The 72,089-nt window shown below is 42.0% G+C and overlaps 2 protein-coding genes and 1 pseudogene across 2 annotated transcripts; 2 read left to right on the top strand and 1 right to left on the bottom strand.

The window, feature by feature from the left end:
• The first annotated feature begins 13,572 nt into the window (after positions 1-13,572).
• LOC148094657 (uncharacterized) lies at positions 13,573-14,568 on the top strand. Its single transcript, XM_087837317.1, has one exon. It carries the CDS (start codon positions 13,573-13,575, stop codon positions 14,566-14,568), a length of 996 nt encoding a protein of 331 aa, XP_087693443.1.
• Positions 14,569-15,126: 558 nt separating this feature from the next.
• On the bottom strand, positions 15,127-16,491 carry LOC118455917 (uncharacterized). The gene has a single exon (XM_087837390.1). It carries the CDS (start codon positions 16,489-16,491, stop codon positions 15,127-15,129), a length of 1,365 nt encoding a protein of 454 aa, XP_087693516.1.
• A 32,226-nt stretch (positions 16,492-48,717) lies between these two features.
• LOC118455467 (uncharacterized) lies at positions 48,718-51,733 on the top strand (annotated as a pseudogene).
• Positions 51,734-72,089: the final 20,356 nt, after the last annotated feature.

Raw genomic sequence — 72,089 nt, 5'->3', positions numbered from 1 at the left:
ATTAAAACAGAGGAAGTAAAAGCTCTTCAGAACTACAGTTTGTTCCTCAGGGGATGCTGTAATGCAATGGAGGAGGTGCAGCATCTGAGTGATTTGGACATGCCTTCTAATATGGTGAACATTATTAAAACATTGCCGTATAAATTTAGTGATAGATGGAGAAGCCATGTTTGTGACCTGCAAGAAAGGCATAAAAGAAGAGCTAAATTTATGGATATTGCAGACTATTTGGAGAAGCAAATAAGAATATTAACTGATCCTGTATTCTGTAATATTCAAGATTCTCCGCTTTCTTTACCAGCTAAAGGAATGAGTAAACCCAAGTATCAAGGCAGACCTGGAAATAAAGGAACAAGCTTTGCCACCACTATGCAAGTTGTGGAGAGTACACCTAAGCCTGCGGAAACGGAAATGAAAAATAATCAGATTGGAAGGAACGTCTGTATTTGTTGTGGAGGAAGACACGCGTTGGATGTATGTGCACAGTTGGGAAAAATGGCTCATGAAAAGAAGATAACCTCCTTAAAGGAAAATGGCATTTGTTTTGGCTGCTTGTGCATAGGACACATCAGTAAAGATTGCCGTAAGAGGATTTCCTGATCCAAATGCAGCCAGAAACATCCCACCATCCTGCACAAAGAAAGTACACCTTCTGAAAAGACCGACAGGAACGTGCAGCTGCATGTGAACACATTGGTGTCGAGTGGTCTTACAGGGGCTGGAGATCAGGACTGTAAACTGCCCATTGTACCTGTCCAAGTAAAGTCAAAGAAAGGAAGCAACATTATTACAACATGTGCTTTTTTGGACCAAGGGAGCAGAGCAGTTTTATGCCCTGAGAGTCTGATGCGCAGACTACACCTTGAGGGAAGGAAAGGAAACATCCTCCTCAGAACCATGGGCCAGGAAAGAATTGTGAGCAGCAACACTTTAGCAGGACTGGAGGTTGCCGCTCTTTGTAGTGACAAATTTCTGGAGCTGCCAAAAGTGTACACATAGGAGTCCATGCCTGTACATAAAGGAAATATTACAACACCAGGAGATATTGAAGGATGCTCACATTTAGAACACATAAACTTGCCTCAAATAAATGCAGGAATCGAGCTTCTGATTGGAACCAACATTCCTAAAGCCCTGGAACCTCTGGAAGGGGTGTGTAGTGTTGATGGAGGACCATATGCTGTAAGGACAAGGCTTGGCTGGACCATCAATGGGCCACTTTCAGGACACTGTGAAGACACAGGTAATCAGAAGCATCCACAAGTTACAGTCAACAGAGTTTCTGTTGTGACTCTGGAGGAGCTTTGACAGCAACAGTTCAAGAATGACTTTCCTGAGAGCAAAGTTGATGAGCAGGTTGGATTGTCAAGAGAGGATCAGAGATTTCTGAAAATAGTGATTAACTCTGCCAAATATGTGTGTGGTCATATCCAGATAGCATTACCTTTTCGGAATGCCACTATCAGTATGCCAAACAATAAGAAAGTTGTTCAACAACATCTGCGCTTTCTAAAAAAGAGATTTGAGAGAGACGCAGTGTTTCATACTGAGTACAAAGTCTTCATGAATGAGCTCCTGGCTAAAGGTTATGCTGAAAAGGTCCCGGAAGAGGAGATCGATCGCAATGATGGCAAGCTGTGGTATATACCACACCATGGTGTTTACTATCCAACCAAGAAGAAACTCAGAGTTGTTTGACTGGGGAGTGAGTTATCATGGAATTTAAACTCCCAACTCTTACAAGGATCTGATCTTACAAGCTCTTTAATAGGAGTGATCACAAGATTCAGGAAGGAGCCAGTTGTAATTATGGGAGATATTGAATCCATGTTCCACCAAGTCATGGTTCCAGCTGAAGATAAAGATCTATTGAGATTTCTCTGGTGTCCTAATGGTGATCTGGAACAACCAACATCTGAATGTAGGATGAATGTACATCTCTTCGGAGCAACTTCATCACCAAGTTGCGCCAACTTTGCACTCAGAAAGTGTGTGGCTGACTTTGGACATCTCTACAGTGAGGAAGCTGTGAAGAAGTTGTTGCACTGTTTTTATGTGGACGATTGTCTTGTGTCCGTTGGAACTGATGAGGAAGCAGTGTTAATGTACCAAGAGTTGGTTTCTTTGTGTGCCAAAGGAGGATTTCTGCTCAAAAAGTGGATTACCAACAAGCCTGGAGTGCTGGAATCCATTCCTGAAAGTCACAGAGCCACAGGAATGAAAGAGTTGAACATGGAATTGGATTCCTCAATGATCGAGCAAGGTTTGGGTGTGGAGTGGTGCATAAAATCAGACTCTTTTAAGTTCAAGATTGTACTCAAGGACAGACCGCTCACCAGAAGAGGAATCCTTTCAATTGTCAGTTCTATCTATGATCCTCTTGGAATGCTAAGTCCTGTGGTCTTAACTGCTAAGAAAATCTTAAGAGATCTATGCCAGGAAGGAATCGGCTGGGACGTTAATGTACCAGAGCTGTTTTCCAAAAGATGGTTAACATGGCTCCAGCAGCTCCAGCTATTGAGCAAGTTTGAAGTGAGTCGTTGTCTGAAACCTGATGGATTTGGAGAAATCACGAGAGCTCAGTTGCACCATTTCTGTGATGCCAGTGAGGATGGGTATGGAACAGTGACCTATCTGGTGATTGAAAACATCTGTTCAGAACGACACTGTGCGTTTGTTATGGGAAAGGCTCGTGTTGCTCCTCTTAAATCCTTTACCGTCCCGAGAATGGAGCTCATTGCAGCAACCATGGCCAGTCTCTGGTGTACTCTGGAGGAAAGAGCTGCAGATGGAACTTCTGGATTCTGTGTTTTGGACAGACAGTGCTTCTGTTCTTAAATACATCAGGAGTGAGACTTCAAGATTCAAGGTTTTTGTGGCCAACAGAGTTTCACAAATCTTAAGAGTTTCATCTTCCTCGCAATGGAGATATGTGGACACAGCCAGTAATCCAGCAGATATGGCCTCAAGAGGAGTGAAAGTCAATGTTTTTATGAAGAATACAAAATGGTTGTCTGGGCCTAAGTATCTTCTACAATCTAGGAGTGAATGGCCTGTCTACCCAGATGACATCAGTCTGCTTGCATCTGATGATCCTGAGGTAAAAACAGTTGCCACAGTGAGTGTTGAGCAAGCTGGAGAAAATTATGTTACTCGCTTGTTTAAACATTTTTCCACCTGGACATGTCTTAACAAGTCAGTGGCATGGCTGTTAAAATTTAGGACTTGCTTCTGTCCTTTGTGAAGAAAAGGAGAGAATTATGTTCAAGCTTACCACAGTCAGAGGTCACCAAAGAGCAACAGAGATCATTTGTGAAAGAGAAGCTGAGGAATTTCAAGAGGACATCTGTGATTAAGAATCTTACAGTGGAAGATCTGGACAAAGCTAAGGTTGTCATCATCAAGTTCTGTCAGAGGATGAGATTTTCCTTGGAGCTTGTGAGTCTGGAGAAGGGACAACCTATAAAATATATAAAATCAAGTCCTCTAAGAAGACTCACAGCTGCAAGATGGAATTCTCAGAGTGGGTGGGAGACTCAGTAGATTATCGATGCCGGTTGAGGTGAAACATCCCATAATATTAGCAAAGGATCAACACATCTCCGAGCTCTTGCTTAGACATATACATCAGGAAGTTGGACATGGTGGTCGTAACCACATGCTGTCTAAGCTAAGAGAAAAGTACTGGTTGATTGGAGCCAGTACAGCAATAAGAAAAGTGTTATCTAAATGTGTCATCTGTCGACGTCTTAATGCTCCACCAGTTAATCAACAGATGGCGGATTTGCCCAATGAAAGAATCATTCCAGATGAACCTCCATTCACGCGGGCGGGAGTGGATTACTTCGGACCCTTCAGTGTAAAAAGTAGGAGGAGCATGGTGAAGAGATACGGTGCTATATATATTCACCTGCCTTGCTATCCGTGCTGTTCACATTGAGGTTGTTCCATCACTGGATACTAACTCTTTCATTAATGCATTCAGACGTTTTAATGCAAGAAGAGGTCAGGTTCGAGAACTGCGTTCTGACAACGGAACCAATTTTGTAGGTGCTGAACGTGAACTTAGAACTGCCATTGAACATTGGAACCAGGCAAAAATCAATGACTTCTTTTAGAGTTAAATGGACCTTTAATCCACCTGGAGGTTCACATCACAGAGGAACCTGGGAGCGACTGATAAAACTGGTTCGCAAAGTACTTAATTCCATAATGAAAGTACAAAATCTGGATGAAGAAGGTCTTCATACAGTACTTTGTGAGGTTGAAGCACAACAGCCGCCCAATTACCAAAGCCTCAATGGATCCTAACGACCTGGAAGCTTTGACCCCTAATAATCTTCTGTTAAAGACCTTACCGATATTACCACCAGGAGTATTCCATTCCACTGATATGTACACACACAGAAGATGGAAACAAGTCCAATACATGTCTGACTTGTTTTGGAACAGATGGGTGAAGGAATACCTACTACAGCAACAGGAACGTCAGCGATGGATTGGAGTAAAAAGGAACCTCATCGTGGGAGATCTAGTTCTCATCACGGACAGTTCGGCACCTCGAAACTCTTGGCCCATGGGACGTGTGATAAAGACCTTTCCTGACCGAAGAGGATTTGTTTGTCAAGTTCGGATTAAGACTCAGACTAGTTGCCTGGATTGACCTATTACCAAACTGTGTCTACTGCTGGAGGCAGATCACAGTTAAAGACTTCTGGGTCCAATTATCAGACTTTGATTGTATTTGGACATAAAATGTCTCATTTTTCTTTGAAGATAGACTTTAAGGTTACCTATAGGATTCCTGTGGGTAATATTGAAATACAGTAAATGATTGACTTTTCTCTACGTGTTTTATGTCTCCTACTTGGTTAATTATGGGTAATTATTAGAAGGGATCCTAATAATTAGGGGCTGGTGTGTAGGAGCCATAACTAAATGTATTGAATTTTGATGATCACTGGGTTTTCATTTCTTTAGTTGCTATGGTGATGTGTAATGGGAGTCACGTGGGTGCTAGCAGTGACATTAAGAGGGCATTGTCAGTCTGTCATTCACTGGTTTGATTTTGACAGAGAGGAGGGCTGGGTAGCCGTAGTTTTTGTTGACCGCTGCACAACATGTTTCGCCTTGTTACATTAGAGCCTGTGACGTTGTAAGAGTCCAAATTGCGAGATGATCACATTACTCTGTAAACTCTCAAAGCACTTTAATAAATAAGCAAAAAATTCCACCTCTCGCATTATTGCGTAAAGTTGACAGCCCGTCAGGTAAATAGGCAGGCTCCATCCCCGGCCTCTAGCGACTGTGGAAGTCGCTACAAATAATTTAAGGTTGGTAACATTAAGTTGATTTGAAAAATACTATAGTACAACGGTGTTATTAAGATAAAGTTGTGTTTTGTGAGGGCTGCTAGTTAGCAATCTAGCTAATGTGTTAACTTTAGCTAAATGATCTTATTTAAGCTGTAGGATATTTCCAAGTACTGTGAGAGAAGGCTTTGGAACCGAACCAGAGAACTGCTGTCACGGCATGGACAAGTTTGACGATGCCATACTGTCTGTGTTGCAGGGTAAGTCTTATTTTTCAGTTATTTTGGTACGTTAGCTAAGCAGCCTTAGCATCTGTTAGCATCGTTTCTGAAACTTGGAGCAAGGGTTGTACTCTTCTCTGAACTTTATCCACATCATAGCCTTGAGCTGTTTTTGCCAAAATAGACTTGGAACATCATTCTTTAAAACAGCCAAAAATAGTTTAATTGCATTCCCAAATATTTGATAAAATTTATATTAAAGGATTATTCTATTGTATTCTATTCTAGTTAACACATAAACTGTTTTAAGTTTAACATTTTAAGTCAAGTCTGTCCCGTATTAGTCAAGTCTGTCCCGTATTCAGCAAGTGAAAATAAAATAAACAATAAAAGGTGAATCAAATGGACCATTACGGCAAGGCTGGGATGGTCAATTTGGTAAAGTAAATCCGTTGGGCATCTTTCTTCGCCTTTAGACAATAATTCTGATGGCAAAAGAGCCAAACGGGACAGGCAAAAAAAAAAAGTTTAACATTTTATCCTGTTATCATTACTTATTGCTAAAATACATTTATTGACAAAAAATGACCTCAATATCTAATAAGCCACGCCCAGAAAAAGAGAAATAGATATCACTTTTAAAGTTGTTTTTCTCTTTTACAGCTGCGAATATTGACGAGGAAGCTTTGAGAAGCTAATTATGAGTGGTGTCCCAGAAACGATGTGGGCTTCATAGATAATTGGCAAACCTTCTGGAGGAAACCTGGTCTTGTTAGGAGAGACGGCATCCATCCCACTTTGGATGGAGCAGCTCTCATTTCTAGAAATATGGACAAATTTATTAAACCCCCCCAAAATATGACTATCCAGAGTTGGGACCAGGAAGCAGAGTTGCAGTCTTACACGCCTCTCTGCAGCTTCTCTCCTCCTGCTACCCCCCCAAAAACCCATCTCCATTGAGACTGTGTCAGCTCCCAAACAGACAAAAAACAAACTAAAAACCAGCAATAAACAACTTAAACATAAAAAATCACAAAGAAAGAACAATGCAGTATCCACATCTGAACCAAAGAGTAAAACAGTGAAATGTGGATTATTAAATATTAGGTCTCTCTCCTCCAAGTCTCTTTTAGTACATGACTTAATAATTGATCAACAAATCGATTTACTCTGCCTTAAACCTGGTTGCAGCCGGATGATTATGTTAGTTTAAATGAATCAACACCCCCGAGTCATTCTAACTACCAGAAATCTCGAAGCACAGGCCGAGGGGGCGGTGTGGCAGCAATTTTTCACACCAGCCTATTAATTAACAAAAGACCAAGACAGACTTTTAATTCATTTGAAAGCCTGATGCTTAACCTTGTCCACCCCAGCTGTAAAACTCAGAAACCAGTCTTACTTGTTATCATCTATCGTCCACCTGGGCCTTACACAGAGTTTCTCTCTGATTTCTCAGACTTTTTATCTGATTTAGTGCTCAGCTCAGATAAAATAATTATTGTGGGTGATTTTAACATCCATGTAGATGCTAAAAATGACAGCCTCAACATGGCATTTAATCTGTTATTAGAGTCAATTGGCTTCTCTCAAAATGTAAAAGCCCACCCACCACTTCAATTCAATTCAATTCAATTCAATTTTATTTATATAGCGCCAAATCACAACAAATGTCGCCTCAAGGCGCTTCATAGATACAGAGAAAAGCCCAACAATCATATGACCCCCTATGAGCAAGCACTTTGGCGACAGTGGGAAGGAAAAACTCCCTTTTAACAGGAAGAAACCTCCGGCAGAACCAGGCTCAGGGAGGGGCGGCCATCTGCTGCGACCGGTTGGGGTGAGAGAAGGAAGACAGGATAAAAGACATGCTGTGGAAGAGAGACAGAGATTAATAACAGATACGATTCAATACAGAGAGGTCTGTTAACACATAGTGAGTGAGAAAGGTGACTGGAAAGGAAAAACTCAATGCATCATGGGAATCCCCCGGCAGCCTACATCTATTGCAGCATAACTAAGGGAGGATTCAGGGTCACCTGGTCCAGCCCTAACTATATGCTTTAGCAAAAAGGAAAGTTTTAAGCCTAATCTTAAAAGTAGAGATAGTGTCTGTCTCCCGAATCCAAACTGGAAGCTGGTTCCACAGAAGAGGGGCCTGAAAACTGAAGGCTCTCCCTCCCATTCTACTTTTAAATACTCTAGGAACAACAAGTAGGCCTGCAGAGCGGGAGCGAAGTGCTCTAATAGGGTGATATGGTACTACAAGGTCATTAAGATAAGATGGGGCCTGATTATTTAAGACCTTGTATGTGAGGAGCAGGATTTTGAATTCAATTCTGGATTTAACAGGAAGCCAATGAAGGGAAGCCAAAACAGGAGAAATATGCTCTCTCTTTCTAGTCCCTGTCAGTACTCTTGCTGCAGCATTTTGGATTAACTGAAGGCTTTTCAGTGAGTTTTTTGGACATCCTGATAATAATGAATTGCAGTAGTCCAGCCTGGAAGTAATAAATGCATGAACTAGTTTTTCAGCGTCACTCTGAGACAGGATATTTCTAATTTTAGAGATGTTGCGCAAATGGAAGAACGCAGTCTTACATATTTGTTTAATATGTGCGTTGAAGGACATATCCTGGTCAAAAATGACTCCAAGGTTCCTCACAGTGTTACTGGAGGCCAAGGTAATGCCATCCAGAGTAAGAATCTGGTTAGATACCATATTTCTAAGCTTTTCAGCGCCGAGTACAATGACCTCAGTTTTATCTGAGTTAAGAAGCAGAAAGTTAGTGGCCATCCAAGTCTTTATGTCTTTGAGACATTCCTGCAGTTTAACTAATTGGTGTGTGTTATCTGGCTTCATGGACAGATAGAGCTGGGTGTCATCTGCATAGCAGTGAAAATGTATGCTATGTCTTCTAATGATGCTGCCTAGGGGAAGCATGTATAATGTAAACAGAATTGGTCCTAGCACTGAACCCTGTGGAACTCCATAATTAACCTCAGTGTGTGAAGAGGACTCTCCATTTACATGCACAAATTGGAGTCTATTAGATAGATATGATACAAACCACTGCAGTGCAATATCTGTAATACCTACAGCATGTTCTAATCGCTCTAATAGGATATTATGGTCAACAGTATCTGACTTCAGTATAACTTCAATCACACTCTAGATCTTGTTTTAACATATGGCATAGAAACTGAACATTTAACAGTGTTTCCTGAAAACCTTCTCCTGTCTGATCATTTCCTGATAACATTTACATTTACACTAATTGATTACACAGCAGTGGAGAGTAGACTTTATCACAGTAGATGTCTTTCTGAAAGCGCTTTAACTAAGTTTAAGAATATAATCCACCCACATCATCTTCAATGGCCTGTACCAACATAGAGCAGAGCAGCTATCTGAACGCTACCCCAACAGAGGTCGATTATCTTGTTAATAATTTTACCTCCTCACTATGTATGACTCTGGATACTGTAGCTCCTGTGAAAACTAAGGTCTCAAATCAGAAGTACCTCACTCCGTGGTATAATTCTCAAACACGTACCCTAAAGCAGATGACTCATAAGCTGGAGAGGAAATGGTGTGTCAGAAATTTAGAGGATCATCATTTAGCCTGGAGAAATAGTTTGCTGATTTATAAGAAAGCCCTCCGCAAAGCCAGAACATCTTACTATTCGTCACTGATTGAAGAAAATAAGAACAACCCCAGGTTTCTCTTCAGCACTGTCAAAGGAAAATTGTTTTTATATAATGTGATCAGCTCCATGAAATGTGCTTTTTATTGATCACTACGCAATCTACATGTCTACGTGACTTTTCACCTAATAACTTTTGTGATGAACTTATTCAGCTACTAACCGCTTCCTGTCTTCAGAGAACAGTTAAATGTAGAGAAGAGAAACCTCAGCTCTTTTCCGAGAACATATAGATGTAGAAAAGGGAAAAACCCGTTGCTCTGAGTGACATTGTTATTTTTGTACACACACACACGCACACACATACACACGCACACAGAAAAGTATAAATAAAGAACGCAGACAGTGATGAGACGCAGGTCATGCGTCGATGACTGCCCTCGCGAGTGAAAGACAACTGCAGTCAGGTCTCAGACTCACATGAAAAAATGTCAGGTCTCAGTCTCACATGAAAAAATGTCAGGTCTCAGTCTCACATGAAAAAATGTCAGGTCTCAGACTCACATGAAAAAATGTCAGGTATCAGTCTCACACGAAAAAATGTCAGGTCTCAGACTCACACGAAAAAATGTCAGGTCTCAGACTCACACGAAAAAATGTCAGGTCTCAGAACACGAGCTATCAGACAGAGAGAAAATCTTCCTGCAGGTGGCGCTGTTGTCACGTCCCACCAATGACTGTAGTGACAGCTGCAGTCACGGAGAAACTTGCGTATCTCTGTTCGGGAATAGCAGCTAGAGCGTAGGCTCTGAGAGGAGGGCCAGCATTTACGCTTCGAAAACACGACCGAGTGTTTTAACCTGACAGCCTGAGGTGTTCTTCAGTAAACTGGACTACCCGACAGAAGGACCCGAGGCCCCGCTGCACTGTTTCGGTAAATTAAATGGGTTTGTAAGCTACTCCGTAACTACCGTCCTTAGCTAGGTCCTGAGACCTAGCTAGCTAAGATGTCAGGGTTCGTTTAGCTAATCTGTGCAGGTGAATACATTTACTAAAGAAATCAAGAGAAACGCCCCGGGCTGCTCAGTCACTAATTACTGTTACTGTACTTTTATTACAAGTATTATACTGTAAAAGCAACAGGCTGCACCCTGCTTCAGCTCCTGTGCAGAGCTGAATATTAAATATGTGCAAACAACGGCATGTTTTCAGTCTCTTGCCACATCTGTAAAGACAGTAACATTTTGTTAAAAAGCTTGTACTTCAGTAACTCCTCATTAATCAGGAACTATGGATTAAAGTACTATAGTGTACTGTAATACTGAAAAAAATGTAAGAGAAGAACTTCAGGTCCTGAGTGTGTGAGGACAGAAGAATCAGCTTTATTTCAATATTAAGGGATAAAATTTATATCTGAGTTTGATGGTTCTGTTCTCTTTGTGATTACAGGAGCTGCCCTCAGATTCAGACCTCAGCCCCATCGAGTGACAGCAGACAGATCATCCAACATGTTCATATGTTAACTGTAAAATGAACTGATGAAAACAGTACAAAGGTTAGAGTACCACATGTGCTGTAGTGAAGGCTGCAGCTTTATTGATAAAGTTAAAGACAAAAAAACAAAAGGATTAATCACTCATGTAACTGTGTCACTATATATCAGCATTAACAGGACCTCAGTTTGTATCTCAGACCTGCACAGCTTCCGTTTTAAACACTTGATGTACTCAGCTGCATGAAGAGCATATGAGATTTTGTCTAACACAATTAAATAAAACCTGATGAAGGTCAAAGGTCATCACTTGTATGTTGAACTACAAACTTGTCATCTGGAATTCATTCACTGTTTTTTGCAGATAGTGTATTATTTACCATAAAGTGATTCAGAGTTATTCATACCAGAGTAACCAGAGAGGATCATATATTTTTAAATATATAACTTTCTACAGGACTGAATATCATATATTTATATAAAAGTCTGGAGCCTTTGGGGAGTATCCGAGTATTTATAACATTACACAAAGCAAAGGTCTCATCACAGTGTTCATGAAATGCTGGGTTTATCCATCTCCTGGGGCGGGCCTACGGAGGAGTGCTGAAGATTTCCCTGTGAGGGAGCTGCTGGTGAAGATCATGAGTCCTGCTTGATCAATGCGATGAGCTTCAGTCTTCCTGGTGTTTCTTAAATGATGCCTTTTTGAGTGGGTCAACAGAACTTATGGCACAGGACAGCTGTGATGAAAGAAAGGGAAGAAGTTTCTCCAAACCTCTGGACCCAGGAAACCCAGCTTGGTCCTGATGGTCTCCCTCACTAGTTTCTCTCCAGGGTGAATGTAGCTGTTGATATAATATGGACTCTATTATTAAATGAAAAGAACAAATTAGACTACATTACTGAGACGTTCTGCTGATGTTTTTAAAGTCTCCATGTTACCAGGATGTAGAGATTTAAACAGTTTTAGATCCATTACACTCACGGTCTTATGTTAAAATCTCAAAGGACAGCATTATATTTTTGATATTAACAGTAACTCTGGGCTTCTGTAGAGTGTGCAGATGATCTCATCGCTGTCTAAAAATGTATAACAAAACCTAAGGAGTGCTGAATGCTTCAATAACACAGACTATTAGAGTAGCAGGTATGTAGCATTGCTAACTAGCTAGCAACAAGCCTCCAACACAGTGCGTATGCTAGCGGCTAATCTAGCAAACGAATTAACAACAGAGTGATTTTAGAACTATAAGATGATAAACTGTGTGTCTTTTTTTATAACAGTGACATGGTTGTATTTACCTTAATTAAACGAGTCGTCAGTCGCGGTAAACCAGCAAAAAAAACTCGAGCAGCCGGGCTACGTAAAAAGTGTAGGGGGGCGTGTTTGCGGTCATGTCCAGCGGGTGTGTGGGCGGGAGCGTTACACAGTCGCTCCACCTCAAGTCACTACTCCAAATTTGCAAGATGGCAGCCTCCATCTGAGACTGAGACCTGACATTTTTTCGTGTGAGTCTGAGACCTGACATTTTTTCATGTGAGACTGAGACCTGACATTGTATCATGTGAGACTGAGACCTGACATTTTTTCATGTGAGTCTGAGACCTGACATTTTTTCATGTGAGACTGATACCTGACATTTTTTCATGTGAGTCTGAGACCTGACACTTTTTCATGTGAGACTGATACCTGACATTTTTTCATGTGAGACTGAGACCTGACATTTTTTCATGTGAGACTGACACTTGACATTTTTTCATGTGAGACTGAGACCTGACATTTTTTCATGTGAGACTGAGACCTGACATTTTTTTTTGTGTGAGTCTGAGACCTGACATTTTTTTGTGTGAGTCTGAGACCTGACATTTTTTCATGTGAGTCTGAGACCTGACATTTTTTCATGTGAGATTGAGACCTGACAACTTTTTTCCTGAGACCTGACGATGTCCTAAAATGTACACCGTACCCCTGCCATTTAAATTGGTCCTTCGAGCTTAGCGATGGAAACAACAGAGATTGAAAATGTGACGTCATTCAGGGGGAAAACTGCAACGGATTGTGGGAACTCGTGGCAAGAGCTACTAGCGCACACAGGCTTTCAATTGAAATCAGTTACACAGCGATAAAAAGAAACAAAAAATGGCAAGAAGCTGTTGTATTATTAACTGCACAAGCTGGGCGAGCAACAGCCGCGTGAAGCCGACAGGTAAAGCGATTGGTTTTTATCGGATTCCGGCGTGGAGCAGAAATTGTCCAAGCCATGTCTCCGAAGTCAAGAAGAGGCGACGGATGGCCTGGATTGCCGCTATCCGAAGACCTAATATAACGTTCGAAAACACTCCACCTCACATGTTAGTCTGCTCCAAGCATTTCCACAAAGGTAAGTGTTTTGTAGTAGTTAATACGTCTTATATGGCGCTGAACAGAAATCATCACGCTATGCTCCTTTGTTTATTGTGGCTGTGTGTAATGTTAGCTGTGTTTTGTAGGCAAACCAGCCTACGAAATGCTGGAATGCGATCCAGCCTGGGCACCCTCTCTCAAACTGGGCCACAGAGAGTCTAAAGCTTCTACCACAAAGAGATTTGATCGGTTAAGACAGAGATTGAAATCAAAACAGCCACGAAAAGTCCCGCGTTCCTCTGGGGCAGAGACGGCTCATCCAGGCGAAATCCATGCAGGTAAAATTGTCTGTGTACATAAATAAATTCCACTTTTTCCACATTAAGTACTGTGTCTTGTTTTTGCACATAAAATGATCTTGTCTGTGTCTGTATGCATGTGTGTTTTTAAGCACACCTGTCACCTGTAGCACCTGTCACTACGGAAACTACAGCTGAGATCCAACCACAGCAGATAACTCCACAGCACGAGGATGAAGATCTGCAGGACTGCAAAATGTGTTCTCTAAGGTTACAAGAAATAGCACACCTGCAGGAAGAAAACCTAATATTAAAAAAAGAACTGTCCAAAAAGAAATTAGACACAGAATTCTTGAAAGATAACACCTCTAAAGTTAAATTCTACACAGGGCTGCCTTCTTTTGCTTTACTAATGGGGGTGCTACAACAAATCAGCCCGAGCTTGCCAGACACTGACAGGAAAATTTCCCAGTTTCAGATGCTCTTGTTGACTCTCATGCGTTTAAGACTCAACCTTCCAATTGCACATATTGCACAACTCTTTGATATTAGCCGGACAACCACATCCACTGTATTTAACATTACTGTAAATGTGCTATACGCTCACCTCAGTCCACTGGTGCACTGGCCGGGAAGACATTGCATACAGGCCAGCATGCCACACCAGTATGTTGAGATGTTTGGTGACCAGGTGACAGTTATTATTGACTGTTTCGAACTGTTCATAGAGAGAACACAAAATTTACGCGCCATGGCGGAGACGTATTCCACATACAAAAGTAGACACACAATGAAAAATCTCATTGGCATCACACCACAAGGGACCATCTCTTTCATTTCTAAAGGATGGGGAGGGCGTACCAGCGATAAACAAATAGCTGAAACATCTGGCTTTCTACAGAAGCTGTCACCTGGGGACATAGTGCTCGCTGACCGGGGTTTTGATATCAAGGAAAGTGTTGCCTTAATGGGTGCCACTTTAAAAATTCCAGCATTTACACGGGGTCGTATTCAGCTACAAGCAAAAGATGTGGAGGACACACGAAAACTGGCACATGTCAGGATCCATGTAGAACGCGTTATAGGCTGTCTATGGTCCAAGTACATTATCCTAAATGACACCATCCGTTTAGGTTTTGTGGTGCCATGTGAAGGTGAGAACATGACTTTGCTGGATAAGATAGTCGCTGTGTCATGTGCACTCACAAATATGTGCCCAAGTGTTGTTGTGAAGCAAGCAAGTGATGAATAACTGTTTTCCTTTTTTTTTGTATCAATTTTTTTGTTGTGGTTGTTATTGTTTTGTTGTGCAGCTGTGTTTTTATACAAATCAGCTAATAATGCACAACGGTATACTATTTTGCCTTTGTCCTGTAAGCTTCAATAGTAACATGTAACACTGTTGTCAGTTATAAATAAAGACAGTCCTGATGAAAGACTTGTGCAACACTTACTTTATTTGTATTGGTTCTGACACTGTATATTAGTACAAACTGAAAAGAAAGAGATTGCGTTGGCCCATTCTGGACATAAAGAGATAATTTACAGCACAGCTGTAAAGTGCAGTGGTGCAAATCGGCAAATATTTACAACAAAGTATGACTGTTGTGACAGAGATTTATAGCAATGTAAACATGTTCTTATAATTCACTGTGAGTGACAGAACAACAGGTAACACAAACCATAGAGTGCACAGTACAGGAAGATGGGTCCACCCTAATGTGACACTAAACATGAAATCACAATAAAGTCCTTCAATATAAGAGTTGTCTCTGAACGGGTGTAACTGAAATACTGTCTGGTTAGTTTTCTATGCAAGCTTTTTTCTTTCGTTTTTTTTTTTTGTCACGGTAACATCCATGAAATGTGGCCCTTGTGAAACACTGGGTTCTGGATCAGTGTAGTGATTGGCCAAGAGCTCAGGCATCACAACTTTGTAGAAGAAATCCTGAGCGACAGGCAGCATTTTAGTCCACAACTCTACATCTGGCATCACATGTGTAACAACACAAGCTTTTGTTGTCCACACAACAAAGTCACAAAAGTGTGACTTTGTAACAAAGATCTGGGTTTGGACCTGCTTGTAGTAGATGTGTGTCTGTTTCAACTCCACCCTTCCATCTGTTAACCTCAGACAAAACCTGTCATCTTCACAGGCCTGCAGGAGGTTGTTGTTGCGGTGTTTATACGGGCACTTGATTTCCACACATCCTTTACCACAACATTCACATTTTACGAGCGCATCAGGGGTGGCACCCAATTCTGGGAATGAGGGGTTGATTATGAAACCACACTTATCCACTTTAATTTCTTTATGCCGCACCTTTCCCTGTGAGGTGTACCACTCTCGTGCTGTGTTTTCACTGTCTCTTCCCCACTTGAATTGTTGCGGTTCATGGTCGGAGAGCTGATGTGAAAGTTTTTGTGGGTAGCACACTTTCTTGACAGTTGACAACGCAGGAGTGGCAATGGAGGTGGACACAACTGCATGTATGTTTGACGCAGTGATTCTTCCTGCTCGTCCTGTGTGCCAAAGATCACATTTGTGCTGCTCCCTGGTTTTCTCTTCCAGTGCCTCTGCCTCTGCCTTTGAGACAACAACACAGTGCTTTAGACGATCGCAGTGCTGCAGAAGGACAGATAGTTGACAGCCCTTCATCTGTGGGTCATACAGACGTAGAAGTGATTTGGGGAGGACACGAGGCTGGACAGGGTCAGCATATTGGTGGCAGAAGTCCTCCATAACGGCGCATAGGCCTGACCGGTTTTCATGCATTAGATCTGTGAGAGGCTTTAAATCGGCCAGTGTACGCACTTGTAGTGAACTGCCACCAGTGCGAGTACGGATTTTGGGGTTTGGAGAACAGTCACTTTGTCCAGCACTAAAGGATTGGTCAAGTGCCCTTTTTCTTGCTCTACTTGTGGTGTAGTCAATTGTGTGTCCAGGTACTCCTTGCACTCTCTTGATGTTGGAGGGCATTATCCAGTAAGCTTGGACATCTGTTGGCATGATATTCCCTCGTAGACGCACAGTTGTGTCAACTTTGTAAAGGAGAGCCGCCACATGCACACACTTCTCTGCCACACCTGCCATGCATGTGCAATGTGCACTTTCAACGTCCCCATTAGATTGCAGAATAACCCAGGGCTGAAGAGGCTTCTGGCTGAGTCGCATGGAGTGATTTAGTCAGTGCAGCAGTCAGTGCAGAAAAACGTGTTTGTGAGGACAGAATGTACAGTAAATATTCAGCTTGGCATAAATAGTTAATTGTCCTGACACAATATTGCGTTTTTCTTCTGTTATTACCATGGTACATAGACAAAAACATATACTTTTATTCACAGGATATATGACAGATTTTTGTATCACTAATTGCCCTGTACGATTACAGCATACAATATTATTGTCACTGCTATATTTCTGTAATGCGAACCAGAAATTATTTCCACTACTAATTAATTGCCGTTGAGCTCAAAGGTTGTATTAATAAACGGTTAACGAATGTGTATTTATGAAGACGATTTGTGAGACTGGTAAACTTACCTTTGTTCATATGATGGTCTTGTGTTCTACACGGTGCATTTCAAGGTCCTGTACCCATCCGTCGGTAAACTGTACCTGGGCTTGTTGCAGTGACCTGAAGTTACTAAAAACTTCATGAGTGTATGCACTCACTCCAAGAACCATATAATTGTAAATCTGAGCGTGGTGAAAGTTGGGCAGCACACTGACGTCTTTTGTCCACTCTGTGTGCTCGTACGGGTCTAACCCTTTCACTCCTTTGATTTTTTTCCTCGTACCTTTTCTTTGCCATTTCGTCGAGTCTGTCTTTGTGCGGTCCGGCATTGTTCTCCTTCGTTTTGTACATTCCTATTTTGTGGAACAAAGAAAAGCCGAGAAGGTATTGGAACCGGAGAATGAATGTTTTGCGGTGCTGCAAATGCTGCAAATGCGTGCATTTGATGCGGCGCTTGGATTGTTTTGCCACGAGTTCCCAGCATGCAATGCACGAAAGTCATGTGGTGTGTCAATCTCTACAGACACGTTTCTGTGACTCCAATCCAAGGTCTGACTGCTGTATCCTGATGTTGTGGGAAGCCAGCACCGAAGTGTAACCAACTTTAAGGTATAAAGGTGAATTACAGCGCAATAATTACTTGGGCTCGTAATAAGACCCTGGCCAGAATCAGAAGACACCAAATTCGTATGGAGCCAAAGTATTGAGCAGCAAAAATGACCTGGACACAATGTTAACTTTTGAGTAGCCACTCTTGTATTGTTACAAGGTATAACAGATATTTGTCCAATTTGTACAGATAAAGTAAAAAATAAATTAAATAGTGTGCACACTCAAACAAAATAAAAGTATTTGTTGGGGCCCTTTAAGAATTTAGAGTTAAGCTGGCAATAGCCAACTTCAAAGGTCCTTGTGAGTGTAACTGGAATGTATGAGTGTGTGGTGTGTATCTTCTTTGGGGTAGATCGTCCTCAAAGTGGTTGGCTCGCCATCTATCACAACCGGAATATCGTCCTGGTCCTTGGACTTTTCTGTCCTCTCCAAAAAACCTGACCTATAATCCAGGTCATAAAACGTACATTCTAATCAGTCTGTTTCAGATGCATTGTTTAAGGTTAAAATGTAAAATCAAAATATTGCATCAACCTCATATTCATTGCATCAACATCTTAAATCTTATCAAATCTCACAGTTCTGTTGTACAACATTCAATTTTCAAGTATATCAAATATGAGAACTAAACATCTAAGTTGCTCAAATATGTCTCTATTCATGTAAACATTAATTAAACAATACTTATGGTAAGTAACCATTGACATTCAAAATACAATACACCATAACAAATTCTGAACTATGTGCAAATAAGCAACAAAATATACATGTGAGTTCAGTTCAGAGGCAGTAAAGCAGTGTGCTTAATTTTTCCACACTATAGGCCTATTCGTGAGAGAGAAATACACTAAAAATTACCCTCTAGGTTACTTTAAACTCACAGTGAACTGACAAAAACTAGCTTTAGAGCTATTTTTTTTAGACCCCCACCCCCACCAGATTCAACTGGTGGGGGGGGGGGGGGGGGGGGGGGTTTGTCACATCTTGCAGGAGCTTTCCTCTCTCAGGAACTCTCTCTGCAAGAGGGGGAGATACAGGAGAGGTGGAGGAAGATCTCAGCCTGGGCGTCTATTGTCTTATGTAGTCTGGAAGATGAGTGGATGATGGGGTGGGTGCAGTTTTCTCTGTGGTGGGGTTGGGTGGACTGCCCCGGGCTCTGTGGGGCAGGGCGGCGCCACTGCACTGGTCCCCGGTTCGGATGGGCCTGGGCCCCCCTTCCCTGGCGGGTCGCAGAGTATGGGGGTGCCTACTGGGGTCAGCGGGGGAGCTGGCCCCAGAGAGGGGTCACTTGCCCCTCCCTTCCTTCCCTCCCCATCTCCAGCTGCCTCCCTCTTCCCGCTCCACCACAAGCACCCACACATGCAGGGCCTTGAGTAGGGGTGTGTCACCAGGGTGCAGAGGAGGTAACCCCCCCCCCCCCCCCCCCCGTCCCCTTCTGGCTGCCTCTGCCTCAATTTTATCCCACAACTTAGACATTCACATTACTCACACTCTCATTACACATACATATAGGATCTTGGGGGTGGGCACGTTACACGGAATCCCAGTTACCATCAGGGTGTACACCTCACCCCTGGCGTCGTTGCCCACCTCTCAATTTTAAATACACGTAGACATTGAGGGCTAGCAGGAGGGACTATGCGCTTACCTGCTGCTCTCTGGCAGGTAGCTCCATGCCCTCTGGGTTTTAAATGCACCTTAGAACACACATACATCAACACTACAATGAGCGGGTGGAGGGAGGTTAGGAGTCTTCTCTCACCCTCGTTCTCTGCGGCCTTCTGGAACAGGGGGGCTAGGAGGAGGAGTTGGCCGTCCGACTGGGGTCCGGAATGTGGGGCCTCCCTGCTGCTGCGTAGTTGGGGTGGTCTGCTTCTCCCCACAGCAGGGAAAAGGGTAACACAACCTGGGTCTGGGTGCAGTTCCCCCCTCCAGGGGCAAGGGTACCTAGACCCGGTTCGTAGAGTACGCTTGGGGAGTGTGATTGTGTGTACAGCGTCTCTTTATGTCTGTCTCCACGTTGGTTGAGTGTGGAGTAAGTGCATATGAGAGCATGAGGGTGGGAATGGATGTTTGTATCTGTGTGTGCCTGTGTATATATGTCAGGTTGGGTATCAGACGCCACCTCTCTGAGGATATCTCAGGCCCTCCAAGGTTTGGAGGCCTATCTCCCCCCACCACTTCCCCCGCCGGGGGCGGACTCCCTCAGACATCGGTGCGTTGGTGGTTCTTTGTGTCCGGGGATGGGTGTCCAGGTACACACCGGCTCACTCCTTGGCGGCTGCTTATCGGGGCCTGGAGCCTGGGGCTCGCTTGGGCCACTTCGGAGGTGGGGTGCCCCCGGCCTCTCGGCCTGGGGCTCGGTCACTCAGGCACAGCTGGCTGCCGGCGGGGCTCACGGGCACGTCACTGCAACCCCCCCTGGCTTCTGCTCCGTGGCTGCTGAGTGACCCCTCATCTGGGACTCTCCTCAGCTCTTTCTGGGACAGTGGCACGGCTGCCCCTCTGTTGGTCTTCCTTGGTCTCTTGTGTTCTGGGGGCCTCTGGATGTCTGGAGTTTTGATCTCCTCCATACCTGCTTCATGCCCTGGAGGACGGGGCAGTGGCCCCCCACACCCTCTAGCAGATCATTACATGAAGGAACCTTTTAAGAAAACAAGCGCGTCTATGCTCACAGGTGTACACACGGGTGATCACACACACAAACTACACCCTTTTTGGCTCCTACCTCAAAGCACACTGTGCTGTCGATCTTACGTGCTGCACAATAATGTTTAATATTTAGTATTTACTGTCATATTCCCATATATCATTGTGATGTTGTTTATTCTATTACTCTCGTTTTCTTCTGCTTGTTTTCTTTTTTCTTTCTCAACAGGTGATCCAGGTGATCGATATATGTATTTTTTTTTTCTGCTTATTCTGTTGGTTTTTGTTTTTTGCCCTTCTCCCCCGTCCCTCTTCTCAACTGTTTTTCTTTCCCTCTTTCTTTCTCCCTTTTCTTTCCCCCAGTCAAGTCTGTCCCGTATTCAGCAAGTGAAAATAAAATAAAGAATAAAAGGTGAATCAAATGGACCATTACGGCAAAGCTGGGATGGTCAATTTGGTAAAGAAAATCCGTTGGGCATCTTTCTTCGCCTTTAGACAATAATTCTGATGGCAAAAGAGCCAAACGGGACAGGTAAAAAAAAAAGAAAAAAAAAAAAGCTTTAGAGCAGCTAAGAACATGTTGCTCACCGTTGCTCTGTTTCACAAAAGCCCAACACACACTGGTGTCGGAATTGCAGCAGCTCTCCAGATGAAAGGTGAGTGGTTAGCCTGTGAGACACCGAGCTAGCATTAGCGTGATCACGACGGTAAGTCTCTACAAGTTTTTTTTTCCTTTGGAATAACACTTGTCTTACCGACGTTGCTTCTCTCCTTCATCCAGTCACTCGACTCCGGACTTCCAGCAGGTAAGTATGCTGGCTTTCTTTCCTCTCAATTCTGAGTTTTTCCCTCTTTTGTCCGTGGATTTCTCGGTTTGAGTATCAGATGCCTCCACTCCTCTTGCTGAGATGAGAAAAAACCCGGGAACTCCATGCACCTTCACCTCACTTCCTGGCTGACAGGATCAATGCGGCCTGGGTAGGCTCTGATTGGTTACTGAGTTAGTTGCCCTTACGTGGGGTGAACTGAGAGGTGCATTCAATGGTCATAGGAAATATGGTGCTTTGTTGGTGTGGACAGTTAAAATAAAGAGAATAAATACTCTTTCTTCTCTATCATTGGTGTAAATGTGTTGTTTTTTTCATCTGGGCTACACCCTCCCCTCCTGAACTCATGCACGTCCCTGTGCATGGTAGACAGTTAAATGATGATTATTTCACGGGTCAAGGAAGAGGGCGGAACAGGCTCTTCACCATCACTGATGACATCTGCCCAAGCTGAAGACAGTCCTTGCAAGAATGATTTTGCTGCAGTGATCAGAGGATTGCCTAGTTCCGTATAGTCAAGCCGTCGTGGCGGACGACGGTTTCTCTCAGATCTCCTTACAGAATCATTTGTACCTGCGTTTTCCCTTGTATCCACTGGGAGTGTCTCCTCCATTCTCTCCTCAGGATTCGCACCTCTGGTGCCAGCCTCCTGAAATGGAAGTTGCCTTTCTTGGACGTCTGGGTCATCAACAGGTGAGTCATTTTCAGTTAAGGTTGTTTCATTCACTTGTTCGGTCGGTGTGACTCCATTGGTAGATAAATACTCAGTATTATCTGTAGTACTGTTAGGCATATCAGCAGTGTTGGGGAGTAACGGAATACATGTACTGCCGTTACGTATTTAAAATACAAAATATGAGTAACTGTATTCCGTTACAGTTACCGTTTAAAAAGGTGGTATTTAGAATACAGTTACTTTTTTGAAATAAATGGATTACATGGCGGTACTTCCCTGTTTCATATTGTCGCGGGTCAGGACTGTTTGGGTTTTGTTTGACAGCTATGTTCTGTTGTTCCAGGTGGCAGCGGTACGGTTGCCATGGTTACAGGGTGACGCTCTCTCTGCGTGTTTCCTGGGTGAGAGAGCGCCTGTTGTTGTTGTGCTAAGCTAAAAGGCAGAATGCTACAGGTATAGCTCTAAAGAAAGTAGCATCATAGGCAGTGTAGTCCATGCTGCAGGGAGAATGGACTGCTATACCCGTTATGTGTCTGTGAGCGAGGGAGGGAGAAAAAGGAAAAGTACGAGCTGTCATCGAGCAGAAACGGGAGCTGGAAGTATGTAAATATAATAATAACCACTGCAGCCAAGAAGAGTGCCTAACAAGCCCAGTTGTAAGTAAGCTATTAAGACTCGACTGTACACCGTGTTCGTGTTTTCCTCCAAAAACAATAAGTTCTGTTGGAACAGCCTTTCAACGCCTCTCTCTGTCTCTCGAAAGCAAAGTTGACCCAGACAACAAAGTAAAGCTAGTTTTCGGCCGACACAGAACCCACCGTATTAGCCAGAGGTCCCTTTACTACGGTTCGGAGCCGTGGATCTTCAGTAACAGTAATAAATCACAGCAATAGTACATTCACGTAGTTGTAAACAGCATGATAATATATTAAGTAATCCAAAGTATTCAGAATACGTTACTCTCATTGAGTAACGTAACGGAATACGTTACAGAATACATTTTGGGGCATGTATTCTGTAATGGAATACATTTTAAAAGTAACCTTCCCAACACTTCATATCAGGTATGTTGCCAAAATCAGATTGGCTGTCAAAATCAGGTGGGTTGTCAATATCAGGAACATTTACAGGACTCACTCACTGTGTTGACAGGGGGACTCAACCAAACAGGAATGAGCAAATCATCTTCTTCGTCTGAGGAGTTCTCTTCCTCTAGCACTGGATTTGCACAGGTTCTTGGCCTGCGTGACACTGGCTTTTGTACATGCTCACCACTTTCCTCCACAGGTAGGTAGCCACATGGTAGCAACAGATCCCGGTGTAGTGTCCTTAGGGGACCATCTTTGTTTTCAGGCTTAACCGTATATACTGGGAGGTTGCCTGCCCTTCTCACCACTACATGCACAGTGTGTTCCCACTTGTCTGAAATCTTATGTTTCCCCCGGATACGGACATTCCTGACCAATACCCGATCTCCAGCTTCCAAGTCTGAGGCAGTTACATGTCTGTCAAACCTCATTTTGTTCTTGTGAGCTATCTTTGCAGCCTTGTCCATAGCTAACTTGTAGCTTTCTTTGAGACGTGACTTGAGCTTTTGCACATATTCAGAGTGAGATGAGTGTTGTTCCTCTTGTACTGGTAAGTTGAATGCAGGGTCAACTGGCAACCGAGGTTGGCGTCCGAACATCAGTTCGTACGGGGTGAAACCAGTCACTTCATTCCTGGTGCAGTTATAAGCGTGGACCAGGGGTCTTACATGGTCACGCCAACAGGACTTATCTTGATCACGGAGAGTGCCCAACATGTCAAGCAAGGTACGATTAAATCGTTCCACAGGATTGCCCCTAGGATGGTATGGGGTTGTCCTCACCTTGTGGATACCAGCCACCTGACAGAGTTCCTTGGTTGTGCAGGACTCGAAATCTGGACCCTGGTCACTATGCAATTTTTCTGGGATGCCATAGTGTACCATAAAGTTCTCCCACAGACACCTTGCCACTGTGCGGGCCTTTTGATTAGGTGTTGGGATAGCAACTGCAAACTTAGTAAAGTGGTCCGTGATCACCAATATATCCTTGGTTCCACTCTTGTCAGCTTCCAGGGACAAGAAGTCCATGCACAAGAGTTCAAGAGGTCGTGTCGTATTAATGTTGACCAAGGGGGCCGCTCTTTCAGGCCGTGCCTTCCTCCGCACGCACCTGCCACACGTCTTCACTTTCCTTTCCACGTCCAAAGCCATCCTTGGCCAATAAAATCTTGTCCTTACAAGGTCCAGTGTACGATCGACTCCCATGTGACCCATATGGTCATGCAGGCTGGTGAGGACTGTGTTGCGAAGCTCAGCTGGAAGTACAAGCTGGTAGGTTGTCTGCGACCCCTCTTGCCGTCGCCGGTACAAGACATTGTTGCGGAGCTCAAGACGGTTAAGCTCTCGGAGGAGCAGTGGAAGTTCAGGGAGCTGTGTACGTACGGTTGGAGGTGGTGTGTCCCCATATTCGATCTGAGAAATAACATGCTTTATACATTGATCGGCTCTTTGCTCGTCTGCCAGCTCTGCCTCAGTTAGATGGGGAATGGTTGGCAGACCTCCAAACTGTTCCTCTTGCCCATAGCTATCAGGTACAGCACTAGGAGACATAGCAAGCACCTCCACCAAGGCAACACAATCTGCATCTGCCTTTCTTTCATCGTCAGGACTGACGCTGTAGGTGAACTGCCTCTCACAGATTGCTTTCACCACAGACTGATTTACGGCATTGATGTTGTCTGGATCACAAAGGTGATCTTGAGTGAACTGTTGAATGCGTTCAATCTCTTTTTGTGATTTCAGATCGTCCGCTAGCCCTCCGTGTGGTCTGCGTGATAATCCATCCGCATCTCCATTCTGCTTCCCTGGACGATAGAGGAGTTTGAAAGAGAATGTGGACAGTGCTGCTAGCCACCTATAGCTAGTTGCGTCAAGTTTTGCTGAAGTCAGAATGTAAGTCAGCGGATTACTATCCGTTACAACAGTGAAGTGGTTGCCGTAGAGATAGTCGCTGAACTTTTCTGTAACTGACCACTTGAGTGCCAGAAACTCCAACTTGTGCGCTGGATAGCGATTTTCGCTCTGTGACAGCCCTCTACTTGCATAGCCTATGACTCTAAGTTGTCCCTCTTGCTCCTGATACAATACAGCACCGAGCCCGGTGGTACTGGCATTGGTGTGCAGTATATAGGGTTTCTGGGGGTCAGCGAAGGCAAGTACAGGGGCAGTGGTGAGACTTTGGATGACTGACTCGAAGGCTTGCTGGCAAGCTGGCGTCCAGCGACCTCCGAAAGGGTCTTTTGGGTCATGGTACTGATGTGCACTTTGTCTTGCGTTTACTTTTGATTTCTTGTGGCTAGGTGGGTACCCCGAAGTTAAGTTGTGGAGAGGTTTCACAATGCTGGAATACCCCTTAACGAACCTTCTATAGTACCCAGCAAAACCAAGAAATGACTTTAACTCTCGCAGAGTCTGTGGGACAGGCCATGTTTTAAGAGCCGAAATCTTCTCAGGGTCAGTCTGAACACCATTTCTGGAGACCACATGTCCCAGATAACGGACTGAAGTCTGGAAGAAGACACATTTCTCTGGTGACAGCTTTAACCCAAACTCTTTTAGATGAGTGAGCACTTTCATGAGTCTTTCTTCGTGTTCCTCAAGGGTTCGGGAGAATACTATCACGTCATCAAGAAAGACCAATGCATCCTTCAAATGCATATTCCCCATGCACCGCTCCATTAACCTCTGGAACGTGCTGGGGGCGTTCGTTACACCCTGAGGCATTCTGTTGTACTCCCATAAGCCGAGAGGGCACACAAAGGCCATTTTCGGTTTGTCTGCTTCTTCGACCTCGATCTGGTAGTACCCTGATTTTAGATCAAGAACAGAGAACCACTGTGAACCATTGAGGGCTGAGAATGTGTCCTCTAGCTTCGGAAGGCTGTACGCATCTTTTATAGTCTGGAGGTTTAGACGCCTATAATCAATGCACAACCGGACTTGGCCGTTCTTTTTCCGGACTACCACTATGGGTGACGCAAATGGGGACTCTGACTCTCTAATAACTCCTGCATCAAGGAGTTCCTGAATGTGCTTCCAGACAGCCTCAATGTCCCGTGGGTGGATTGGCCGGGCACGTAGTTTGAAAGGCGTGTCATCCGAAATTTTTGTATGATATCGCACCTGGTCCGTCCGGCCAAAATCCAGGTCATGCTGTGCAAACACCTCAGGCATGCCGCTGAGCTGCTGAGTGATGCGCTGTTTCCATTCCAGTGGAACTGGGGAGTCACCAAAATTGAAAGTTATGGTGGGCTCTTGGAAAGACGGAGTCTCTGGAGTTCTCTGGGGTGGTTCTGACTGTTTGCTCTTGTTGTGTTCCTTTAATAGGATGGTCTGATAAGCACTAACCTCTGCAATAGTACACTTGGCAGGGATGACAATGTCGTGGTCAGACTCATTGCTTATAACAACTGGCAACTTGTGGGGCCGCCGCTGGGGAAAGTCAACCAGACCGGCTTTAAGTAGCAGGCCACCGGGCAAGGGGGACGATGACGGATACTTGTTTAAAGGTGAAACTGTACAATCTCGCACTTCCCACTGGCGTTGTTTCTCCTCCAACTGCTTTTTTTTTTCCGCTACTAGGTTGGGGTTAGCAGGGTCAACACAGCATGGAGCGATATGTCCATCTTCACCGCAGTTGAAACAATACCAGGGCTTGGGTCTGCCTGTTTGCCTCTTTGAAGTCTGTCTTTGCATACACCCATCTACATCATGTGGCTTTGACATCTTACTCTGCGGCTTCCCTGCAGATCCCTTACTGTTTGCAAACTCTTTTTTTCTGTGACATGAATGTAGTTAGTTGACTTTGCAGACTTGCCACCTGCTTTCGCAGATCCTTAATAGCAGCAATGCTACTCTCATGTTTCTCCTCTGGTTCACAAACATGTGCACTCTGGGACTGTAACTGAGTTCTCTGCTTTGTGGTGCCAATGTGTTTTCTCATACGACTAGTTTTTGCTTGCTGTCGATCTTCCTCAGAGCAAATCATTAACAATAGGTCTGAGAATTGGGGTGGGCTGCTCTTCTTTTGTCCAAGTTGTGGGGCGCTGAGTAGGTTATTGTCCCAACATCCCCTGCAGAACTGTTTAAGTAGGTGTTTGTCCACTTCTTCACATGCGACTCCCCCCCTCTTCGTGGCTCTGTTTAATGCTAGCTGTAGCCGGTGAAGGTAAGTGGATGATTTCTCACCTGGATCTTGAAGGGTGTTTAGGAATTGAGCGAAAAGCTCCTCCCCATCTTCTACAGTGCCAAAGGCAGAATCTAGAAGCTGCAAATAAGTTGCAGGTGGTGACTCGGGCCGTAAACTCTTAACTATATCAGCTGCTGGCGGGAGCAGGCTCTCATGGATCTTTCTGGATATTTGCAGGGGGGGACATGCTGGGATCATTTTGGAGCAGTTCAATTTGTGTGCGCCATGTGTCATAATCAGTTTCGTTATTAGGTCTGGGAACCTTACCGGAGAAGGAACGGAGTCTCACCTGGGACTGGATGTGTGGGACAACATCTTGCCTTCGTACGATATGCTCTACCACGACCTTCTGAATATCAGGTGGGTTCAAGTCACTTACTGAAAGGGACGCTGCTCTCCTTCCATTAGTGAGGGGAATATGATCAGTGGCACCAATATCACTTGGTGTAACATCTGAATGTGAGGTGTGACACTGTCGCTCTTTAGGAGCGGGCGGAGATACAACAGTGGTCTCGACATACGTGGGAGAAGGTTCTTCAGTGGTAGGTCGCATGGCTTCAACATCCTCCCCAATCTGACACATCATCTCCTTCAGCACCTCACCGTAGTCTTTGCCACTCAGCTTGGCTAGTTCCTTGAGTTCAGCCAAGTAGGTCTTTGTAACATTACTCCCAACCTTGGTAGTGTACATGCTACTGAGTGTTTTAATTTCATAGACAACGCTGGGATCAACTTGTGCTGTGTACATGTATGGCAAACGAGGTTCTAAACCTTCTAAGGCTGAACTGCTAGAGTATTCAACGATCAGGTTTTGGTAGAAGTCAGACAGTGAATCATCAACAAAAAGGACTCTTGCGATTTTACCATACTGTTTCAGAAAGTCAATGACGTGTTCATCTTTCTCAGATACCTGTGTTATCCCAGCAACAACAACCGCATTAGGTATTTTGACACCAGACTTTTGGATGAAATCCATGCTGGTCATTGCCTCAATATTGATGCTCAAATCAAATGGCTCCTGGCTGGCTTGCCACTTCTGTAACCAACTTTAAGGTATAAAGGTGAATTACAGCGCAATAATTACTTGGGCTCGTAATAAGACCCTGGCCAGAATCAGAAGACACCAAATTTGTATGGAGCCAAAGTATTGAGCAGCAATAATGACCTGGACACAATGTTAACTTGATAAAGTAAAAAATAAAATAAATAGTGTGCACACTCAAACAAAATAAAAGTATTCGTTGGGGCCCTTTAAGAATTTAGAGTTAAGCTGGCAATAGCCAACTTCAAAGGTCCTTGTGAGTGTAACTGGAATGTATGAGTGTGTGGTGTGTATCTTCTTTGGGGTAGATCGTCCTCAAAGTGGTTGGCTCGCCATCTATCACAACCGGAATATCGTCCTGGTCCTTGGACTTTTCTGTCCTCTCCAAAAAACCTGACCTATAATCCAGGTCATAAAACGTACATTCTAATCAGTCTGTTTCAGATGCATTGTTTAAGGTTAAAATGTAAAATCAAAATATTGCATCAACCTCATATTCATTGCATCAACATCTTAAATCTTATCAAATCTCACAGTTCTGTTGTACAACATTCAATTTTCAAGTATATCAAATATGAGAACTAAACACCTAAGTTGCTCAAATATGTCTCTATTCATGTAAACAAGGGTCCAAGTAGGTCTAACCCGCCGCAAGGGTCCAAGCAGGTCTAACCCGCCGCAAGGGTCCAAGTAGGTCTAACCCGCCGCAAGGGTCCAAACAGGTCTAACCCGCCGCAAGGGTTTGAAGAAATAAACACGTGAAATAGGTTGAGTTCGCCAAAAGGAACTAAATTTAGACTGGTTTCAGAAGTAGCCGTGAAATACTTCGTGACAAATCAGCGCACAAATGTCTATCTGTGTGTATGTATATGTGTTTTGGAAGTAAGTCGATTTTACAGCACAATACGCTGCTGAACTACTTCCATTGTTTTTTATTGTTTTCTTTGTGTATCCTGCAAAAACCCACGCACTGGTGACAAAGGGGAAAGGTTGAGTTCCGCCTCATAAAACTGACACCGCTCCGTGAATAGCGCAGAGTAGAAGGGCGTGTCAGCCACCACCCCCGAGTCTAGTACCAGAGAAGGCTCTGCAGTTCTGTGATAATGGGTAATCAGCCCACAAAACTCACTGCTGACGAGCAGTGGCTAGAAAAGAAATGTCCAGGCGCCGGGCAAATCAGTGCTTGTAGATGGAGAAATCCTAAGAAAACAAAATGTCCCACTTGGGAAGGAAAATGCAGCCCCTGAGCATTAACACATCTGAAGGAAGCTCTTTAAAAGAAGCAGTTAGGCGAGACGAAAACAAAAAGAAAAAACAAGAGAAAAAAGATAAACAACCAGAAAAAACAGAACTTAACTGCCAGTTTAGTAAAACCAGAAGACGAGACACCGTGCAGTGCTCGCAATACTTTTACTAATCCACCGCCATATGCACCGCCACCACCCACTTCTGCAGCCACAGCTGCAGCACCACCCATTATACACTCACCCATATCAGGAAGAACATAATAATCCCTCATCAAGTGAAAACTAGAGATCAAAGTAGTTTAAAGTAGTTTGAAAAGGGTTGGAAACAGACCCCACTGAATAGATATAAATACAAGAAGTACAAAATAAAATAAACAAAAAGCTAAATTACATTAGAACTTCTCTTTAATGTATTCAAACTAATAATAGGAAGGATAACAACCTGTAAACTTGTATTAACAATGAAACATAGTTGGGATGACGACCATGCCCAGAATGAATGAAAGCTGATAATTCACACGAAAATATTTTAATAAAATAGAGAGATGCATAAGGTATATTAAGGCTGTGTCATTGTTCAGCCAAGGAAAGTGTGTGAAAAGTGAAGTGTCTCCAGCTTGGCCGAGGGTGAAACTGCAGATCACCCGAAGCCCTTGATGGATACAAAATAAAATATTATAATAAACTGCCTGGTTCGCCATGCAACAGAGAGAACGAATGTGACCGAAGGTTGGATCTGATATGAGGCAAACGGAAGACCGGTCTAAAAAGGTAGGCACAAACCTGTTCAGAGAAAAAGCAAATGTGTGCAGATTGGATGAATTGTAAATTATCTGTTTGCTGAGTAAGATGATCCTAACTATCAAATTGGCTCAGTAGTAGTGTATTGTAATACACTAATAAAATATTGTAATATACTATTCCTGTTATATAGGAAAAAAAGATGATAACATTAGTAATGACATAATATTAATAATAAGAGGCACCTTAGTCAGTTATGATGTGAGGTGGATAATTGTTAGAAGTAGTCTGAATCAAGCTTAAGGTTGCTCAAACTCAGTACGATGACATATGAGATGAAGAAAACGAAGAAAATATCTAAACTAATTAAGTGCATAGAGGCACTTGACCTGCTTGACAACCTGTCATCCTAGATGAGACTTTCCTGAGATATAGAGCAAACCTATAATAACAACTAATAAGCTAAACCCTGTAGACAACAGCTAAAGCTACAGGATTGAGAAGCTGAATTAAATATGTGGACACTACTAAGCTGATGAGCATGTTACACATTTTCTTTTATTTTTATTTATTTGTTTTTTAGAGCAGAAGCTGCATGCTATTAAAAGCTCACACATACAGCTGTCTGTGAGCTCAGTTTTTTCCTCACACTTCTGATTTGTTTTTGACAGCAGCTTTTTTCTTTTTGTGTCCTGGCTCATGAGTGTAAAGCGTTCATGCCATCAGCAATTTGTTTTTTGTTTTTGTTTGATTATTTTGTTGGTTTGGAAACAAATTTGTGACCACGCTTGTGAATCACAGTGACACAGTGATTAGGCATATGATTTACAAATGCCTAGTTTTAGAGCTGTGAGCTATGAGCTGTGAGCTATGAGCTGTGAGCAATGCAAAGTTGTTGTTGTTGTTTTTTTAAAAATCCTAACTTAAAAGTTTGAAATATATGAGATGTGTGAATTCTTTGGAAAAAATAGAAATGACCTAAAATGCTTTAAATAAAAATGTAGTGTTGCATCTACAAAAGAAGAAGAAGAAGCATTCAGTAACTTGATTACAGACAAATACTGTTTTAGCACTGCCTGACTATGATAAGCCTTTCTACTTACATGTAGATGGAGGAGCAGGTTATATGAAAGCAGTGTTGACACCAATGGCGTCGTTAGGCCTGTTTTAGGGGTGCTTAAGCCTCCCTAAAATATTCTTAAGCCCCCCTAAATAATTTGGTGTTTAGTTTTTGTTTTGTTTTTTTAATTTATTCGATTTTTACAGAACTTGCAGACAAATTCAATATAAAGATGCAGGAATATGAGTTTAAAGAAATAATAATATAAACCTGTCGCTATTCACATAAATATGATCATAACTCGGTTGGTCCCTTTCACTTTACACTGTTAAGGTAGCGTCAGTGCTTCGTTATCCAATCCGTTCCAGTTGTTCACAGGGGACATCCACATTACTGAAAATCCAGTCCTCGTTTTCACTGCTACTTTACACTCCGCTCGTATACACCTGCGGACACACTAGCGTACATGCGGAAAACAGCAAGAAATCATGGATATACGCAAGTCTTCATCACTGGCTGGTAGTAACAATTAGTTAGCTCCAGCTAACAGCAGAGAGTCCCATGTAAATAATGAACCAGGTGCTCCCCATTTTGATAAATAAAAACCTGGCTAGCGCACTAAGTTAAATTGTTAGCATAATGTTAATTTCTGTCACCCGTTTTAGCTCTGAAAAATCGAGCTGAGCTCATTCAGGTATGGTTATCATCAGTGGAAATAATAATAATCACTCCTCCATCCCCATTAACCTGTAGGAGTCAGGGCTGAGGATCACAGAGAGGGAGAGGGGAGAGACCTCTGCTGGAGAGGTGAGTTAAAGATTTCACAGGATGGAGTCATTTGTGATGCAGATAGTCTGATTAGAATTTTATGGAACTCAATATGGATATGAAATATGAAACATTTCAGTCACGGTACAACATATAAGTCCTGTTTAACTTGAGCTTTTATTTAGGAGAGTCAAGGTTAGAAAGTAGAGAGAGCAAATATATATATGTATATATGTATATGTATATGGATATATATGTATATGTGTGTATATATGTATATGTGTGTATATATATATATATATATATATATATATATATATATATATATGTATATGTGTGTATATATATATATATATGTATATGTATGTATATATATATATATATATATATATATATATATACATACACACATGTATATGTGTATGTATATGTATATGTATATGTATATATATGTGTATATATATATATATATATATATATATATACATATACATATATGGACTTATATGTTGTATATATTGCACCCCTAATATATATATATATATATATATATATATATATATATATATATATATATAAAAACACCCAGCACGCCCCTGCGGGCGGTTTATCCTTCAAGCTCGGGTCCTCTACCAGAGGCCTGGGAGCTTGAGGGTCCTGCGCAGTATCTTAGCTGTTCCCAGGACTGCGCTCTTCTGGACAGAGATCTCCGATGTTATTCCCGGGATCTGCTGGAGCCACTCGCCTAGCTTGGGAGTCACCGCACCTAGTGCTCCGATTACCACGGGGACCACCGATACCTTCACCCTCCACATCCTCTCGAGCTCTTCTCTGAGCCCTTGGTATTTCTCCAGCTTCTCGTGTTCCTTCTTCCAGATATTGCTGTCATTCGGAACCGCTACATCGATCACTACGGCCATCTTCTTCTGTTTGTCTACTACCACTATGTCCGGTTGGGTAGCCACCACCATTTTGTCCGTCTGTATCTGGAAGTCCCACAGGATCTTAGCTCGGTCATTCTCCACCACCCTTGGGGGCATTTCCCATTTTGACCTCGGGACTTCCAGGTTATACTCGGCACAGATGTTCCTGTACACTATGCCGGCCACTTGGTTATGGCGTTCCATGTATGCCTTGCCTGCTAGCATCTTGCACCCTGCTGTTATGTGCTGGATTGTCTCTGGGGCATCTTTACACAGCCTGCACCTGGGGTCTTGCCTGGTGTGATAGACCCCAGCCTCTATGGATCTTGTACTCAGAGCTTGTTCTTGTGCTGCCATGATTAGTGCCTCTGTGCTATCTTTAAGTCTAGCTTTGTCCAGCCACTGGTAGGATTTCTGGATATCAGCCACCTCCTCTATCTGCCGGTGGTACATACCGTGCAGGGGCCTGTCCTTCCATGATGGTTCCTCGTCTCCCTCCTCTTTCTTGGGTTTCTGCTGCCTGAGGTATTCACTGAGCACGCTGTCAGTTGGGGCCATCTTCGTGATGTATTCTTGGATGTTCGTTGTCTCATCCTGGACTGTATTACTGACACTCACCAGTCCCCGACCCCCTTCCTTCCGCTTAGCGTACAGCCTCAGGGTGCTGGACTTGGGGTGAAACCCTCCATGCATGGTAAGGAGCTTTCTTGTCTTTATGTCAGTGGCTTCTATCTCCTCCTTTGGCCAGCCTATTACCCCAGCAGGGTACCTGATCACGGGCAGGGCGTACGTGTTGATGGCCCGGATCTTGTTCTTACCGTTCAACTGACTCCTCAGGACTTGCCTGACCCTCTGCAGGTACTTGGTGGTTGCAGCTTTCCTAGCGGCCTCTTCATGGTTCCCATTCGCCTGCGGGATCCCCAGGTACTTGTAACTGTCCTCTATGTCTGCAATGTTGCCTTCTGGTAGTTCAATCCCCTCAGTTCTGACTACCTTCCCTCTCTTTGTTACCATCCGACTACACTTCTCCAGCCCGAACGACATTCCAATGTCATTGCTGTATAGCCTGGTAGTGTGGATCAGTGAATCGATGTCTCGTTCACTCTTGGCATACAGCTTGATGTCATCCATGTACAGGAGGTGGCTGACAACTGCTTCGTTCCGTAGTCGGTATCCGTAGCCAGTCTTGTTAATGATCTCACTGAGGGGGTTCAGGCCTATGCAGAACAGCAGTGGGGACAGAGCATCTCCTTGGTAGATCCCGCACTTGATGGTGACTTGTGCTATGGGCTTGGAGTTGGCCTCTAGTGTTGTACGCCACATCCCCATTGAGTTCCTGATGAAGGCTCTTAGGGTCCCATTGATCTTGTACAATTCTAGGCATTCCAGTATCCAGCTGTGGGGCATTGAGTCATAGGCCTTCTCTTAACACTAGGCCTTCTCTTAACTTTGCGTAACTTCCCTAAACCCAACACCCCCTAGAATTACTGGCTTTTTTATTTTCTGGTGCAAGTCCCGAGGTGTTAATCACCCCTGCTGAGATTTTCACAGGTCGTCAGCTTGTTTCTCCTCCAGCTTTTGTTGTGCAAACCACCCATTATCCTTGAGGCCTGGCACATTTGCATTTGCTCACTCCAAGTCAGGCCAAACCTCAGTGTTACAACTTTCAGAAATGCCTGCTGTATCTATACAAAATATCGCACACATTGACTGACCTGCAAATATAAAAGACACACATTCACACCTCATCGCCATATTACATATGATATTTATATAAACCCATTTAGAGTGAGGTTCATGTAAATTTACCATTCTCTATTTGTTTATCTTCTGACAACGTAAGATTACAAGTGTGCTCCAAAGCTTCCTTTGCCTGTTAGACGTGGGAATGTTGCAGACCATCAGAGAGTGCACGGTACATCAAGCCCGCAGAACAGAGCCGGACTGGAATTTGTCAGTTCATGAACTGATGGCATTCATTTCAATCCTGTTTGTAAGAGCAATCATGTGTCCTGTTGGTGCCATTGTGGATTGCTGGTCAGAAGGATTTCTGGTGCCAGTAATCAAAGAGACAATGCCCTGAGATAGATTCATTTCAATTATGCAACACCTTCGATTTGATGACAGGGACACGCGGGCAGAACGGGTGAAAACAGACAAATTTGCGGCGATCTCCGACATCTGGACACGCTTCAACGAGAACTGTGCTAAGAGCTTTACTCCAGGAGAACACATGACCATAGATGAACGGTTGTTCCCTACCAAGGTTTGTTGTCCATTCACACAGTATATTGCAACCAAGCCAGACAAATTTGGGATCAAGTTCTGGATGGCCACGGATTTGGACACCAAATATGTCTGCAGTGCATCTCCTTACTTGGGAAAGGACCCCAGTGGTCAGAAGGGAGAGAGGCTGGCAGAGAACGTGGTCATGAAACTGATGGAGCCGTTTTTGGATGATGGGAGAAATGTCACAACGGACAATTTCTTCACTTCACTGTCACTGTCGCACAGACGCTGCAGCGCAAAACAACGTTACTGGGCACGGTGAATAAAGTCCGGCGTGAACTTCCTCAACTTGCAAAAGATACTGCAAAGCGAGAGGTATTCTCCACTTCAGTGCTTAGAAGTGGCGGTGTCTCCTTGACAATTTATGCACCTAAAAAAAAAAAGACTGTGTGTGTTCTAAGTTCCATGCACCAAGACGTGACGATCGGTGATGGCAGAAAGAGGAAACCCAACATGATAGCAGACTATGACCACATGAAGGTATGTGAATGTGTGTACAATTTTACACCAGTGCTGCAATGTTTTCTGATGTGTGCTATACAGGCCTATAGAAAAAAACATATACTCATGACTCTCTTTCTCTGCTTTTACAGTGTGTAGACGTGTTGGACCAAATGGCGCGGATGTATTCTGTAAGAGCAGCAACACGCAGGTGGCCAGTAGCGGTTTTCTACAATATGCTGGACCTGGCGGCGGTGAATGCCTACATTTTGTACAAGGCATGTACAGGGTGGACAGGCAAAAGAAGATTGTTTCTGAGTCTTCTAGCTCAGCAACTTTGTTGCCTATTCATGCAGCTCAAGGAAATATTAGCACAGAGGAAGGCTGCTGAAGCTGCTGCAGCTGCTGTGCCAGGAACTGTAAAGACAACGCAGTGCCAGGTGCAAGAGAGCTGCAACAGGAATCGCAGCAGGTTTACCTGTGCAACATGTCAGAAATTCACCTGTGCCAAATGCAGGGATGATGGACACTGGGTCTGCAAACGCTGTAAAGTCTGAAACACTTTGAAATAAAACAGACTTGTGTACCCATATATTGTGAATGTGTGTCTTTTGTATGTAGGTTGTAACACAGAGGTTTGGCCTGCCTTTGATCTGAGTAAACAAATGCCAATGTTGCACACACACAGACACAGACACACAGACACACACACACACACACACACACACATCTATATCTACATATATATCTACACATACATATATATATATACACACACATATGTATATATATACATATATATATACACACACATATGTATATATACACACACATATGTATATATACACACACATATGTATATATATATATATATATATATATATATATATATATATATATATATATATATATATATATATATCCATAGATCCCTCATCCTATTCAGGGACCTATGGATATACATATATATATAGATATAGATGTGTGTGTATAACTAGACTTTATGCATATTATGTAAGGTGTGGCTATATAAATATATGTAAAACTCTGTGTATATGTGTTTATGGACAGGCATGCAATGTAGTGACAAGGATTGACAAGAACTGTATTGTACACTGCAGGTAAGGAAGGAAAGTAGCCTTGCAGGGAAGGAAAGACCTGAATCTCTCATGGTTGGGGGTTGGGGGAGGGTGTCTTTGCACAACAAAAGCAGGAGAACAATGGAGCTGAAGACCTGTGAAAATCTCAGCGGGGTGCCAAGAGGTGTTAGGGTCGGGGGGAATTTACGCAAATCTGCGCAGGCTAGTAAATCTAGTAGTAGGGACTTGCACCAGGGATAAAAGGCTCAGTAATTCTAGTGTTAATCAATCCAGGCAGTGCACAGGTTGGTTAGTCTGGTCTTGCAGTCTCGGCTGACTGTTCTGTCTACAAGTAGCTGGTGTTTTGGTATTCTTGCCAATTCCTTTCTGTGTCCCACTCATGTATTGACCCATGTGCCTGTTCATCTTAGCCGATATGATGCCTGACAGGAGCTTCCATGTAGTACTGAGGCAGGTTATCCGTAGTGCTGCATTAACATCATCTAGCAGACCTTCTGAGGGTACTTCACCTAATCTTGGTAACCGGCTACGGGGGGTCCAGGTTTCAAGCTTGGCCATGATCCTATCTTTCAGGTCAGTTCCTCTCGCACTCAACGATCCTTCTCCTGTCGCACTTGGGGCTATGTACCCAATCTCGGGTGGGGGTGATGATATCTCCCCCCTGACCTGGCGTCCTGACTCCTCCTTGCCGTAGCATTTATGTTGTACCTCGTCAATCTCTAGCTGTGAGAGCAGTCCCTTCTTTCGAATGTTGGAACACTGAGCTACTAGTTGTTTCGCCGTCATTGTGGATGCTGGGTATCGAAGAATCCATAGGTCCCTCATCCTATTCATGTAGCCCCTTCCGCCGGGGTTACTTGCGTAGTAGCATTCCAACAACGCCCTGTTTTCATCTCTTGCCCACCGATGCCTTCTTGTTCCAGTAGCCCACTTCTCGTCAGGGTGCCCTGGTTCCTCAACACCTGACGCGGACCTTGTTGATCCGGGCAACGTCCGAGCTGGCATGCCTTCATATTTATCTGTCTCGCTCATGTCTGCGGTAGGCTCGCTTAGCATAGGGGGTCTAGCCTTAGGATACAGAGAAAAACCCAACAATCATATGACCCCCTATGAGCAAGCACTTTGGCTGAGGAAGCCAAAGGGATGTAAACTCCGACCAGCATGAAGGAAGAAAACTCCCGCAGTGAATAAAAAGGTTTACAGTTGATGAAAAAACTTTCCAAGTGTGGGCTGCAGTGTTTCTGTAACACTGTGACATCAGTACACCAACCTTCATTAATGTAGAAGCAGACTTCACCACCCTTTGTTTTCCCTGAGAGGTCTGTTTCGTGGTCCGCCCGGTGAAGTTGGAAGCCCGGCAGATTTAAGACAGCTTCTGGGACTCGCTCACTGAGCCAGGTTTCAGTGAAGCAGAGGGCAGCAGAGCGTGCAAAGTCCTTGTTAGTCCGGTTTAAGAGCAGTAATTTGTCGACTTTGTTTGGAAGAGAGCAGAGATTCGCGAGGTGAATGGAGGGGAGTGCCGTGCGGAATCCTCGCCGACGTAGTTTCACCAGTGCACCAGCACGACTCCCCCGTCTACGTCTTCTCCAGGAGCCACAGAGAGCTGCTGCGCCTCCAACTAAAATCTCCAAAAAACTTTCCGGGTTTGTGAAAAATGGATAAGAACTATAGTGAGATGACTGCCTGATGTTTATCAGTTGATCTCTGGAGAAAGTGATGTGGTCTGAGTTACCAAAAGCGCAGAAAATAAACAGAAACAAGAAAAGTGCGAGAGAGCGCAGTACCGAGGCTGCCATCCGCGACGCCATCTTGGATAAGCCTGCCTCCATAATGGATGGAAGGAGATCTTATACGCTATATAATCTAAAACTTTGAGCTAAAATGTGGTATTAATGTCTGCATCCACCATGCAAATACCACTTGACGTCCTTAAAGACGAACAAAAAGCAGCACCAACCGCAGAACAGAAGAAATGGTTAAAGTGTGGAGCACAACTAAAAGATGATCTGATGACTTGTGAAGGAAAACCAATACTGCCCAAATCCCTACACAGAACAGCAGCATTAGTGACCCATGGGGTGACCCATGTGTCATCAGGGGGAATGATCCAGGTCATTAATACACTTTTATACTCTAAATTTTGAAACTTCAGCCAAAGAATTTGTGAAGACATGTATGATCTGTCAAAAACACAACTCACAGGGAAATCTAAGGCCAAAAAGAGGACATTTCCCCACACCACCTCTTCCATTTCACACCATTCATATGGACTTTATTGAATTAAGTGAAAGTCAAGGCTCAAAATACGCTCTAGTGATTATAGACGTATTCTCAAAATTGCCAGAGATTTATCCAGTGGAAAAAAAGCAGATGCAATCTCAGTTGCAAAATGTCTATGTAACCATTTCATCCCAACATATGGCATCCCTACTCTGATAAGATCAGATAATGGAACACATTTTGTCAATGACGTGATCAGCAAAGTCTCTGAAGCACTAGGATTCAGCATAAGAAACCATTGTGCTTATCACCCACAAAGTGCAGGGTTAGTGGAGAGAACTAACGGCACCATAAAACAGAGACTCAGAAAATGCATGGAAGAAACAGGAAGACCATGGCCTGAATGCATAGGCCTAGTAAAAACATGGATGAGATTAACACAAGGCTCTCAAAAACTTACACCATTTGAGGTTGTTCATGGTAGGCCTTTTCCACTACCAGTGACAAGTGAACCTCTAGACAAATCTGTCAGAGAAACAACTCTGGCAGAATGGATGGCAAAACTACTAGAAAATAAGGATATTGTTTCGCCTCGGTGGGAAGGTCCCTATCAAGTGTTATTGACCACACCCACAGCCTGTAAAATTGCAGAGAGACCCTCTTGGATACATCAGAGCCACTGCAAAAAGGTTGAGGTCCCGGGAAGCCCCGACACCAAGGAGGAAGCACATTAGGGAAGTCTCGCCCACGTTTTGGTTGCTTCGGGGGTGAGGGTGGAAGTGAAGATTGGGCCCCCGTAGGGTAAGCCCGCACTCCAATCTCCATCCAATCAACGCAGCCAGGTGCGGGTGTGATGGACCTATGTGCAACCATGGGAAGGGGAACCCTCCTGGTTACCTTAACTGCAAAGCTCATCCTTACAGGACCCCAGCTGATGCAAACAGCTGCTGAGCCACGAGGCAGATTGAGAAGATGGACGCATGACAACTTCTACCTAATGGACATGACACAAGACTACATCTATCCTTGGATGAAAAATGCCTGACACAGATACGTGTTTAACAGGACCACAGAGAAAGACTGTTAAGTCTGCTCGCACATGCCGAGCACATCAACACACCCAACCATATATGGGAAACATACTGGAACATGTGCACCAATTCTGATCTCTGATCACACCTTCAGAATGACTTTTGTAAAGTGCACATCAACATCAACATCCTCATCCAAGAAGAAACGCTCAACTTCAACAGTCAGACCACATGACTCAATCTGGGGAATCAACGTACCTGAAGAATTCAACTCTGGACAACTGGACAAAAGGTACTCCACTCACTCTTCCCGTGGGCAGGAGTTGGAAAACATGCTCTCAGAAGTGAGACACTGGACTATAGATTCGGCATGTTCCTTAATGCACCCTGCAAGGGCAACGAGGGACACAACCAAGAAATAGACGCTCTCAGAATTGCTGTAATCCAACATCGTGTAGCACTGGACATGATCCTGGCTGAGAAAGGAGGATTGTGTGTCTTATTCAACACCACCCACCCACCCCCCTCCCCGCAACCCTGAAAAGGATAAGCGGAAGCGGATGGATGGATGAATTTAATTTAAATTTACCTGGGATGACCTAAAGGATCTTTTTTCGGGCCATGAAAATTTCTTCCGGAGAAAGAAGATTTGGGATTTTATCAGCCAAAAGGTAAATACACATTATACCACTAAGAAGATGATTAATGTCCATATTGTCTAGCATTAATTTGCCTAATTGTGTATTTTTTTTTTTTTTATATCCCACAACTGTTATAGTTTAAGAGTTCAAGATGCCAACACTTGCCATCGAAGCGAGAGTAATCCCTTAGGCCAGGGGTGTCAAACTCCAGGCCTCGAGGGCCGGTGTCCTGCAGGTTTTAGATCTCACCCTGGGTCAACACTCCTGAATCAAATGATTAGTTCAATACCAGGTCTCTGGAGAACTTCAGGACATGTTGAGGAGGAAATTTAGCCATTTGAATCAGCTGTGTTAGATCAAGGACACATCTAAAACCTGCAGGACACCGGTCCTCGAGGCCTGGAGTCCGACACCTGTGCCTTAGGCTTTGATGTGCCACAATGTCAGTGTAACAGTGCATCTGTTGCTTTAGCTCATTAATAGCCTTGGTGTCTGAATGGCTACAAGCACATGTGCTCTGGGAATGAACAGCGGCACGAGGCTTGGATGCAGTTAGGTGCTTCTTCATGAGATTCTCCTTGGCCAACTGTCTACCCTCCTCAGTTCGAAGCAGTAGGAGGAACTCTGCAAAACATGGGGGATCGCTCCTCAAGTTCTCCAACTGTAGTTTGTTTATGATATCGCTATCCCAGCATCCTCGACAAAACTGCTTGAGTAAATGTTTGTTGAAGTCTGAATGTAGGTACGGTGTCTGTTTTTACAACATGCCCCACCACTACTTTTTGTATTTCCGGGGGGTTCATTTCAGTCTGTGTAAAAACTGCATCCAAGCCTCGTGCCGCTGTTCATTCCCAGAGCACATGTGCTTGTAGCCATTCAGACACCAAGGCTATTAATGAGCTGAAGCAACAGATGCAGAAACTGCAGAGTCAAATGGCTGCTCTTCTCTCACAGAAATCTCAGTTCTCCAAGCCAGCACCACCTCAACTCAGATCAGCACAACCAAGACCCAGCAGCAGTGCAAACAGTTCCCAGCCTAGAGCAGGCTACTGCTTTAAATGTGGAGAGGATGGGCACATGTCAGCAGGATGCGCCAACCCTCCGAACCCGACACTGGTTCTGAAAAAGAAGAAACAACTTGAAAAAAGACAACAGGCTTGGGACAGTAATAACAAATCATCAAACTAGAGGCAGTCTCTGTGGAGGGACAGACGGAGGCTGCAGTCGACCCATGTCCCAGTTACAAGCAGGATGGACATTCCATCACATTGCCTAAAGGACTCATTGGAACCAGAAGTACAGCACAGGTCACGATTGGAGGAACTGTATTCAACTGCCTGTTAGACACTGGATCCCAGGTAACCACCATCTCTCACTCCTTCCACCATGATTATCTTTCTGACCAAGAGATACAACCTCTGAAAAATCTCCTGGAGATAGAAGGAGCGAATGGCCAAGCTGTTCCATACCTTGGTTATGTGGAGATGAACGTCACTTTCCCTCCCGACTTCTTGGGTTCCACCACAGCTGTTGATACACTTGCTCTGGTAGTTCCTGATGTCCAATCAGCTCAACAGCCATCAATACTGATTGGTACAAACACTCTGGACTTGGCATATGAGAAAGCATTCTCAGACCAACAACCCTCCTTTCCAGCCCCTCATGGATACAGAACGGTGCTGAAAATTCTTGAGCAACGATACAGACTGGCCAACAGTAATCATCATGGAATCATCAAGCTGCACACTGACGGACCACAGACAATCCCAGCTGGAAAAACTGTTGCCTTGGAGGGGTTAATTTTTGGACGCTGCCTCCAGGCCGAGAAGGCTGTGTTGGTGGAACATCCAACTTTGTCGCCTCTGCCAGGTGGCTTAATGGTCCCGTCTTGTGTCATGGATTTCCCTTCTCACCAGCCATACCACTTACCTGTGGTAATCTGCAACCAGTCTGAACACGATGTAACCCTCCCAGCCAAAGCCATCATTGCGGAGATCAGTGCCATTCAGTCTATTCAGTGTCAGGAAAGGAGTCATGACAGTATGCCTCCTAACCCTGTAACTTCTGGATCAACTTCAACTTTGGTAACTCCCCCTTAACACCGGAATGGAAGAGTCGTATTACTGAGAAGTTAAACGCCCTCCATGATGTCTTTGCCAAACACGACCTTCACTTTGGGTAAACCGACAAAGTGAAATATCAGATCAAGCTCTCTGACCCTACTCCCTTCAAACAGCACCCAAGACCAATCCATCCTCAAGATCTGGATGCCGTGCGCCAACACCTGAAGGAGCTGGTTGACTCTGGGGTCATCAGAGAGTCGGACTCACCCTTTGCGTCACCCATTGTCGTGGTGCGAAAGAAGAATGGGAGTGTGCGGCTCTGCATTGATTACTGGAAACTAAATCTGCTGACCATCAAAGATGCATATGCATTGCCAAAGTTGGAGGATACCTTTACAGCTCTCTCTGGATCAGAGTGGTTTTCAGTCCTTGACCTTAAATCTGGTTATTATCAGATTGAAATGGAGGAGGAAGACAAGAGCAAAACAGCATTTGTATGTCCACTTGGATTCTATGAGTTCAACAGAATGCCCCAGGGAGTCACAAACGCACCCAGTACCTTCCAACGACTAATGGAAAAGTGCATGGGAGAAATGAACTTGAAAGAAGTCTTGGTCTTCATTGACGACTTGATTATTTTTGCACCAACGCTTGAAGAGCATGAGAGGAGACTACTGAAAGTCCTTCACCGTCTGAAGGAATTTGGACTCAAGCTCTCAGTTGAAAAGTGCATGTTTTTCCAGAAATCCGTTAAATACCTGGGGCATGTTGTGTCAAAGGATGGTGTGCAGACAGATCCAGATCAAATCTAGACACTTAAGTCCTGGCCGGTTCCAAAGAATCTTAAAGAACTCCACTCTTTCCTGGGTTTCCCAGGATATTACCGCAGGTTCATCCAAGGCTACTCCAACATCGTTAAACCTTTGCATGACCTTACTGCTGGATATCCTCCATCACAGCGGAAACTCAGAGCCACCATCAAACGAGACCAATATTTGGATCCTAAGGAACCACTTGCCAGTCGCTGGACTCCTGCATGTCAACAAGCCTTTGACACCATTATCAAAAAACTCACCACAGCAGTACTTGCTTTCGCTAATCCCCAGAAGCCTTACCTTCTCCATACAGATGCTAGTTCTACCGGGCTAGGAGCTATTCTGTACCAGGAGCAACAAGGACAAAACCAGGTGATTGCCTACGCAAGTCGCGGTCTGTCGAGGTGTGAGTAAAATATCCAGCTCACAAACTGGAATTTCTGGCTCTTAAGTGGGCTGTTACAGAGAAGTTTCATGACTATCTCTATGGCACTAACTTCACTGTCATCACTGACAGCAACCCACTTACCTATCTACTTACCTCTGCTAAATTAGATGCCACCAGTTACCGTTGGCTCTCTGCTCTTTCCACATTTTCATTCAAAATCATGTACAGATCTGGTAAGCAGAATCTAGACGCTGATGCTCTCTCTCGCAGGCCACATGGAGAACTCGCCAATGACCAAATGTCCCAAAAGGAGAGGGAGAGAATTCTCCGATTTGCCCAACATCATCTGGATCAGTCTTCCTCAATTTCCATCGATCAGCACACAATCAAAGCCATTTGTGACCGTCAGCTCGTTTATAGCATGGCTGAAAAGATGTCCACCACCACACTCATCCAATCACTAACTGCCCATGCCGACAGTTTGCCTGATAGCTTCGTCAACAACACTCAGTTTGCATCTCCTGTTGTTTCTCAGCTGACAAACGCTGAAATCGCTGAGAGACAGAGGGAAGACCAGACCCTGAGGCATGTCATATTGCTGCTAGAGACTGGGGAAAATCCACCTCCCATCTTGCGGGATGAACTCCCAGAACTGCCCCTTCTACTCCGAGACCAACATCGCCTGGAGCTCCAAAACGCCATTCTCATGAGAAGGAGGCAGGTTGGGGACCAGCTCTATTACCAGCTAGTGTTACCTCAGAAATGCCGGGCTGAAGTACTGTCAGAACTGCATGACAAGATGGGTCATTTGGGCATCGAACGTACACTCGACCTCGTACGTCGGAGATTCTACTGGCCGAAAATGGCCAATGATGTGTGGAATAAAGTGAAGACATGTGAGAGATGCACCAAGCGGAAAGCCTTACCTGAAAGAGCAGCAACCCTGGTGAATATTCGAACTTATCGACCTCTGGAACTGGTTTGTATGGACTTTTTATCACTGGAACCTGACAGGAGCAGAACCAAAAACATCCTTGTAATAACAGATCACTTTACCAAGCACGCTGTCGCTGTCCCCACTCCAAACCAAAAAGCAAAGACTGTCGCCAAATGTCTCTGGGACAATTTCCTGGTTCATTATGGTATCCCAGAAAAGCTGCATAGTGATCAAGGACCAGACTTCGAGTCACGCACAATAAAAGAACTCTGCAAAATGGCTGGAATTCACAAAATGAGAACTACACCATACCATCCACGAGGTAATCCAGTCGAGCGCTTTAACAGAACACTACTGAATATGCTCAGAACACTCACCACTGAAGAGAAAACTCACTGGAAAGATTTTGTTAAGCCCTTGGTCCACGCATACAACTGCACCCGGAGTGATGTTACTGGCTACTCACCCTATGAGCTCATGTTTGGTCGACAACCTCGCGTCCCGATTGACCTGGTCTTTGGACTGCCTGTGGACGACAATCAACCCACTCATTCACAGTATGTCCAGAACCTAAAGTCAAATCTAGAAAAGAGCTACAAAATTGCCATTAGAAATGCGGAGAAGCTCATGGGAAGAAACAAGAGCCGTTTCGACCAACATATCACCCCCTCTGAACTGGACGTTGGTGACAGGGTGCTGGCACGTAATGTGAAACTCCGAGGCAAACACAAAATCGCAGACAAATGGGAACCAGACATCTATGTGGTGGTAAAAAGAGCAGAAAATCTTCCAGTGTATACTCTCCGACCAGAGAACAAATCCAAACCGATTCGCACTCTACACAGAGATCTCCTCTTACCATGTGGGTTCTTGCCGCATTCCACTAGAACCAACCGAACAACTGTAAAACCAACCAGGAAGCAGTCACTCAACCTTTCTGATGAGGACTGTGCACAACCTCAGTCAGAAGATGAGGATGACATGATACCGCATCAATGGTATGATTCTGTCTCAGAGCCTTTGCAATTCACCACTGTCCACAATCTGCCAGAACCTTCATCCACCGTTCCAGCCACTGAAACTGTACCATCTGATACGCCATTCTGTGAACCTGCTACGCTCCCTTTGCCTCCTCTTGAGCCAGCAGAGAGCGAAACCCCTGACTCAGAAACCCCTGTCAAGGAGGAAGCTCCTGATACTGTGGAATCAGAGGACAGTCTGTCCTCTGCTGAACCTACCAATGTTGAATTGCCGACTGAGTCCAGTATGTCCTCTGCTGCTGATCTACCATCTAACTCTGACACCTCCAGCTTTGAACTAGAACCTCTGAGAACATCAACTCAGACCAGGAAACCACCAGACCGGTTAAAATACTCTAAGCTTGGTCAGCCCATCTTGAAGAGTATACAGGCGCTAGTCCATGGCTTGACCATTGCCTTCACTCATGCATTGGAAGATGAAGAGGACCATCTACTTACTGCCACTGAGCAACCTGTCATCCGGAACCAGCCACCATGTACGGGGACGTACATGAGATCGAGGGGGGAACCTGTAACCCATATCAACTACACACTGTCACAAGACCCACGTCAGCTGATTTGATCCCCTTCTTCTGATTTGCTCCTTCCACGTCGCGGCAAGTATGAAAACCGGCTGTGGAGGGATACTTGCGGGTTTGACTCCTTTTTTTTTTTTTTTTTTTTTTTTTTTTTTGCCTGTCCCATTTGGTTCTTTAGCCGTCAGAATTGTTGTCTGAAGACCAACAAGGATACCCAATGGATTTATTTTGCCAAATGGATCATCATGGCATTGCCGTATTGGTCCATTTGATTGACCTTTGCTTTTATTATTTATTTTATTTTATTTTCAGTTGTTACAGACGGGACAGACATGAGTGAGGGATAGGAAAGGGAGAAAGAAAGAGGAAGGAAAAGAAAAACAGAAGGGGAGAGGGACAGTGAGAAAGGGGGGGGAAAAAAAATATCTCCGGGATCACCTGTTGAGAGAAAAAGAATAGAAAACAAGCAAAAAAAAAAACAAAACAAAGCAACATACTATACACAACACCATCGCATTAATCTAGCTAAGTGTAAACAGCAGTAAATACTAAATATTGAATGTTGTTGTGCAGCACGCAGGACAGACAGCGCACAATGTGCTTTGAAGTAGCAGCCAAGAAAGGTGTGATTTAAGTCTACGAACAGTGAACACCTGTGTGCACACCTGTGTGGGTCGGCGCGCTTGTATTCAAATGGTTTCCCCATGTAATGGTCTGCAAGAGGATGTAGAGAGCCATAGCCCTGTCCCCCAGGGCATGAAGCAGGCATGGAGGAGATCCAGGCCCCAGACATCCAGAGGCCCCAGAGTGCAAGAGCCCAAGGAGGACCACCGGAGGGGCATCCGTGCCACCTTCATGGGAAGGGCTGAGGATCCCCAGACGAGGGGTCACCCAGTAGCCACCGGGCAGAAACTAGAGGGGGCTGCACCGGCGTGCCCGCCGGCTCCGCCGGCAGCCAGCTGTGCCAGAGTGAACCGAGCCACAGGCACAGAGGCCGGAGGTCCGAGGGCCCTCCGCGCCCCGGAAGAGGCCTGACCGAGCAGCAGGCGCCAGGCCCCGCCAAGTAGCCACCGGGAGTGAGCTGGCACATGACCTGAGCGCCCAGCCCCGGACACCAAGAACCAACAATGCACCGACCCTTGAGGGCATCAGTCACCGGCAGGGAGTGTGGTGAGGGGAGATAGGCCTCCACACTTGGAGGGCCTGGGAGTTCCCAGAGAGGTGGAGTCTAAGACCCGACCTGACATATAGACACAGACAAACAGGCACACACAGATACAGACATGCATTCCCACCCTCATGCACACATATACAAACACTCAGCACTCACCCAACGTAGGAATAAACGTAAATGAACATGTACACACAATCACACTCCCCAAACATACTCTATACCCCGGGTCCAGGTATCCCGGGTTTGACTTATGGCATTTAGAACGGCGTTGGAAAACATAGCGTTTTCTCCCCTCAATTCAGTTATAAACTCATTTCACCTCAGCGGTAAGTGTCCTTAATATCTACCAAAAACAACCTTTTGGTTGTCAGTAAGCAGTTGATCATTTTCGCGATTAAAAAATGACTTTGTTCGGCGGCGTTCCCACCGCGAGCAGAACTCCGGTTAAAAAAACGCTGTTTTTGAACACTTTTATTTACTTAAGCACTTTAATGGGCTTACGTTGAAACAAAGTGCGATTGAATGATTATTGTTATGTGTTGCCTTGAATTCGGCTATGTTGTCTGTCAGACAGTTATTTTTCTTTATTGTTGTTTTTGTATTTGTTTGTAGCGAACGCTACTGGAATGTATAGATTAAGCTACGTAGCCAAGATGATTAATAATTTAACTGTTGTACATTGGTGGATGATGATGATTCATGATTCATGATTTGCATTGTTACATAGACTTGCAGAAAAATGTATTTGTTTACCGGTAAACTGAATCGAACTTGATGTGCTAATGGACATTTTTCTGACCTACAGGTCAGGTTTTTTTCCCCCTTTGAATTGATCTTCTTCATATTGAAGTGGCGAGCCGGTAGGACCATTCTTTGTTTTTTCCCCCACTTTGCCGTCTTTGGATTACGGACATATTTCCCCATTGTATGAAGCTGGACCCTAAGGAGGAATACCTTAAAAGTGAACTTTAAAAAGAAAAGGACCAAAAAGGACTCTTAACAAAAGGACTCTTGCACAGAAAATCACAGCAATTAATTTTTTAATTAATTGTGGGCATTTGTTTATGTTGTGTGTTGCATTAATTATTTTGTTCCACTTCCCCTTCCCCCATTTATTCAATATATTTTTGGTACAAGATATTGCAATCTTTGGTCTAGTCATTCACACCATCTAGGCTCCATAAAGAACTATTTCTTCTGCGCGTCAGTCAGTAAACTCATCCATTGCAATAAAACTAGTCCTTAAATAACTTTGTGTTACATCAGCCTCAGACTTCCACTCCCATTTCCTACACTGCTGACAAAAAAATGAAAATGCCAGACCCACCAGAGTATGTGGTGTATACAGATTCAGAGTTGGACATGGTGCGCATTGCTCCACAGTGGAAAGGAAAAGGACTGTAAGATGTCGAAGGAGCTCTATTGCAGACTTGTAAGGAACACAGTCACCAGCATGGTTGCAATCCTCCGTGCTAGTCCCATGGGGAAAGAAGTAAGATACCCCTCCAAACTCAAAATGAGAGCAATGTCACAGAAGATTGTCGACTGTTACCCCATGTTACTTGATGCTGACACACACATGCCATACGTAAGTCATTCTTTACCCACTACAATATCTAAAATTGAGTGAGATAATAAAAGTATGTACAAATATATATTATTTTACCACAGCTGACCATCTACACCAAACTGTACAAACGACTCCAAAATATGACGTCTCCAAGGAAGAGGCAGGGCTCCATGCCGCAACGAGGCAGGCTCGGGAAGACTCTTTTCAGCTCAGATGACACAGACAATGGGACTGAAAGTGACCTAAGTGGTGAAGCATGTGGTTCAAGTGACTATACCATACTTCTTGAGAGCAATGATGACCTCAGCGAGGATAACTCAAATGCAGGTGTGTACTTTGGTCTGCTGTACTAATGACTTTTGGACATATAAAACTTCAAAGAGACCACCTGCCCTCCGTTTTCTGTTCAGAGTGCATCACAAGATTTATACAGTGTTGAGTATTTTCCTTAACTTTCTAGCTATTCCCTGTTATTAAATTCTGTTCATCTTCTGTTTTTTCCTCAGAGAAAGAATCCCAATTGCCGCTACCCTCCACTGTACCAACTAAGTCAAACAATACTACCCTGGCTTTACCACTATTATCCAAGTCAGCCTCATGCTCTGCACCCAGGGCTGATATAGGTCCATCAACTGCACCTCCAGATGATGTTGTTGGTAAGTCCACCATCACCCGTATCCACCTCTCAGTCTGACTGTGGTTCCTCTTACAGCTCTTTCCAAAATATGGCTGCAGCAATGAACCCCGTTCTAAGTGTTTATTCCATAAATCATAGTGGTTTGGCATTAACTCAAGTTGGTGTGTAAAATCAACATATGATAGATCCCTCATTCCAGTTTGCCAGTTAGCCATAGTAAGTATTTTAACACTTTGTGTTGTAGTGGGTGTTATTCAGTGCTGATTATTTACACATGTAAATCCTCATGCTGGTTACATCTATCATGCCTTATCACAGTGTTTGTGTCATAGATCAAATTACCTAAAATATTTTTATCCATCAGCTCATAATCACTGTCCACACTGATGTGAACGATATACACAGTAAACAACCTTTACCTTATTTTCACCACAGTTTTATTCACGGGCATCTTAAACTTTCGTTTTAATATTTGATTCTGTTCAAACTAACAATTAACATAAATCCATGATCATTATAAGAAAAGGACACGAAGGGAAATGATCTGGACATATAGGATCAGTTCATTACTCAAACATATTTAACCTAAACATTAATTCTCATAAATATTATACTGAAAACGATAACTTAAAAACAACCATGCAACCTTACTAGAAATGACTGATTAGAAAAATCTGACTTTTTTGAAGTCTAGTTACACCATGTCTTACAATTGCTCTTTGCTTTCCCTAGCATACCATGACAGCCTGAAGATGCAGGCAAGGCATTACAAAACCTTGAGCAACATGTACAGGAAACCCAATGCAAAACCCAACCAAAGTGACGTTGCTCAAATTTTGGACCTGGAGTTTGAGGCCAGACGAGCTTTTATTGACGCAGATGTTACAAGGGAAGAAGACAGGCCCAGAAAAATATTTGAAGCATACCCATGCTTCAAAGACACACGAAATGTAAGTTCAACTACCTTCAGTTACATTCCTTGCTGTCTCTGGATAGGTTTAGTTAGTTCTTGACTAACTGAGCACAACTTTGTCATAGGCATTGGATGAACTGTGTCGCATTGTTGGTGGCTCCAACTGCAAATACATAGATTAAATGAAGGGTCGATGGGCAGGGTTTTGTTCGAAGGTGCAGTTCTATGGCATTTGGAAGGTCCTGAAACCACCTCTTCCCTTGGATGTACATGGAGGTAAGTGGCCTTTTCATACATTAAATCCATACATCAGATAAGTTCAGATTACTTTATTAAGATACTTTTCTCTGTCCACAGTGGATTTTACTGTCACTCTCTTCAATGCACTTCCATCTCTTTTTCCTTCAAAAACTACACCACCAAAGCTGCTGAGAAGTGCCAGTGAGGCTCTCCTTCATATCCTCAAGGTGAGAACAGCTATTAGCAATACCAGCCACTGTAACTTGTACTCCATTTACTTGTATTATTATTATTATTATTATTATTAATATTGTTATTTTGCTTTTCATGCTTAATAAGAGTGGGTCAAAGTTTAGTTCAGCAGGGATTAAATTACTCCTTATTCAGGATTCCTTAATTGTTATTCAAAACCTACTCCAGAGAGGCAGCGCAGAGCAAAAGCACATTGCAATTGGGATACAAGTAGAAGCAGTAAAATGATATATTTAAAAAGGCCTTCAAAAACTAGAATATGTAACAAAGTTTAAAAAAAATGAGAAAAAAGCACAAATAGACATGATAAAAATGCTGCAAAGTAGAGAAAATTCATGCTCAGAATTAATACATTTCCAAAATTTCATATTTATGTAAGTCAGATATTTTATATTTATTTCTTCTATTCCAACAGTAAATCAGTTTGAGCATTCTAAACTCTTGATATAGCAACCCTTTCATTTAAAGAATTTGTCCTTTTTTTTGTGCTTTTCTAGCCGGGTGAAGATGCTATGCTATACCTGGAGAAGCGGCCTCTCTCCTTCCCAGTGCTACTTTTTGATGGGACAACCAGCATTGTTGCTGTAGGAAATATACCAGTGACCACTCTCCCCTTGGAGGATTTCTGGGAAGGAATGTTGGTGTTGATGGCATATTACTACACCTTGCACTTAAAATACCCGAAATGTGTTGTAACTGTTCTCTCTGTCATACAAATTGAGGTAATCACTGATGCCATCCATGATCAAGATGTCACTAGTGCATATAAGAAAGCAATAGCTGAATGGAAGTCATTCTTTGAAAAATAGGTGAATACCAAGCAGAATTTTATCAGGTCTTTTGCAGTTTGTTTAGTTTTGTAGTACGTTTGTACAACTTTGTTCCTAATTTGCCTAGCAATGTCCTGAGAAACTGCTTTACTTATAATGCCTTACAAATGAAAGTTGTTTTTTTCTTAATGACACTTTAACTGAGGCATGTAAAGTTTTAAGTCAGTAATGCCGTTATTTACAACATTGTGAGACTATGTGACTGTCACAAAAGGTCAAAAATGTATTTTTTCTCTGTTTAGGCCTTTTAAAGGGTTGATTTAGACTTTTAGGGATTGTGCAGCAGCATTGTTTACAAAAAGGGTTTTGTTCTCATGAGAGGAATAAATGTTGACATATATCACTCTTGTCCTGGGTGTGATTTCAGTTGAAGCCAAGGAGTATTCTAGAAAAAAGGTCTGTTTTAAGGTTTTTTTTGCTTGGATTTAATATGGATTAGGCTATATTTTAAGATAAGCCAACCTGAATCAAGAAACAAATTAATCATACTTCACTAATATTGAGTAGTTTTTCATAGTATTAGAACTATTTTTTCTCATTGCAGTGCATTCATTCAGTGCATTTGCTGCAAGTAAGAATTCAAAATATAAAAAAAGACTGTAATTTAGCATATTTAACTTAACTTTAGCTGATTTTAACCCTCTTCAATTCTCAAATGTGTTCTTTTATTTCTGGATTAAAAAATCTTATTTCAAGATTTCTTATTAAGTAAAATAAACTTGCTGCATGGACAGATAATTTCACTTGTTTTCAGTGCTTTTTGTATCAAATGTAGCATTTGTTTCCTAAATGTAAACTAGCCATTTTTGCAGTGTACTAGGTGTGTTGCAACAGGGACACATGGAAAAGTTGCAGGACAGCGGCCCTCGAGGACTGGAGTTTGAGACCCCTGCCGTATGGTGTTCATGCAGTTTTCTATCCCACAGTTACAGCATGTCTGACTGCCTGTTCAGCATATGCAAATATATATGATGAGTTTAAGCATGTGATGACAAAGGTCTTCCAGTGTGGTGTTTGCCATCACATGTCACAGACATCTAGATGATCATTTGGAATAAACAAAAAAACTAAAAACTTGTTACTTCATCTTTATTATATTATCTTTATTATTATTATTGTTCTTATTTTACATTTTTCATTGTTAGGCATTAGGTTTATTTGTAGTAGTCCTTTCCAACTTCTTTCCCTCTTCCACGGTACTGTGTCAGCTTGACAGCATCTATTTGGGGTTGGGAGTGGAACAGAAAGCAAGGAAATCCAAAGTGCCATTAAAACCAGGGGAGGTTCTTATATTTCAGAAGAAGGGATTAATTCAAAAGAAATGACCTCAATGCCATATTTTATTTAGGAACCGTAGAGAACATTTTGTAAAATAACACATTCTTATAATTTCACCCTCAGATAAGCCAAGCTACAACTTTCAGGGAAGGTGATGTAGGTACAGAGCATGTGAGAGTGGTTAAGTTAATGTCTCTTGTCTAGATGAAGGCACAAGAAGGATGAATGGCAAGGCGTAGAGATTCAGTATCTTCAGTGGACAATCCATTTCTGGCACAAAACACCTGTAAAAGATGGCTGATTTAGGAGGTGACCTGACAACTTCAGCCTGTCAAACATAGCAATGGAGCAGTATGTAAAAAAAATAAAAAAATAATCATTAAGCATGCAATCAGTACCCTAAGAATTATTATGGTAGTTAAACACAGTGATAGTCACATATCATATCACTTCAAACAGAGGTGATCCAGTAATGCTGCACTAATGAATTAGACTAACTATTCATTTTAGCTAAAGTTATTAAGTTAGTTAAAGAGTTGAGATTCCCAACTTTGGAATTCTACTAGAAACAGTCGATCATATTTGTTTGTCAAAGCTGAATTCAGGGAAAACTAGACTAAATTAGCGTTTTCAGCTAACAGCTATAATAAGCATAAACGTTACTGTAAGGCTATCATTTGTTAACATGACGCTTGTTCTTATACATGTAATACATTTATTACCAACCTGAGAGTTTATCCACTGGTCATTCAACATGACAAATGACTTCTGAAGTCTTAGTTCAGCTCAAGATGCTGTAGATTCCCGTCAGTAACACTTTCGGTCCGCTAGTAAAACGTAGTTCTATTAATCTGCGTTCATTACTCTTGAACCGGAACTGGATGTAAGTCCCAAAAAACTGAATTTTGGAACTGAAATTGAATTGTAGAACTGAAACTGAATGGTGAGAAGTAAATCTGAAATTATTCGCGAGCTAAACTTTTAAAGGATAAAATACAGTTTCAAAGCAAATAAATTCTTTTTCAAAATATAAAATTCAATTTCAATTTAGTGATGATCATTTTTAAACCAATACATTGAATTTCAAATTAGGCTAATTCATATTCAGTTTTTAAAAGCATTTATTCAAGTTACAATTCAGATTCAATCCGAGAAATTCAAATTCAAATTTAACTTATTCAAATTCAATTTCTGATGGCACAGATTTCTGCCCATATTATGTGATTTAACTGGTATTTAAAGGGTTAAAATTCTGAATTTGAATGAAATTTTGATTTTCATGAATCGCACTGATGCCAATTTAAAAAATTAAGTCAATGAAAGTGGAAATTTAAAAAATTCTATATTAGTTTTATAGCATTTTGGAAACGTAAACAAGGGGTGGCCATTTTTGTCCACAAACAAGCTGAGAGGAAGTTTTTTAATGTTTTTGCTCTCCCTGCACAAAAATAACAATGCATTATAATCAATGTTGATGTGAATCAATTACTTGTCCCAGACTCTACAATTAATAATACAAGAAATTCCAGTAGCACTGCAATTATATAAAATTGTGAGATTTGAGGTTGTCTTCCAGCTAGTGCAGTGGACAAACAAACTGGTGTTTAAAGGGTTAAAATTTTTTAAACTAATAACTATTTTATATTTATGAAAAGAACTGAAGTTAGTTAAACGCTTTATGCAGAAAAAATGGCAAAAAACCCATAAAATAATACAATTTACAGACCTAATCTCTTGGTGGCCACTTTTGGCCACAAACAAGCTGAAAGGATAGTAATTTTGAACAAACCCAGAGGGTTAAATCACCGTCAATTTCAGTCTTTTATGTGGGAAATAGATTGAGAGTTTGCTGACATTCCTTATACAGAGTTCCGTTGGCTGAGTTGGGGAAGTTCTCAATAGTTTTTGAGCTCAGCAAGGAAATCCGTCAGTTCATGGACATGGCATGTATGATGCGGTGAAGGTATTTCAAGTGAAGCTGTCACAAATGCACCAGTGTAACTTGCCTCACTATCCCTGTTGCCAAGTAATTTTGAACCAAGTCGGCGCAGTTTGATAATAAACTGAGCGCACTGCGCACTGAGTTTGCGCGCCGCTTTGGTAACTTTGAAGCACAAGTTCTGTCTACATGCGGCTCAAACCTTGTGTATGCTTTAATTTGTTTTTTTTTGTTTTTTTGTTTGTTTGTTTGTTTGTTTTTTTGGGGGGGGGGGGGCAGCATGTTCATATTTCTAACTTGCATAATTTTGACAGGATATATTTTTATGAAGAGCAAAATATTTAAAGTTAAAGTTTATTTTTTAAGATTATTTATTCTGGAATAATATTCCTGTCTGTTTTTGTTCATAGTCTGTTCAATAAATGGTTTTCTTGTGGTCCCCTGTGCAATTGAGTTTGACACCCCTGAATTAAAATTCTGTCTGGGTCATTGGTTGATTAATAAGCTGGAGTGGAATATTGCTGCCACACCCCCTCCTCAGTCTGTCCTCAAGAATTTGGACAATTAGCATGTCTTGAGGGTGTTGATTCAATAAAACTAAGATATTCATCCTGCTGTAACCAGGTTTTTGTAAGCCATGAAAAACCAATGTGTTGATCAATTATTAAAATGTACTAACAGGGACTTAGAAGAGATACACCTAATATTTAATAATCCATTTTTCACAGTTTTACTCTTTGGTGCAGTTGTGGATACAAGATTGTTCTTTCGTTGTGATATTTAAATTGTTTTCTGGTTGATTGATTTTTGGTTGTTTGGGGGCTGACACAGTCTCTAGGGGCATCGAGTTTTAGGGGGACAACAGGAGGAGAGAAGCTGCAGAGAGTTATGTAAGACTTCAACTCTGCTCCCTGGTCCCAACTCTGGATAGTCACAATTGGGTGTTTTTTTAAATAAATTTGGTTAGATTTCTGAAAATGAGAGCTGCTCTATCCACATGTCACTCCTGGCCCGGTTGCGGAGGGTACCAGAGAAAACTACTGAGTCCGACATTGTTTTGGCAAAGTTACACACTGATTCAACTTAAATTTTTGTGACCTCCGATTGATGTAACTGGGTGTCATTACGGCCGATGTGAATTATAATGTTACTGAATTTATGTTTGCCCTTAGCCAGCAGTTTTAAATGTCCCGCTTCACATGTCTTAGAACAGAATCAGCAATTAACAGAGTTTGATCCCCGGCAGATGTTGCCAAGTGGGGAAAACTGACAGTGATGTGTTTCCCTCTTTATGCACTGAAGCTGGCACGTTCCCTGAGTTTTTCCAGCAAGATGGTGCACCACCACATTATGGGTGCCAGGTCTGAGCATTCCTAGATGAACAGTTTCCTGGAAAGTGGATTGGTCATCGTGGGCCAGTTGAATGGCCCCAAAGGTCTCCCAATCTGACCCCCTTAGACTTTTATCTTTGGGGTCATCTGAAGGCAATTGTCTATGGTGTGAAGATACGAGATGTGCAGCACCTAAAACTACAGATACTGGATGGCTGTGCTGGCATTTCTCCTGCGGTGTTGCTATCAGTGTGTGAAGAGTGGGAGAAGAGGGTTGCATTGACAATCCAACACAATGGGCAGCACATTGAACACATGTTATAAGTGGTCAGAAACTTGTAAATAAGTCATGACAGAATAAAGTTACGTTGAAACCAAGCACAGCATTGTTTTTCTTGTGACATTACCAATAAGTTTGATGTGTCACATGGCCCTTTTCCTATTGAAAAACAAAAGTTGTATCCAAGATGGCCGAGTTCTAAATGGCCACCATGGTCACCACCCATCTTGAGGAGTTTGCCCCCTCACATATACTAATGTGCCACAAACAGGACTTTAATATCACCAACCATTCCCATTTTATTACGGTGTATCCATATAAATGACCCACCCTGTAGATTAGAGGGCAAGTACAATTACAGTACAATTAAAATGCATGCCGTGGAAGAGTTTGGGTCTTAGGAGGTTAAAGAAAGAAACGGCTACTTTCTTACTTAACCCAAATATGTTCACACTGCAGGCAAAAATATAACAGAGCACTCATTTGCCTTAGATTAGTCAAAGACACCTGACTTCTGTTACTCGCCAGTAACCAGAGGTCTGTGGCCTGGTATAATGGCATCTAAGAGTATACCATTCAGCAGTGAGGGATGTAATGATTTACCAGCGGTAGCTATGTAATGCACTGATGTCTTATTAGGGACGTAAGGAGGAAATATTTTATGTAAAATTTGGTGTGTTTAACAAAAACAAAATTCATTTACATCCTGCTTTGCAAAATGTTGTTAACAGAGAAAACATCCATAAAAGCTGAAGGCCTTCAGTAACTTTATAGCAACGCTGAAGCGAGCCTTGGAACAACCAGAACCCCCAAGAAAGCAAGCAAAAATCAGTGATTCAATGGCAGTGGGTGCAAACAGACGACCACAGGCAAAGGTTTACAAGCTCATGATTAATTTCCTTTGTGAAGGTTTTTCTGTGGTTGAACAACCTTCTTTTAAAGAACTTTTGTTGACACTGAATCCTCAATGCAAAGTCATTTATAGAATGAAAAGAGGGAGCTGCCAATCAGATGAAAAAAACTTTGATGTTGCACCTCAGTAAAGTCAGCCATGTTGCCACCATTTCAGATCATTGAAAAGCACACCAGCAATGTTTCATAGGGGTCACAGCTCCAGGACATCGCCTTTGATATCCTAGCTGGTGCACTTGATGGCATTCATTGTGAATACAGAATAAGGGGGAAAGTGGTAAGAATGACTACAGACAGTGGCTCGAACTTTATTAAAGCATTCAGTGTGTTTGGTGAACAAAGTCAGCCTAAGGAAGCGGAGTAGGAGTCAGATCAAGACTCTTCTGAAGAGACCAAAGCAGACTACCTGGACACATTCACCATCCTGGAGCAAGATAGTGGTCTTGAGTACCAGCTTCCTCCACATCAAAGGTGTGCATTAAATTTAGTCACCGCAATAGATGCTGCCAAGGCAGAAGAGATGCATGATGCATACAAACGGCTATCACGAGCAGCCTTTGGGAAATGCCAAGCAATCTGGAATAAGTCAGGTCGGTCCTACATGGCAGCAGAAATTGTGGAAAGTGTTCCAGCTCATCTGGCCAAATAAAACTCGGTGGAACTCAACATACATAGCTCTGGAGAGAATTATAGAGATCATACAAAAGAAGGGGGAGGGTGCAATGGAATGTCTGTGAAGAATTCAAAGTGAAAATGTGAGTTTTATTTCTTATTTCTAAAGTATGACGCAAATGACACAGGTGGAAATCAATGCCTGGAGCTACCTCACTTATTTGTTTTTCAAACCTTTTTTTGAATTTTTAAAATACATGTCCATACTTGCATTTTGTCCATACTATGCCTGATTTACTAAAAATGATTTTTCTTTATATCATACAGGCTGAGTCCAACTGAAATTGCTTTCCTGACTGAGTACTGCACTGTGATGAAGCCTGTGGTGAAGGCTTTAAATATTCTTCAGTCTGAGACCAATGGCTCCTTCCAGTGATCTTCCAGCTGAAAGCTAAACTCAGCAGACTGAAGACCTCCACCAAAATGTCTCTCCCACTCATCAGAGCCATTCAGGAGTCCAAAAGCACTTTGGTGGGATGATGGAAGACCCTGAACTGATTGCTGCTGCAATCCTTCTTCCGAAGTTCAAGACCACCTGGACTGAGAGGCCTGATATCATAGAAGCAGGTCTGATTTCATAATTGAATATCATGCCGTAATCAGTTGTATCTTATGAATTTCAATAATTAATTAACTAAATTAACTATTACTTAAATAAAGTACAATAACATGCATCTTTCTACACAAACTATAGTTTTTGTAATTCATGCATTATATTAAAATCTTTTTGCCTCATTTATCCAAAATTAATTGTCAGAAATATTTAATATGTGTTGTGTATTTCAAATCAAATTAAATCAAAATTTATTTATATAGCACATTTAAAAACAACAGTTTTGATCAAAGTGTTTCACAAGTTAGGAAATAAATAAAATAAGACAAATTTACCAAACAACAACACAAGGCGAGACAAACATAGAAACCAACCAAATGATAATCAAACTATTTTACGTCAGAGGCAGAGTAAAAAGATGGGACTTTAAACGAGATTTAAAAGACTGAACAGTCTCAGGAGGGCAAATGGCAATAGGGAGGTTGTTCCACAGTCTAGGAGCTGCAATAGCAAAGGCACGATCACCTCTGGTTTTCAACCTAGACTTAGGTTGCATTAAGAGCATCTGGTTAGAAGATCTTAGTGCTTTTTTAGGATTATACAAATGAAGAAGTTCTGTTAACTAGGGGCAGTGTTATTTAAGATTTTATAAGTGAGTAAAAGAATTTTAAGTCCAGGAGTTTAGTTCTCCGTCTTTAATGAAGCTTCACAGAAGAACTGTGATACAGCAGGGCTTGCCATGATAAATCCAACTGTGATACAGCCAGATATGCACTTATAATTGTGGCAGATGCAGTATAGGTGACTATAAGCATGGTTGTCTGGAAACAGAAACAGGTAATACGATAATTAGCAGGGTCAAAGATAACTAAGCAACAATCAGAACACATCATCTGCTCAGACACAGCAATATTTTACAATGTCCACAAGGGGTCGCCGTAAGACCAGAAGTTGGCTAAATAGCACATATCTTCCCAGTTGCTAGTACTAAGGCAAGAATGAAGCTAACAACAGTTAAACTAAACAATAAACAACAGAAAAATCCTTTAACCAAGGGATGTAATCATTGGAGGAGATACTGGCCACTGGTATTAACTTAGTGCAAATTAATTAAGTAATTAAATAAATCTACTAATGTGATATCAGTGTACCAGGGCATAACTTTAGCTTTAACATGCACAAACTATAACTATTATCATACTAGCTAACCTGTCAAAAGTAAGAACACTTACAGTTTCATTAATGCACACGGAATCACACAAACTGCGTTACAACTGCCATGCTCTGCCGCTGCCTTTCGCCTCTCACTTTCCCTCTGCGTGATGCGCACATGATCACTGATGCGCTCATTTGGGTGCGCTTGATTCTTGCCTCTAGACATCCTGAGGCCGTGTCAGCAGGGAATTTGCACAAAGGTCATTGGGGGAGAGAAAAGGCTTAGCTTTAGAAATTTGACGTAGCTGATAGAAGCTGGATTTAACCACAGTAGATACTTGTTTCTCTAATTTGAAGAAGCTATCCAAGAGTACCCCAAGGTCTCTTACAATGTGGGAGAGGTAGCTAGCAAGTGGGCCAAGGGTAACGGTTAGTTGGTTCAAAGGGATATGGCTGTCAAAGACAATAACTTCAGTTTTACTGTCTTTCAAAGTAGGAGTTTTGAGATAGCCAGGTTCTCACATCATGAAGACAGTTAAACAATTTATGCAATGGATCTGTGACATTCAAACTCAAAGGAAAATAAATTTGAATGTCATCGGCATAACAATGGAAAGAAATATATATATATATATATATCTTTGGAAAATAGATCCTAAGGGCAACATGTACAGAGAGAATAACATAGGGCCCAAAACAGACCCCTGGGGCACACCACAGAAAAAGGAGCAGCAGAGGAGGAGGAGTATTGCCCCATAGCAGGGGTGATTCTAGGATCAGAGCTTTGGGGGTGCTGAGCACCCAGAGAGCTGCCCAGCCAGGCAAGATAAACCTGTCTCTGTCAGTCCCTGCATCCTTAAATGTTGTCCTGAGTTCTCTCTGACTGTCAATTTGATGCATTTAAACCCCTGTTCCTCCCTGTCCTCATCGTCTGTTGTCTTCATCTCCGTTATCAGTCATAATTTTACCATCTCTGTGCAAGTCTGCAAATTTCTTTATTAAATCATAAGATTCTTAAATTCATCAAGTCTCTCTGTGCCTGGGTCCTCGTCACAAAACATGACATCACTGTTTTGTACATTTTAACACAATTTAATCCCCACATTTGTGAAAGAAAAGCAAAACACTTTTTTGAAAAGTCTGTAACAAAACCATCAAATCTGATCAAGGTTATTTAAATGCTGCAAAAGAAGAATGGATTGGAATAAAAAAAATACATATCCTAACCTTAATTACTGGGGGAGAATAATGAATGATGCTCATAGTGAGTAAAAAGTAAACTGAGTGCATTTTTTAGACAGGGATTCACTTTTAATGTGTATGTATAATATAATACAGATACATAAAAACACTCCCAAAACAGAATAAATTATTCCAAATAAATTATTACAAAATATTTTAAAAAAGAATATAAAAATGGAGGCCACTTTGCCTGTGGTAGAAGGTATACAATGTATGAAAAAATCTTTACTGCAGATACTAATTTTGTGTTGTAAGATTTATGAGTTTCATGCATTCATAGTGGTATTTAGGAGAGCTTGACATTTTTCTCAGGTGGTACACACTGTAAAAAGTTTGAGAAACACTGATAAGTGTGTGTGTGCTTTTGGAAAACATTTAAAGCTGCTGTACAGAATCTTTGAAACAAGCTTAAAACATTTTTAGAGCTGGGCACACAGGTTTTGCAGCTGTTTGAGCTAAGATTTTTCAAGTTATTCACATAATGAAAACCTATACGTTGTTTCGGGCGAGTTCCACATTCGAATGCATGTAAATCGTAAGAAACGCACTGGCTTGACGAAATAAAGCGTTTTTGTACAACTTGATATAAATAGCTGTAACTTTTGATAGAAGACTCAGACACACATATTTATGGCTTTATCTCATAGAATTCAATATCCCTGTGCTGGGCAAACAGGTTTTGCAGCTGTTTGAGCTAAGATTTTCAAGTTATTCACAAGATGAAAACCTATACGTTATTTCGGGCAAGTTCCCAATTCAAATACATGTAATCGTAAGAAACGCACTGGCTTGAAGAAATAAAGCGTTTTTGTCGAACTTCAAAAACGTTCTACAAAAACGCTAAAAGCTTTAACTTTTGATAGAAGACTAAGACACACATATTTATGGCTTTATCTCATAGAATTCAATATCCCTGTGCTGGGCAAACATGTTTTGCAGCTGTTTGAGGTAAGATTTTCAAGTTATTCACATAATGAAAACCTATACTTTGTTTCGGGCGAGCTCCCCATTCAAATGTAAGAAACGCACTGTCTTGACGAAATAAAACGTTTTTATACAACTTCATATAAATAGCTGTAACTTTTGATAGAAGACTCAGACACACATATTTATGGCTTTATCTCATAGAATTCAATATCCCCGTGCTGGGCACACAGGTTTTGCAGCTGTTTGAGCTAAGATTTTTCAAGTTATTCACATAATGAAAACCTATACTTTGTTTCGGGAGAGCTCACAATTCAAATGCATGTAAATCGTAAGAAACGCACTGGCTTGAAGAAATAAAGCGTTTTTGTCGAACTTCAAAAACATTCTACAAAAACGCTAAAAGCTGTAACTTTTGATAGAAGACTCAGACACACATATTTATGGCTTTATCTCATAGAATTCAATAATCCCGTGGTGGGCACAATGGTTTTGCAGCTGTTTGAGTTAAGATTTTTCAAGTTATTCACATAATGAAAACCTATACTTTGTTTCGGGCGAGTTCCCCATTCAAATGCATGTAATCGTAAGAAACGCATTGACGAAATAAAGCGTTTTTGTACAACTTCATACAAATAGGTGTAACTTTTGACTCAGACACACATATTTATGGCTTTATCTCATAGAATTCAATTTCCCCGTGCTGGGCAAACAGGTTTTGCAGCTGTTTGAGCTAAGTTTTTTCAAGTTATTCACATAATTAAAAACTATACTTTGTTTCGGGCGAGTTCCCCATTCAAATGCATGTAAATCGTAAGAAACGCACTGGCTTGACGAAATAAAGCGTTTTTGTACAACTTCATATAAATAGCTGTAACTTTTGATAGAAGACTCAGACACACATATTTATGGTTTTATCTTATTGAATTCAATTTTCCCGTGCTGGGCACACAGGTTTTGCAGCTGTTTCAGCTAAGATTTTCAAGTTATTCACAAGATAAAAACCTATACGTTGTTTCGGGCGAGCTCCCCATTCAAATGCATGTAATCGTAAGAAACAATAAAGTGTTTTTGTACAACTTCATATAAATAGCTGTAACTTTTGATAGAAGACTCAGACACACATATTTATGGCTTTATCTCATAGAATTCAATAATCCCGTGGTGGGCACAATGGTTTTGCAGCTTTTTGAGTTAAGATTTTTCAAGTTATTCACATAATGAAAACCTATACTTTGTTTCGGGCAAGTTCCCCATTCAAATGCATGTAATCGTAAGAAACGCATTGACGAAATAAAGCGTTTTTGTACAACTTCATACAAATAGGTGTAACCTTTGACTCAGACACACATATTTATTAGGGGTGCAACGATACTCGTATCGATATTGAACCGTTCGATACAGTGCTTTCGGTTCGGTACGCATATGTATCGAACAATACAACATTTTTAATTTATTTTATCAACTTTCCTTCTGACGATGCTGTCTGTGTTGAGCGCTCAGTGGATCTGCGCTCGACAGTGCAGCCTAGGCGGAGTAGTCTAACGCAGATTCACTGAGCGCAGGGCAAGCTAGCGAGACAGAAGCTAAGCTCTCGTTGCAACATGGCAAATTGAACCTCCCCCACCCTCATTCAGATCTGGCGTTTGGAACTATTTTGGTTTTCATGTGACATATGACTCTGAAGGTAAGCACGTCATGGACTAAAGTAAAACAGTATGTTGGATGTGCCAGCAATGCTCAATTGCAAGGGTGGGAACTAGTGTGTTAGCGCAGTTAGCTGGTTAACGTGTTGGCCGTCCAGCCCCACACACGGGGAGATCCGCGGTAGCTCGTTAACGGAGATTTGCCGTGTTGTGGCGTTAACCTCATTTCAGATTAACGCTGACAGCACTAGTGGGAACACAACGAATATGACTGCACATTTACACCGACATCATCCTAGTGCAAAGACAAGTGGAAGCAGACAAAAACAACAAGCACGCATGCTACAAACTTTACCCAAGTCATTTAGACAGCCGTTAACACATGATTCTCCTTATGGGGACCTGATATGTTTAATATGCTGCTGAAAATATTGCCCAGAAGAAGCGTATAGTATAGCTTTTATTTTGGAAAGAGCCATTTCTTAGTAATAAACTCTTTTCCAAAGATGAGTGATTCCTCAATCAGATACAGGGCTCGCAAAATCGCTAGCCCAGCTAGCGATCTTTCCAGTTGTGCTACCAAAATCTATCTCTGCCCTGCCCGTCGGCCTATCGTAGGAAGGAAAAATATATGTCAATGCTTTTGCATTCTTTTGGAAATGTAGCTGGGTAATTATGTCATTGGCATCGGTAAGCCACTGTCAATATGTGACATATTGAAATCGCGTTTGAATTTGCGCTTGTTTTTTGCTTTCACTTTGCAATCGCACTAACTGTGTATAGAGAGCGACAGTACTGATTGGTGAGTGATGATAATTTGCGCACCAATTCCTCTGACATCGTCTTATCAATCGTTAGCTTACTATGCAAACATGACAAGTGAAATCTCCTGCAGCTTAAACATGTGAGAGGTTGATCGCGCAGAGAATCGCTGAGCGTTATGTGAGTGCGTGTGTAAAAGCAGCAGGATATATATTTTAGTTCTGCTGAGCCAATAAGACAGGTCAGGGTGAAGAAGTGACAGCCAAAGAAAAGCTTACCACAAAAAGTTATGACAAATCAGATTATAAGGCGAAAAGAAAGTGCAGCTTTATGGTTTCATGGACAAAAGAATTTCTGTGGCTGCAATATGACGAGCTAAATAACCAGGGCTGCACATAAGTGGTCCGCAGGTGCGCATTCGCTGTCAAAATAAAAAACGCGCACAAGATAAGAAGTTGCAACGCATGTTTGCGTACATAAGATTTTCTGGAGGAGGACAGACATTTGTTTAGAACTCTTAAAGATGTCGAAGAAGCTCCTTTAAGCAGTTACTTTGGTTTTCCTCCACCTCCAAAGAAATGTCAGAAGGAGTCTGAAACACAAAAGAAGCGCGTATTCTCGGAAAAGTGGTTGCAGGAGGTGAGCTGGCTTCAAAAAAATGATGAACGCACAGAGATGTGGTGCAGAATGTGCCGTGAAAATTTAATAAATTACAAATTAAACAGCATGAACATTTTTTTTTTTGTATCGAAAAAATATCGAACCGTGACACCAAAGTATCGAACCGAACCGAACCGTGAATTTTGTGTATCGTTGCACACCTAATATTTATGGTTTTATCTTATCGAATTCAATTTCCCCGTGCTGGGCAAACAGGTTTTGCAGCTGTTTGAGCTAAGATTTTAAAGTTATTCACAGGATTGAAACCTACACGTTGTTTCGGGCGAGCTCACATTTCAAATGCATGTAAATCGTAAGAAACGCACTGGCTTGACGAAATAAAGCGTTTTTGTACAACTTCATATAAATAGCTGTAACTTTTGATAGAAGACTCAGACACACATATTTATGTCTTTATCTCATAGAATTCAATATCCCTGTGCTGGGCACACAGGTTTTGCAGCTGTTTGAACTAAGATTTTCAAGTTATTCACATAATGAAAACCTATACCTTGTTCCGGGTGAGCTCCCCATTCAAATGCATGTAATCGTAAGAAACGCACTGGCTTGACGAAATAAAGCGTTTTTGTACAACTTCATATAAATAGCTGTAACATTTGATACAAGACTCAGACACACATATTTATGGCTTTATCTTATCAGATTCAATATCCCTGTGCTGGGCACACAGGTTTTGCAGCTGTTTGAACTAAGATTTTCAAGTTATTCACATAATGAAAACCTATACCTTGTTCCGGGTGAGCTCCCCATTCAAATGCATGTAATCGTAAGAAACGCACTGGCTTGACGAAATAAAGCGTTTTTGTACAACTTCATATAAATAGCTGTAACTTTTGATAGAAGACTCAGACACACATATTTATGGCTTTATCTTATCAGATTCAATATCCCCGTGCTGGGCACACAGGTTTTGCAGGTGTTTGAACTAAGATTTTCAAGTTATTCACATAATGAAAACCTATACTTTGTTTCGGGCGAGCTCCCCATTCAGATGCATGTAAATCGTAAGAAACGCACTGGCTTGACGAAATAAAGCGTTTTTGTACAACTTCATATAAATAGCTGTAACTTTTGATACAAGACTCAGACACACATATTTATGGTTTTATCTTATCGAATTCAATTTTCCCGTGCTGGGCAAACAGGTTTTGCAGCTGTTTCAGCTAAGATTTTCAAGTTATTCACATAATGAAAACCTATACTTTGTTTCGGGCGAGCTCCCCATTCAAATGCATGTAATCGTAAGAAACGCACTGGCTTGACGAAATAAAGCGTTTTTGTACAACTTCATATAAATAGCTGTAACTTTTGATAGAAGACTCAGACACACATTTTTATGGCTTTATTTCATAGAATTCAATATCCCTGTGATGGGCAAACAGGTTTTGCGTCTGTTTGAGCTAAGATTTTTCAAGTTATTCACATAATGAAAACCTATACTTTGTTTCGGGCGAGCTCCCCATTCAAATGCATGTAATCGTAAGAAACGCACTGGCTTGACGAAATAAAGCGTTTTTGTACAACTTCATATAAATAGCTGTAACTTTTGATAGAAGACTCAGACACACATATTCATGGCTTTATCTTATCAGATTCAATATCCCCGTGCTGGGCACACAGGTTTTGCAGCTGTTTGAGCTAAGATTTTTCAAGTTATTCACATAATGAAAACCTATACTTTGTTTCGGGCGAGCTCCCCATTCAAATGCATGTAATCGTAAGAAACGCACTGGCTTGACGAAATAAAGCGTTTTTTTACAACTTCATATAAATAGCTGTAACTTTTGATAGAAGACTCAGACACACATATTTATGGCTTTATCTTAGCAGATTCAATATCCCTGTGGTGGGCACACAGGTTTTGCAGCTGTTTGAGCTAAGATTTTTCAAGTTATTCACATAATGAAAACCTATACTTTGTTTCGGGTGAGCTCCCCATTCAAATGCATGTAATCGTAAGAAACGCAGTGGCTTGACGAAATAAAGCGTTTTTGTACAACTTCATATAAATAGCTGTAACTTTTGATAGAAGACTCAGACACACATATTTACGGCGTTATCTTATACAATTCAAGATCCCCGTGCTGGGCACACAGGTTTTGCAGCTGTTTGAGCTAAGATTTTCAAGTTATTCACATAATGAAAACCTATACCTTGTTCCGGGCGAGCTACCCATTCAAATGGATGTAATCGTAAGAAACACACTGGCTGGACAAAATAAAGCGTTTTTGTACAACTTCATATAAATAGCTGTAACTTTTGATAGAAGACTCAGACACACATTTTTATTGCTTTAGCTCACAGAATTCAATATCCCTGTGCTGGGCACACAGGTTTTGCAGCTGTTTGAGCTAAGATTTTTCAAGTTATTCACATAATGAAAACCTATACTTTGTTTCGGGCGAGCTCCCCATTCAAATGCATGTAATTGTAAGAAACGCACTGGCTTGACGAAATAAAGCGTTTTTGTACAACTTCATATAAATAGCTGTAACTTTTGATAGAAGACTCAGACACACATATTTGTGGCTTTATCTCAGAGAAATCAATATCCCTGTGCTGGGCACACAGGTTTTGCAGCTGTTTGAGATAAGATTTTCAAGTTATTCACATAATAAAAACCTATACTTCGTTTCTTACGATTACATGCATTTGAATGGGGAGCTCGCCCGAAACGCACTGGCTTGACGAAATAAAGCGTTTTTGTACAACTTCATATAAATAGCTGTAACTTTTGATAGGAGACTCAGACACACATATTTATTGCTTTATCTTATCAGATTCAATATCCCTGTGGTGGGCACACAGGTTTTGCAGCTGTTTGAGCTAAGATTTTTCAAGTTATTCACATAATGAAAACCTATACTTTGTTTCGGGCGAGCTCCCCATTCAAATCCATGTAATCGTAAGAAACGCACTGACTTGACGAAATAAAGCGTTTTTGTACAACTTCATATAAATAGCTGTAACTTTTGATAGAAGACTCAGACACACATTTTTATGGCTTTATTTCATAGAATTCAATATCCCTGTGATGGGCAAACAGGTTTTGCATCTGTTTGAGCTAAGATTTTTCAAGTTATTCACATAATGAAAACCTATACTTTGTTTCGGGCGAGCGCCCCATTCAAATGCATGTAATTGTAAGAAACGCACTGGCTTGACGAAATAAAGCGTTTTTGTACAACTTCATATAAATAGCTGTAACTTTTGATAGAAGACTCAGACACACATATTCATGGCTTTATCTTATCAGATTCAATATCCCCGTGCTGGGCACACAGGTTTTGCAGCTGTTTGAGCTAAGATTTTTCAAGTTATTCACATAATGAAAACCTATACTTTGTTTCGGGCGAGCTCCCCATTCAAATGCATGTAATCGTAAGAAACGCACTGGCTTGACGAAATAAAGCGTTTTTTTACAACTTCATATAAATAGCTGTAACTTTTGATAGAAGACTCAGACACACATATTTATGGCTTTATCTTAGCAGATTCAATATCCCTGTGGTGGGCACACAGGTTTTGCAGCTGTTTGAGCTAAGATTTTTCAAGTTATTCACATAATGAAAACCTATACTTTGTTTCGGGTGAGCTCCCCATTCAAATGCATATAATCGTAAGAAACGCAGTGGCTTGACGAAATAAAGCGTTTTTGTACAACTTCATATAAATAGCTGTAACTTTTGATAGAAGACTCAGACACACATATTTACGGCGTTATCTTATACAATTCAAGATCCCCGTGCTGGGCACACAGGTTTTGCAGCTGTTTGAGCTAAGATTTTCAAGTTATTCACATAATGAAAACCTATACCTTGTTCCGGGCGAGCTACCCATTCAAATGGATGTAATCGTAAGAAACGCACTGGCTTGACAAAATAAAGCGTTTTTGTACAACTTCATATAAATAGCTGTAACTTTTGATAGAAGACTCAGACACACATTTTTATTGCTTTAGCTCACAGAATTCAATATCCCTGTGCTGGGCACACAGGTTTTGCAGCTGTTTGAGCTAAGATTTTTCAAGTTATTCACATAATGAAAACCTATACTTTGTTTCGGGCGAGCTCCCCATTCAAATGCATGTAATTGTAAGAAACGCACTGGCTTGACGAAATAAAGCGTTTTTGTACAACTTCATATAAATAGCTGTAACTTTTGATAGAAGACTCAGACACACATATTTGTGGCTTTATCTCAGAGAAATCAATATCCCTGTGCTGGGCACACAGGTTTTGCAGCTGTTTGAGATAAGATTTTCAAGTTATTCACATAATAAAAACCTATACTTCGTTTCTTACGATTACATGCATTAGAATGGGGAGCTCGCCCGAAACGCACTGGCTTGACGAAATAAAGCGTTTTTGTACAACTTCATATAAATAGCTGTAACTTTTGATAGGAGACTCAGACACACATATTTATTGCTTTATCTTATCAGATTCAATATCCCTGTGGTGGGCACACAGGTTTTGCAGCTGTTTGAGCTAAGATTTTTCAAGTTATTCACATAATGAAAACCTATACTTTGTTTCGGGCGAGGTCCCCTTTCAAATGCATGTAATCGTAAGAAACGCACTGGCTTGACGAAATAAAGCGTTTTTGTACAACTTCATATAAATAGCTGTAACTTTTGATAGAAGACTCAGACACACATATTTATGTCTTTATCTCATAGAATTCAATATCCCTGTGCTGGGCACACAGATTTTGAAGCTGTTTGAGCTAAGATTTTTCAAGTTATTCACATAATGAAAACCTATACTTTGTTTCGGGCGAGCTCCCCATTCAAATCCATGTAATCGTAAGAAACGCACTGGCTTGACGAAATAAAGCGTTTTTGTACAACTTCATATAAATAGCTGTAACTTTTGATAGAAGACTCAGACACACATTTTTATGGCTTTATTTCATAGAATTCAATATCCCTGTGATGGGCAAACAGGTTTTGCATCTGTTTGAGCTAAGATTTTTCAAGTTATTCACATAATGAAAACCTATACTTTGTTTCGGGCGAGCGCCCCATTCAAATGCATGTAATTGTAAGAAACGCACTGGCTTGACGAAATAAAGCGTTTTTGTACAACTTCATATAAATAGCTGTAACTTTTGATAGAAGACTCAGACACACATATTCATGGCTTTATCTTATCAGATTCAATATCCCCGTGCTGGGCACACAGGTTTTGCAGCTGTTTGAGCTAAGATTTTTCAAGTTATTCACATAATGAAAACCTATACTTTGTTTCGGGCGAGCTCCCCATTCAAATGCATGTAATCGTAAGAAACGCACTGGCTTGACGAAATAAAGCGTTTTTGTACAACTTCATATAAATAGCTGTAACTTTTGATAGAAGACTCAGACACACATATTCATGGCTTTATCTTATCAGATTCAATATCCCCGTGCTGGGCACACAGGTTTTGCAGCTGTTTGAGCTAAGATTTTTCAAGTTATTCACATAATGAAAACCTATACTTTGTTTCGGGCGAGCTCCCCATTCAAATGCATGTAATCGTAAGAAACGCACTGGCTTGACGAAATAAAGCGTTTTTGTGCAACTCCATATAAATAGCTGTAACTTTTGATAGAAGACTCAGACACACATATTTATGGCTTTATCTTATCAGATTTAATATCCCCGTGATGGGCACACAGGTTTTGCAGCTGTTTGAGCTAAGATTTTTAAGTTATTCACATAATGAAAACCTATACTTTGTTTCGGGCGAGCTCCCCATTCAAATGCATGTAATCGTAAGAAACGCACTGGCTTGACGAAATAAAGCGTTTTTGTGCAACTCCATATAAATAGCTGTAACTTTTGATAGAAGACTCAGACACACATATTTATGGCTTTATCTTATCAGATTTAATATCCCCGTGATGGGCACACAGGTTTTGCAGCTGTTTGAGCTAAGATTTTTCAAGTTATTCACATAATGAAAACCTATACTTTGTTTCGGGCGAGCTCCCCATTCAAATGCATGTAATCGTAAGAAACGCACTGGCTTGACAAAATAAAGCGTTTTTGTACAACTTCATATAAATAGCTGTAACTTTTGATAGAAGACTCAGACACACATATTTGTGGCTTTATCTTATCAGATTCAATATCCCCGTGCTGGGCACACAGGTTTTGCAGCTGTTTGAGCTAAGATTTTTAAGTTATTCACATAATGAAAACCTATACTTTGTTTCGGGCGAGCTCCCCATTCAAATGCATGTAATCGTAAGAAACGCACTGGCTTGACGAAATAAAGCGTTTTTGTACAACTTCATATAAATAGCTGTAACTTTTGATAGAAGACTCAGACACACATATTCATGGCTTTATCTTATCAGATTCAATATCCCCGTGCTGGGCACACAGGTTTTGCAGCTGTTTGAGCTAAGATTTTTAAGTTATTCACATAATGAAAACCTATACTTTGTTTCGGGCGAGCTCCCCATTCAAATGCATGTAATCGTAAGAAACGCACTGGCTTGACGAAATAAAGCGTTTTTGTGCAACTCCATATAAATAGCTGTAACTTTTGAAAGAAGACTCAGACACACGTATTTATGGCTTTATCTTATCAGATTTAATATCCCCGTGCTGGGCACACAGGTTTTGCAGCTGTTTGAGCTAAGATTTTTCAAGTTATTCACATAATGAAAACCTATACTTTGTTTCGGGCGAGCTCCCCATTCAAATGCATGTAATCGTAAGAAATGCACTGGCTTGACGAAATAAAGCGTTTTTGTACAACTTCATATAAATAGCTGTAACTTTTGATAGAAGACTCAGACACACATATTTGTGGCTTTATCTCAGAGAAATCAATATCCCTGTGGTGGGCAAACAGGTTTTGCAGCTGTTTGAGATAAGATTTTCAAGTTATTCATATAATAAAAACCTATACTTCGTTTCTTACGATTACATGCATTTGAATGGGGAGCTCGCCCGAAACGCACTG

Source organism: Neolamprologus brichardi, unplaced genomic scaffold, assembly GCF_056152115.1.
Source record: "Neolamprologus brichardi isolate AB-2024 unplaced genomic scaffold, ASM5615211v1 NODE_ptg000031l+_length_7269946_cov_1, whole genome shotgun sequence".
Lineage (NCBI taxonomy): Eukaryota > Metazoa > Chordata > Actinopteri > Cichliformes > Cichlidae > Neolamprologus > Neolamprologus brichardi.
This window is presented reverse-complemented; position numbering and strand designations above follow the sequence as displayed.

Bases quoted from the DNA above. Each gene is read 5' to 3' on its own strand.
- LOC118455917 (XM_087837390.1), bottom strand. From the start codon at position 16,491: ATGCGACTCAGCCAGAAGCCTCTTCAGCCCTGGGTTATTCTGCAATCT.
- LOC148094657 (XM_087837317.1), top strand. From the start codon at position 13,573: ATGTGTTCTCTAAGGTTACAAGAAATAGCACACCTGCAGGAAGAAAAC.